At 37.5% G+C, this 69,740-nt stretch overlaps 10 protein-coding genes across 15 annotated transcripts in view; 6 read left to right on the top strand and 4 right to left on the bottom strand.

Annotated features, from left to right (window-relative positions):
- LOC105182841 (acid phosphatase type 7) overlaps positions 1-1,825 on the top strand; it is a 3,570-nt gene extending 1,745 nt beyond the window's left edge. Inside the window, exons 6-8 of the mRNA XM_011140575.3 lie at positions 211-430; positions 504-698; positions 1,021-1,825. Of these exons, the coding sequence (XP_011138877.2) occupies positions 211-430; positions 504-698; positions 1,021-1,113 (508 nt within the window). The 3' untranslated portion in view covers positions 1,114-1,825. The remainder of the gene's footprint in view (positions 1-210; positions 431-503; positions 699-1,020) is intronic.
- Positions 1,826-2,052: 227 nt separating this feature from the next.
- Akt (AKT serine/threonine protein kinase) lies at positions 2,053-6,771 on the bottom strand. Its single transcript, XM_025304874.1, has 7 exons — positions 6,390-6,771; positions 5,483-5,750; positions 5,172-5,409; positions 4,804-5,001; positions 4,368-4,638; positions 4,018-4,254; positions 2,053-3,937 (listed from the first exon to the last, which is right to left on the bottom strand). Exons 1-7 carry the CDS (start codon positions 6,529-6,531, stop codon positions 3,597-3,599), a joined length of 1,695 nt encoding a protein of 564 aa, XP_025160659.1. The 5' UTR covers positions 6,532-6,771; the 3' UTR covers positions 2,053-3,596.
- Positions 6,772-7,044: 273 nt separating this feature from the next.
- Positions 7,045-9,223, top strand: Rpt4 (Regulatory particle triple-A ATPase 4). The gene is made up of 7 exons (XM_011140573.3): positions 7,045-7,141; positions 7,526-7,605; positions 7,690-7,729; positions 7,842-7,978; positions 8,070-8,442; positions 8,532-8,795; positions 8,876-9,223. The coding sequence occupies exons 1-7, from the start codon at positions 7,045-7,047 to the stop codon at positions 9,064-9,066; spliced, it is 1,182 nt and encodes a 393-aa protein (XP_011138875.1). The 3' UTR covers positions 9,067-9,223.
- An 82-nt stretch (positions 9,224-9,305) lies between these two features.
- Positions 9,306-11,058, bottom strand: wuho (tRNA (guanine-N(7)-)-methyltransferase non-catalytic subunit wuho). Of its 2 annotated transcripts, none has more exons than XM_019841263.2 (2): positions 10,870-11,058; positions 9,306-10,734 (listed from the first exon to the last, which is right to left on the bottom strand). In XM_019841263.2, exon 2 carries the CDS (start codon positions 10,513-10,515, stop codon positions 9,349-9,351), a length of 1,167 nt encoding a protein of 388 aa, XP_019696822.1. In that variant the 5' UTR covers positions 10,516-10,734; positions 10,870-11,058; the 3' UTR covers positions 9,306-9,348. The 2 variants fall into 2 exon arrangements, with proteins under 2 accessions (XP_019696822.1, XP_011138874.1); XM_011140572.3 differs by having other exon boundaries at positions 9,306-10,665; positions 10,870-10,898.
- Positions 11,059-11,700: 642 nt separating this feature from the next.
- LOC105182838 (uncharacterized) lies at positions 11,701-14,659 on the top strand. The gene is made up of 6 exons (XM_011140571.3): positions 11,701-12,258; positions 12,388-12,668; positions 12,792-13,147; positions 13,328-13,461; positions 13,565-13,732; positions 13,910-14,659. The coding sequence occupies exons 1-6, from the start codon at positions 11,995-11,997 to the stop codon at positions 14,027-14,029; spliced, it is 1,323 nt and encodes a 440-aa protein (XP_011138873.1). The 5' UTR covers positions 11,701-11,994; the 3' UTR covers positions 14,030-14,659.
- Positions 14,660-25,524: 10,865 nt separating this feature from the next.
- Positions 25,525-38,182, bottom strand: Mxd (MAX dimerization protein). Its single transcript, XM_011140569.2, has 7 exons — positions 37,650-38,182; positions 36,410-36,503; positions 35,907-35,936; positions 29,456-29,570; positions 28,801-29,107; positions 26,609-26,745; positions 25,525-26,234 (listed from the first exon to the last, which is right to left on the bottom strand). Exons 1-6 carry the CDS (start codon positions 37,702-37,704, stop codon positions 26,609-26,611), a joined length of 738 nt encoding a protein of 245 aa, XP_011138871.1. The 5' UTR covers positions 37,705-38,182; the 3' UTR covers positions 25,525-26,234.
- Positions 38,183-45,513: 7,331 nt separating this feature from the next.
- Nmnat (nicotinamide mononucleotide adenylyltransferase) lies at positions 45,514-54,730 on the top strand. 2 transcript variants are annotated; one of them, XM_025304870.1, is made up of 6 exons: positions 45,514-45,797; positions 46,763-47,172; positions 47,256-47,357; positions 47,485-47,651; positions 48,594-52,545; positions 54,669-54,730. In XM_025304870.1, the coding sequence occupies exons 1-6, from the start codon at positions 45,722-45,724 to the stop codon at positions 54,696-54,698; spliced, it is 4,737 nt and encodes a 1,578-aa protein (XP_025160655.1). In that variant the 5' UTR covers positions 45,514-45,721; the 3' UTR covers positions 54,699-54,730. The 2 variants fall into 2 exon arrangements, with proteins under 2 accessions (XP_025160655.1, XP_025160654.1); XM_025304869.1 differs by lacking the exon at positions 54,669-54,730 and having other exon boundaries at positions 48,594-53,246.
- On the top strand, positions 54,524-55,339 carry LOC109503803 (putative uncharacterized protein DDB_G0283779). The gene has a single exon (XM_019841277.2). The coding sequence runs from the start codon at positions 54,686-54,688 to the stop codon at positions 54,944-54,946; it is 261 nt and encodes an 86-aa protein (XP_019696836.1). The 5' UTR covers positions 54,524-54,685; the 3' UTR covers positions 54,947-55,339.
- Positions 55,340-55,754: 415 nt separating this feature from the next.
- Positions 55,755-67,492, bottom strand: LOC105182836 (ABC transporter G family member 23). Of its 4 annotated transcripts, none has more exons than XM_011140565.3 (16): positions 67,290-67,373; positions 66,527-66,970; positions 62,967-63,108; positions 60,162-60,406; positions 59,896-60,073; positions 59,696-59,789; positions 59,402-59,620; positions 59,020-59,126; positions 58,689-58,914; positions 58,268-58,445; positions 57,967-58,082; positions 57,704-57,774; positions 57,424-57,512; positions 57,168-57,344; positions 56,827-56,913; positions 55,755-56,736 (listed from the first exon to the last, which is right to left on the bottom strand). In XM_011140565.3, the coding sequence occupies exons 2-16, from the start codon at positions 66,588-66,590 to the stop codon at positions 56,519-56,521; spliced, it is 2,211 nt and encodes a 736-aa protein (XP_011138867.1). In that variant the 5' UTR covers positions 66,591-66,970; positions 67,290-67,373; the 3' UTR covers positions 55,755-56,518. The 4 variants fall into 4 exon arrangements, with proteins under 4 accessions (XP_011138867.1, XP_011138869.1, XP_011138866.1 ...); XM_011140567.3 differs by lacking the exon at positions 67,290-67,373 and adding an exon at positions 67,086-67,283; XM_011140564.3 differs by lacking the exon at positions 66,527-66,970 and having other exon boundaries at positions 67,290-67,492.
- On the top strand, positions 60,414-63,298 carry LOC105182835 (uncharacterized). The gene is made up of 2 exons (XM_011140562.3): positions 60,414-61,305; positions 61,382-63,298. Exons 1-2 carry the CDS (start codon positions 60,975-60,977, stop codon positions 62,383-62,385), a joined length of 1,335 nt encoding a protein of 444 aa, XP_011138864.2. The 5' UTR covers positions 60,414-60,974; the 3' UTR covers positions 62,386-63,298.
- Positions 67,493-69,740: the final 2,248 nt, after the last annotated feature.

Raw genomic sequence — 69,740 nt, 5'->3', positions numbered from 1 at the left:
TCGTCTGTCTACGATGACAGCTTGCCGGAGACTCTCTGTCAGCTGTTCTTGTTGTTTACTTCTTATCGATTTTCCGTCGTCAGGACAATCCTCGCTCAGATGGCAAAATCAGCATCGGATGCCTAAGGCTCACGGATAACGGACGCTGCCACAAACCTTGTGGCTCGGATACAACAATATATATATATATATATATATTTACGATTGTAGGTATCAGCGGCCATGGATAGTAACATTTGGGCACAGGCCAATGTATTGCAGTAACGCAAATGCAGATGATTGCACTAATCACCAAAGTTTAGTTAGAATTGGATTACCATTTCTTAATTGGTTTGGGTTGGAAGATTTGTTTTTCAAGCATAAAGTAGATTTAGAGATATGGGCGCATGAACATAGTTATGAAAGAATGTGGCCCATGTATAACTTTCAAGTAATTATCTTTTCTATCATGTTATTCCTTTTACGGAAAATTCGTATATTAATAATAAAAGATATAATCACAGGTGTACAACGGTAGTTATGAAGAGCCATATAAAAATTACAAAGCACCAGTGCATATAGTTACTGGATCAGCTGGTTGCAAAGAAGGTCGAGAGAAATTTGTCCCAAAACGACCAGAATGGTCTGCATATCGTAGCTCAGACTACGGATATACAAGAATGAAAATCCTCAATAAAACTCATCTATATTTAGAACAGGTATGGTATATTATAATACGATCTCAAAAGTGTAATGTCTTTGATTTGATCTCCAGGTTGATACCGCATTCATCTTGGGTTTGTTTCGTGAACATTCCACTTTACTTTCTCAAGTAGAGGAACTGTCTGAAACTAATGTTTCGAGAAATTTCAGGAAGTAAACTGGGTGTTCACGAAACATCGGGTATAAATCCAAGATAAACATGGCATTCTCCGATCCAAAAATCAAATAAAATATCCCTTTGTAACGCAAAATTCTAAAAAGTCGTATCTTGTATATTCTAAGAAATAGTAAAAATCATTTAATTTTATTGTATTATAGGTATCTGATGATAAAGAAGGTGCTGTCTTGGACAGAATTTGGCTGGTGAAAGAAAAGCCTTGGCCACTTTATGCGAACATTTCTACAAAATAACATAATAAAAATTTAGTTTAATTTGATGAATGCTATGCAATAAAACAGAACAATAAACACATGAAAAATATATTACACACATAAAATGTGTGTAGTATTAAAGTTAGTAATTATAAAGTTACTCATTACTTTCATTTATGTATTATATGAATATGAATCCACACACGCATACACACATACACGCGCGCTGTTACGTTCCTAACGTATCTCTGTATCTTTCCAGCCTTAGTCTGTTTACCTATGTCTCGAACATTTCTATCCCTCTTCAAATGTTGCTTTATGACCATACCTACTTTTATGACCCATCCCTTTTTTTTTTTTGGTAGTAGTTTCCCTCTAAACTTCTCACGAAACCGTTCGTCAGTCTCCAGTTGTTTTCCTTCCCGTAAGGAACACCTCCCGTTCCTCTCGTAGCGTATACTTAAATACATATATTCGAATAAACTCGCCTTTCTATAAAAACGGTATCTCTCCCCTATTCACGAAGAAATTATTATAATCATTACGTTTCGAACGTAACGTCGGAATGTAACAGCGTGCATATGCGCACACACGCACGCATGCACACACACATACACACACACACACACAGTACACATTTTGTTAAATATGTAGCTGCGTATGTCGCAGTTGAAATATATGCATGAAATATATGAACAGTAAAATAACAGTGTAATTTATGTATGAGCGAATAAAAAATTAGTAAATGCAAGACGCGTACAATATAATCGTTTAATTGTTAAAATATAAATATAAATAAATATATATATATATACACATACATATATACATTTGTATGTCTATATAATTATAGTATATATATATATATATATATATATGTCTGTCTGTGTGTGTGTATGTGTGTATGAATATGTGTATGTGTGTATATATACACACATGCACACATATATTTAGTATTAGTGTATATAAGATTTCATATTTCCATCTAATTCACAATTATTACTATTCATCAATGATACATAAAGATACATAACGAATAGCTTGATTTCATTAGGAAAACGGATGCTTCGGTTAAAAATTTGTTATAATTAGAAATGTGTGAGTTTCTTCAGTTTAACATATATCATATCACGTATTTTATTTGACTTCGGATAAAACTTACTCGAACCGCGCTCATAATTGCGATCAACATATTTTCAACCTACAAATTTCTTAAATGTATTCCTGCACATTTTCTAGCTCTAAATCACCGAGATTTTGTAAACGTGCATGGAACAGTTTACCTAAATGATATAGATTGTGTGACTAGTTTCGATAGATTTAAAAATAGGGTAATTAAACTGACTGTATAATTATTTTATATTTTCGTATTCGCATTCAAGTGTAACAATATACTCGCATCAAAGAATGATTATACACTAAGCACTTTAATCACAATTATGCACAAATCATTTTGCAACGTTAACATTACTAGCTGGCAACAATCCCGCTTTGATGATGAATCAACGAAATATTCACGCACAATATTGTATTTCGTTATCACCATTAAAGAACTATTCCAATAGGTACCTTTTCGAAGAAAATCCTTATAAAGTAGGCGGAAAATATTTCAAGCCATGAGCTTCTTTTAAACAATCCCTATCCTTTCAAATAATCCCAAAAATAGTCAAACATTTGCTTCGACAAATATGCCGAACTCGATACAATTCATATATTATGCTAGTGTCTCGAATACTCGCACATCTCCAATTATTGCCAGTCATAATATCTTTATAAGGCTAAAAAAGTGATCTCTCGAATTTATACATTCAATTAAAGCTGATCTCCTACAATTCTACTTTTTCACAATGGATAAACCATTTTTTTTTTATTTTTCTCTCCTTATTGACATTTTGCCATTTTTAATTTTCTACTTTGGCATCTGCCGTAAGTCATCTACCGGATTAAAAAGGATCAGGAACTGCCCCTCCATAAATGAGATAATAAACAATGACAGCGAGCCTGGAAAGTGTCAAGCGATGACTCTGTTAAACACAAGATTATACTTATGGTTACTACGCGTTCCTTGAAGACGAGAAAATTGTTCAATATTCACAATACGTGTCTCAAGGAGTTTTAGTTAACTTGATTCAATTGAGAACGTAATTTAATCCCTGTCATAATTCTTCGAGCTTATGCAGCAAGTATTAATCGTACTATATCGTATTATATCGATGTAATCTTACAGTATACATTTTGCCATATACAACTTTAATGAATAGTTATGTGTATAGGTGTTATATGCGCGCGCACATTCGTACGCATAAATCTAATTCGCCGTTGGAGATATGTGTGACGATCTCATAGGATGCATAAAAAAAGCATCGTAAAGAATGGTAATTTGATTGATCTGTCTATTGGGAAAGCTTTAAGCTTCGCAGACAATCGTCAGATACAGTTGTGATCAGATGTTTCTGCTTGAGATTTTTCATGCATTAAACCACACATCTTGTTATATTAATTAATCAAGACACTTGACACTGTCAGTGATTAATAGAAACAATGGAAGAAGTTGCTGCAGAGTGACTGTCTTGGTATGAAAACTGGGGGAAATGTTCTTGCTCTTCTGCTATAGAATTCAGACCCCCTCCACTACCTAAACAGCCTTGATCTGGAGGTGTAAGTTCAACACTTTCGCCGGTAAATTCACTATCAAAATATCGAGTGTCAGTATCTGAAGTCACTTGTGGCTTGAAAGGAGGGGGAATCTTCTTCTGAACAAGGTCTGCCCAATTGATACACGAGAAGAATGCATGGTTCATGATGTCCTTCGCGTCGTTGGGTCCACCACCTAATCTTCTACTTGGGTCTTTTATTAACAAACCTGCATAGAAATAATATATAATAAAGTCTTTCGACATTAGAACACGATGATCATGATCCTTATTAGTAATCTCTACTCACCACCGAGCATGTCTCTTGCTTCGTTGCTAATCGTCCTAGGAAACCTTACTTCTTCCAATAAAATAAGCGTAAATAGCTTTTCGTGATCTCTGTTATAAAAAGGTAATCGACCACACATCATTTCATACATGACTACACCAACACCCCACCAATCTACAGCTCGCCCATAATCGTTATCTTCTAGTACTTCTGGTGCCAAATATTCCGGCGTTCCACAAAAGGTCTTTGTCGTTCTTCCTATATATATATATATATACACATATATATATATATATGCAATTGCATTACGATTTATTCAACATTTCATCAATTTCACTTCATCATCTTTCGGCTTAACAAGTGATACGAACCGTATGTAATGTCTTCTTTACATAAGCCAAAATCAGCAATTTTTATATGTCCATCCTTATCCAAAAGGAGATTCTCCAATTTAAGGTCACGGTATATAATGCCTTGAGAGTGCAAATAACCAAGGGCCGATATAATTTCTGCGCCGTAAAATCTAGTACGGTCTTCACCAAATACTCGCGATCGACTCAAGTGGAAAAATAACTCGCCACCATTTACATATTCCATAACAAAACATAGCCTATCTGCTGTTTGGAAACTATATTTCAACGACTGGAAATTTATAAAAAAATTAATATCACAAGAATGGTATAATATATAAATATTCCATCGTAATATAAGAGTAATGGATTTTGTACTTATGTATATATAACATTGAGTCACAAAATATTTTATAAGAATATTCACTTATTTAACATATATATACAATCAACATACAATTAAAAAAGGATGACTTGTAGTACGTAATACTCTATTTTCAGTAAGTGTGTGCGCCACTTCATCCTTACGAATAATAACTTCTTTTCTTAAGATTTTGATAGCGTATAAATGCCCTGTCGCCTTTTCTCTACATAGAATTACCTTTCCAAATGTACCTTTTCCCAAAACTTTTAAAAATTCGAAATTTTCAAGTGTCTGAAACATATACATTCAGAGGATTCATAAGAAGGAAATCAGTTTTGAAGATTATCTAAAACACACGTGTGCGGGCACGCATACAACTTAGCAATGCATACTCAATGATATTGGGTTTCCTTAGGAAAGATTAGATAAGATTAGTTACAAAGATAAGTAATGTAACTTACTACTTTCTTTTTACCAGTACTTTTACTACTTGAAGTTCCTTGTACACTGAATTTTGCTGATAATTCATCAATACTACCACCATCTGCATCTGCAGATACAACACCTAAAGAAGTACAGGAATCGGATCTAGCACCTATTGACGATTCCATATCAACATCCTCCGAAGAGGAAGATTGTTGCATTTGTGGTTGTTCTTGTTGCTGATGCTCTACATTGGCTAATCTATCAGCTACATATCTGTAGAAAAAAAAAATGGAAATGTTAAGACATTTCTCAATATTAAGAAGAAATTCCATAGGTAAAAACAAACCTGATTGCTGCTACCCAGTCTTCTCTTTCTTGCTCAGTTTCCACATGAAATGTCCTCTCGATTACTGTTGTCCACTGCAGGCCTCTGATAACAAATGTATAGGGCTTAGGTCTGTCCACTGACATTATTTGGCACCCACGCACTGTAAAGTTATTTAACGGCTGCGCAGATGTAGCCATTTGTTGATCGGGTTTTGCCTTGAATCCAACCAGAGTACCATCGTCTCTCAAGACAAAGTATCTTGATCTCCAATTTTTAATGTGCTCACCTACAAATAAATTATTCAATGTACAAAAGTTAAATTTCCCTTTTTATCTTGACAGCTTAGACATTTTGTTCTAGTGATTATTTCTTAGTCGTAGTCGTAGTCTCGTATAAAATATTTTAATATTTAAGAATATATAATAAAAAGATACGACTGGACAAGAGTGTTAACATTTAAGAGAAGAATTGATTACATTCCCATGCTACATTCCAAAGCGTATATTTCATCCATGGTGCGTCAGAAAATGCGCATCGCGATCGCATGAAGTAACATAACATAAAAGCATACAAACAGACAGTTTGTACGAAAATATCGTCGCAAACGCGAATATGCGAGACTCGGGTCGGCCCGTGAATTTTTGTCCGTGCCTCTCATGGGGACAAGCATACACGTGATAACCGATATCTACAAGGTACAAACGTGCTCCGCACATTTGAGGTTCGGTATTGCTTTTTGTAGATACCGTGTCGACGAAGATTACTCGAAGAAGCATGCGTTCGTGACACTAGTGCCGCGTGACCATACGCTCGCGAAACAATGCGAAGAGGAACGTATGATAGTCGGGAACGTGGCGACGAGCATAACATAAATATTATGAATCGTGCGATAACATAAATATTATGAAGACATCGTTGGCAATACCGCGTTTTTGAAGCCAGCCCTCTTTGACGATACGTTGACCGCTGCCGCCGCTGCCGCCGCCGCCGCCGCTGCCGCCGCCGCTGCCGCCGCCGCCGGCGCCGCCGCCACCGGACGCTGCGACGTTCATCGCTGCGTCCCCCATCGCTTGAACACTGATGCGCACTTGTCGATATTCCGCCAATACTCCAAATTACGTTCTCTCCTGGAAATTCCACAAAATGCGCGAACACGCAGTAGCGGGAGTGGTACGCGTATACAAACTTGAGTAATCATAGATACGCGTGCGGCAGGTAATGCATATGTACACAGTGATCGTCGACGTGATAGCGTTGAACCGAGAGAGACGTCAGTTGCGGCGCAACTGTCGCTCGGCCCGAAACTTACTTCATAGAGGTGCGTTCTGGCCCGATAAATGATGTTCACACGCGTCTGATAATTCAATGTCGGTGTGGTGTGTGATTGTGTGTACTACGCCATATCGATGTCCAATAGGAGGGCTCATTTCCTAGGGTCTACAGTGACATTTTTGTCTCTAGAATTGCCCATATTGCCTATTCTCTCGTTTTTCTACACGGTTTCGTGCACATCTTTAACCCACGTTTCAGCCATCTGCGAATATTTTGTCTGTGACAGTTAGACAGCAGAATAAGTGAAAATGGCGGTCACCATGGACTCTGTAAGGGAAAAAGCCCTTCAAGATTTCCGGAAAAAGCTCTTGGAACACAAGGAAGTAGAGTCACGTCTTAAAGAAAGTAAGACACGTTTGTCAAAATTGTAAAATCTACTTGAATAAATGTATTTATAAGAATCAGAGATTTCTAACCTCATATTGCACATTCTATTGTCTCTATTCTTGTATTAGATTTGTCTTTGTACTCGAACTGGCTGCACTACCTGCCACACTGGTTCTCGTTTTTTCGACAAATCACAATTATATACCTGTTCTCCTTCTAAGCTTCGAAAGTGTACACTAGTTCAGTAACAAAGGGCAGGTCTACAAACTTCCCTTGACTATATTTATGTGTTTAGATACATCCCTTTTATAATACTGATATGTTTATCTATTTTTGCTATATGTTATATTTGAAATTATCAATATATTGGGATAACATAGCGTGTGATTTCCTTTTTTTTAGTGAGAGAACATCTTAAAGATTTGACTAAGCAATATGACAAATCTGAAAATGATTTGAAAGCGCTACAAAGTGTTGGACAGGTATGTTGATTTTTGTTTCGATTAGAGTTTTACAATTAATTAAATATTATCTACTTCACAATTATCTATCTCTTAATGTTATAGATTGTTGGAGAGGTACTGAAACAACTTACAGAAGAAAAGTGTAAGTATATTGAACCTGTATGAGTTATGATATCTATATATCCTTATGATATATATGAAATGAAGAATATACACAGAGGAGGGAATAATTGTTTGTGTATAATTGTTTTAAGTTATTGTGAAAGCAACCAATGGTCCGCGCTATGTTGTTGGCTGTCGACGTCAATTGGATAAAAATAAGTTAAAATCTGGAACCAGAGTTGCTTTAGACATGACAACTCTTACAATTATGCGTTATTTACCACGTGAAGTAAGGAAGTTTCCTAATTTTATATATAAGTGGAATAATCAATTTCTAAGTCTTAAATGCCATAAACCTCATCCTTGTTGCTTTTTACTAGGTTGATCCATTAGTTTACAATATGTCTCACGAGGATCCTGGTGATGTTACATATTCTGCAATTGGTGGTTTAAGTGAACAGATACGTGAGCTGCGTGAAGTTATAGAATTGCCATTATTAAATCCTGAACTTTTCCAAAGAGTTGGCATCACTCCTCCAAAGGGATGTTTGTTATATGGTCCCCCAGGTACTGGGAAGACATTACTGGCTAGGGCTGTCGCCAGTCAGTTAGATGCAAATTTCTTAAAAGTTGTCTCAAGTGCAATTGTTGATAAATATATCGGCGAATCTGCTAGATTGATTAGAGAAATGTTCAATTATGCCCGTGATCATCAACCGTGCATTATATTCATGGATGAAATTGATGCTATTGGTGAGTATATAATATTTGTATAGCAAACAATTATAAATTTCTATCATCACATCAATATGAGTTGTATCAATATCCGTATTCGCGTGCAGGCGGCCGCAGATTTTCGGAAGGAACTAGTGCTGATCGAGAAATCCAGAGAACCTTGATGGAATTGTTAAATCAGATGGATGGATTTGATTCTTTGGGTCAAGTCAAAATGATAATGGCGACAAATAGACCTGACACTTTAGATCCCGCATTATTACGGCCTGGAAGACTAGACAGAAAAATCGAGATACCTTTACCAAACGAACAAGCGCGTTTGGAAATATTGAAGATACATGCTTTGCCGATAGCTAAACATGGTGAAATCGGTAAGATATTTTTGTCTTGTACATATCTGACGTATATGAATATTATATTAATAATATTCCTCATTAAATGTGTAACACAGATTATGAGGCAGTAGTTAAACTTTCGGATGGATTTAATGGAGCCGACTTGAGAAATGTATGCACAGAGGCAGGATTATTTGCCATAAGATTAGAAAGAGAGTATGTAATCCAGGAAGATTTTATGAAAGCTGTCAGAAAAGTTTCCGACAACAAAAAACTAGAATCTAAATTAGACTATAAGCCTGTGTAATCTGCAATTCACTATTTTATATTTCACACAAGTGACACATATATTAAATATATTAATTTCTGTGTGATCCATCTTGTACCACACAAGTATGAAGATCAACAAACATGTATAATACAATAAATATTGGCACAGTCTAGCAACTTTAACTTGAAATATACATATTTGTAATGATTGAGAGATAAGTTTCAGTTATCATGAATGTTTATTTACATATTTTATAAAATATGTGTTAATTACAATTGCTGTGTTTTATGTATATTTCTAAAAATGATATTACAATGTTTACAATGTATTACTTGTCGCAAGACGAATTTTTTTCCTCTCTAAATATTCCTGTACATTGTCATATTTTCTTTTATATAAAATAGGGAAGAAATTCTGCTTAACAGTAATATCTTTTAAAGTTTCCCAGGACTTATTGAGATGTTTCACTGCGCAATTTAAAGTATCATGAACAACAAATTTATTATCTTGAAATTTGTATACTCGAAATCCTACATCTGTTAATAGCCACAAGTTTTTTTTATGTAAACAACAGTCCACTGGTTCAAGTTCCACAGATAAGGATTCCAAATAATTAGCTACCAGTTGTGATTTTTGATCATTAGTAATACTATAAATTAATAATATTTCACTATTATAAAAACTTATTACGACCAAAGATTCCATTTCATGAAAATGAGACACTCTCATATGTTTGACAGGCAATACATCTACACATTCATCATAATAATTGTCACGAAGATGTTGATTAAATTTATCAATCGTACATTTTGATATTTTATCACAGAAATTTACAGACATCAATTCAGTCCCGTGCTTATAGTCCCATAATTTTAAATTGCCATCACCACCACATGATATTAAGATGCTTTTATCATGAGGTAATTCTGAGATATTTGTCACAAATTTGGCATGTCCCAAACAGTAAGATAGAATATTGTAACAGTTAGGAAACATGGAAACTCTAATTTTCTCATCTCTATCGGTCGTTAAAATATACTTCATATCTTGTGTGACAAGTACATCAAGGAGCATTGACAAATGCCCTAAAATCAAAGTACCATTTCCCATCGGAGAGCTAGTAGAGAATAAATAAGCATCACCGGCCTTGTCAGCAACCACGATATCGTTGTTTGGAGAAAACCTCATCTTGCTTGCAGCTCTGACAAGTGTACGATTAGACAGAAGCTTCGTGTTCTTTGTTTCATACAGGCATAGCTGCTTGCGATTTGCGCATATTGCAAAATATTTTCCATCCTCCGAGAATGTTACGGATGTTACCATATGATAACTCTCGATATCCACATTGTTGTGTACGTCAACCTTGCTGTTCGACTCCAAACCGGGCAAGATTATAATGTTTTCAATATCATTCTCGATATCGTAGATTATCACACGCTCGTTATTGCATACAGCAACGTATGACTCATATACAGAAAAGCTCATGATCGTGTAAAAATTGTAAAAATTTTAACTTTTAAAACAAAAGTCAAGTTGACATCGACCATACGACGCATGTGTGTGACACGAAGATCTGTTCTTTTTAACTGAACTAGATTGCACTTTTTGCTCTTAGAGTGAAAGAAGTATATAAATCTGTGTTGAAGAAAAAAGGGACGGAGTTGTTTTATTATTTGGGCTACGTCCCGATATTCACTACCAGTACTGCAAATATATTATTTGTGTCACATATACCAGCAGCTGGATTCTGTAACTCATTACTGGAGTTAACGATAACGAAAGTGTCATTAACTCCAATAACGAGTTACAGAATCGCGGTACAGGGGCTGTATTCCGTACCTGCATATCGACAACAATCTACCCTCACACTTCGGATTGGCAGCTAATTACCGGACACTTCGTATGATCTTCATGACATTAATCATACACAATGTCAATTCTCTTTTTTTTGCACATGTTAATTGATGTTATAAACATAAGCGTAACAATGTGCGAGACCGTGCTTGTCAAGAACGCTATTATGGTTGTAGCACGGACATAAACCGCCTGAAAATGGATGTAGCACGGATTGCCAGTACATGCAGATTTTATCGCCGAAACCTGAAAGTGGATGTAGCATTGTAGTTCCCCTCTCGGATGCAGATGGCGCCCATTTCCAGTGCGAAAAATCGGTGTTGCCGAAAACGCCGTATTGGCCGCTCTCAGCTTCCTCTCTGCTATAATCTAGAACGTTCTAGAAACGACGATCACTTGGCCTGTGGTTACGTCAGAACTTCTAGATTATTCTGGAATCTAGACATTCTAGAATCTCCGTCGTTGGCCGACGGTACAACATCGTTGACCGGCTCGGTCGCCTCGCGCCGGCGCTGCTGCCCCGCGGCCTCACTAGCTTCGCTACCCTGGGTGCAGCGTCGTCGTCGGTCGCCGCTGCCTTTGTGCACGTTTGTACAGAGGGCGCCTCACATTGGGCTCGGCTAATCGCGGCCCGTGACCTCTCTCCTTCTTCTCTCTGCTATAGATTTTCAGCACTGGCAGCCAATATCGGAACGCAGCTTTGAGCAAACTTGTCTAATGATTCGAGTCTTGGTTAAATGTGAATTGAGTCTCGATTAGATATAAGATGAGGATATTAGATGATATTAGATGAGAATTGATAAAATATGAATCTTCGCTAAAGTTTATAGAAACTAGTAAATTGTGATTCGAGTCTTAGCTAAGTGTTATGCTGACTTTCGAGTAATATTTGTTATATGATATATGTGTACCAGTATACTTGATTATTTACTTTATGATTTGGGTATCTGAATTATAAGAATTTAAGAAATGCTAGCAGAACCGATTTTTTTTACTAGCGCAGTAAACAGTGTTTGATTGCTGCGAAATAATCGTACGTTGCCGGTCAACGCTTGCTAATTCAGTCAGTCAAAAAATAGCGAGAGTTATTTATTAATTTACCAATTATCAATGGAAAGTTGGACAGATTTCTGCAGCAGATCGCTAGTCGACAAGATAGTTCATTATCTTACTGAGTGCACATATGAGAATTTCACAGCTTTTAAAGTAAACAATAGAAATTTAGCAGTAAATGGAGAATTCTATTTTATCAATAACTTCAATGCGTGGAAAAGATTTGTTCTCTGTGATAGAAATTGTGCCACTATTTTGCAACATTTCACGCACATACATGATACGAGAGGAAATAACACAGACGCAAATGTGTCCAAGGAAGTAAATAAACGTTTTTAACCTAACCTAACCTAATTTTAAACATGACAATTATAATTATATATATATATATATATAGCTGTTGTTTTGATAAAAAAATTATTAGATTGTAGACTTTTCGGATTTTTACAGGTTTTTGAACAGTTATTATCTAAGAGTGGCGACTGGCCCATAAGAATACAACGATGCTCATTGCAGAAGGAAAAGATTTGTGTGTATCTGAATCGCATGGATGTTATTCCAAACATCATTAAGACAGCTATTAGCTGCGATAATACATTTGGAAGAATTATTGCGAATGATAAAGTATTTAATTTAAGATATCAATCTGATACAAAATCCGACCTCACTACTCAGAGACTACGTCTAATCAGAAGTATTATAGCTAAAGTAATGGATCTACATGGATATAGGTAGCGCTGTGCTATATTTGAATTTGTTTTCAAAATTTTTTCAAATAGTATTATATAAACAGTTGGGTTGTTCCATTCTTTGTATATCCAAACTTGTTTAACGAAATATATTATAAAATTCAGGATATCAGATGAAGACTGTAATGACAAATATATATTTACGTCGAGATCAAAAGGATCAATTGAGGATGGATATGAAAGATATGTTTGCGGTGTTGTCAAAAATATACAGTCAAATACAAAGGAAATACATGCCACATGGGAACAATGCATAAAAGACAGAATGGATTACCTGAATAATAATTACCACTATATGTTTAATTGCGAGGAGAATGAAGACAACGTAGAGAAATATCTCATTCTGTGCGATATGGCCCATGCTATTATAATCTTCGACTTAATATCTGTAGCACCTAGACAACCAGTTGTTATAGAGTATAACATTTGTAAATCTAGCACATATATTAGAAATACAAAAGGTATGTTTCATTAGTAAATTTTATTATATATTTTTTATTTCTTGTAGCCTGCATTTTAGAATTACTTATTTGTTAAGTTATAAATAATGTTTCTTTTTGTTTCTTTTATTTGTAGTTCTAATCTGATTACAAAAATTTGTATCCTAGAGTCCATATTTAGATACTGTATCAATATCGTAGGTGCATCGTTTGTATTGTATAACACTGCCAGAATAGCAAGGATTATAGCAAAGTACAATATGATGGTTTTATGCGGAGAGTTCCCTCCGTTACCGAATATCGACGATGTGGATTTTTCGCAATTACAACAAGAGGTTGAAAAATTTTTCTAAATTACCAAAAATAACGTTATCATTCAAATTTTGAAAAATTGTATGTAAGGTATGAACCTTATGACAGTATTTAATCTGTTTTTAGGAAGAATGGGAACTCATATATAACTTTATTTTTGGATATCCCCAAATGCTACAAAACTGCTTAAGATACAAGCCGAATTTTCAGATTTACCCGCAAGTAATCTGCACTTTCTTGTCAGAACTGTGTCAGAAATTCAGCTCATATTATGGAAAAACCAAAATTCTGATGGTAAGAGAGAACATCCACTTTCTAGTGATTACAATATTAGCTTAAGACTTAGAATTTATTTACTGTTTTCCTTCATCATCTTTTTTGTGCATTGTATATGTATTATATGTGTTCACTAGTCTTTCTCTCTCTCTCTCTTTTATCTATTATACTGTATCTTTTTAATACGAACTATAGGGAGGAAGTGTCCATCTGGCTCCAAAAATGTTTGCAAGATTATACATGTTGCAAGCGCTGCAAGTTGTCCTGAGCAATGCTTTGAGTATTTTGGATATTAAACCAGTATCTCAAATGTAAAATGATGTTATGGATAAAAAGGTTTTAATTATTTAAACAAAAATCTTTGTTAAACAAATGTGTACAATTTTTCATAAAACCTCGGTTGACAGATCCTCTAGCGCCATCGAGTGATGTGAACTGAAGGCTTGTTAGAAGGGTTTGAGTCTTGACTAAGTAAATTCGAGTCTTTACTAAAAGACCCTCTATATATTTTAATCCAGTTATGAAAACCCTTTATATTAGTTCCAAAGTTATCCGCTACGAGTCGCCATTATTTTGTCACTTGAAATCGAAATCACAGCAGCCAAACGCAGGCGAATTTTTGTCTTTGAATAGAACAACTCGATGCTGGGCCCGGAAAACTTTGATATTGGATGTCTGCGAAAATATTACAAGTAATTAATTATTGCCAATGTTTCATATAATCTGTTGTAACTTCCTAATCGTAATGGGGATATTAGTGAAGTTTGCGTTTAAATAAGTGAGCTGATAACAATTGCTTTTCTGGGAGGTTGCAACAACAGGAGATATCGGTTAAATAATACACAAATCTAACTTTATTCACATTTTTTGCCGTTTTTTTCCCGCTGAATCATTGAGGAAATGATCTGTAGAGAACAGAAACCTCTGCGATACGAATAGCAGTTACAAGTAAATATGTACAATAATATATAATTAGTGGTGGTTGCCCCTTTTCTTCCTTTTTAACCGTCGTCTTGCCTTGCTGAATGATAGCGATCAACCAATCAATATTAACCAGTAATAAATTGCAAGGATCGATAGGTCCTTTCTCACGTATTATTTTGATCCAAGCGTACACCACTATCAATCATCGAATATCGCGACAATGTTGACGAATTGACAGAAATACTTCCTCAATCTTTCACAAACGAATCACACCGAACTTTCGTTATCTCGGAATCATCACTCACAATTTACACAATCGACTGCAATCGCATAATAAGATGTCGACAACATTTGTTTCAAGATTCCCGTCAGCAATTTCACTTACGCCGACTTCGAAATAATAATCGCAAGAAGGCGCAAATTTTGCATCGTTCTTTTAATATTTAATCCTAAATTACGAACCATTAAAGCCTCTTTCGGACCGTTATTTTCTCGAGAGAAATGCAAATGACTCAGTAATGGTTGCCGATTTAGGATTAAAAAGAATTTATTTTATCTTCTAACACCATCATTTCCTCTTAATCTGCTTGTAATGTCGCGCTCGATAATTTTATTTCTTTTCGCCTGATTTAACTTTATGTTTAATCATCCTTTCGTTTTATCTCGAAATTCTCACACTATACCTTCTCTCACTCGCAAGTTTTATCTGCGCTTCAAATCATCCGTCTACACATTCACGTTAATTTAAACCAGTGCTCGTAATTAGTTAAACATTGGAAATAATTTTTTCACATCACGCTTACTGTTTTAAATGTTTTCCAAGTGTGGATCCACACATATTTGTGTTACTAAGCGCGAATGACACGGGGAGGGTAGACGTGACATTCGATAATCGCTTCGAAAACGCAGTTCCGAGCATTGCTTTAAATATTACATTATAATATTACATTTATTTGTTTATTTTCACCTTTCTCTCTCTCTCTCTCTCTCTCTCTCTCTCTCTCTCTCTATTATTTTTTTTCTTTCTTTTTTTCTCGATGCCTTGATTATGACATAGGGTGAAATGTATTGTACACGAATATATATATATATATACATACATACATACATACATACATACATACATACATATATATATATCAAGTGTTGGAGAATATTTCTTGTGGTTTTACGTTGGTTAGATTAAATAAGGTTTAATTTGAATTTGAATTAAAACAGCATCAGTAGAGTGATGGTAGCTACATGAACCCATTGTATATACAATCAAAGGGATTTAGTTTTATTTATAAATGTCTACACACATCCTATGAAGTTTAATATCTCAATTATTACGTGATAAGTTTATTGGACGTAACACTCTCTCTTTTCAGAATATTAAAAATTCTTTATCTGATAGCCCGTAAGGCACGTCCGACAAACTTGTATGATAAATGAATCCAAAAAAACTTTGATCCAAAACAGTTCACTTCACCCTATTTCGAACAACCGATGAAAACATGTTCCGATACCGAAAACTTAAAATTTTTGAGATGTACAAGGACTCGATACAATTAGAGACCCTCCAGCCAAAGTCTGGACATTTTCGATATTTTACTGACTGTTCTACTTCCGTATTTTAATCTGAAATTTCATATTACACCATAGACCAGTTCGGAATACATTATATTCGGTCTCTAATCTATTAACGTTCAGATTAGTGTTTGAAATTTTCAGACAAACAGTTGGAACAGTTCGATTGAACATGATTTATTAAAATCTCTGCCCGAGACTCAGTCTAGATTGTGACTGCAGGATCTCTAGATACAAGATTATTTGACGCTATTAAACTGCCATTAATTCGGGCTAAGAAAAATAATCAATGATTATACAATTAGTCCAAACCACGTTTACTCCACTTCATCGTATCTATTACACAGGTTCGTCTGTTTTGCTTTTTTCTTGTTTTCGATTTTGCCTTGTTGCTAGCTTACTTATTAAGATGATTTGACATTCCGACGCGATTACTTTATTTTCTTCTTGTTCGCATCACATTTATTAACAATAGTCACCCGACGACTTTTGTGCGCAACCGTGAGATCCTTAGATCCTCGAAGTCTCTGAAACTACCCCAGCTTACACCCTCCAAATCCATAGTCTTGGATTATTAATTTCTCGTATTAGTCTCTGAATCCCTGAGTCCTGGAAATTCCCGTTTTTTTATTCTTTTCTACTCTTCACGACTCTTTGATCCTTTCGAGCTAATTTCTAAATCTCCGTATTCTGAAACCGCTTTATCTTCCTACTCTAAATTCCTACTCTTAGATCCTTGATCTTTCCAGGCTAGTCCCTACAGATTCCTAAGTCCTGAGTTCACCTCATTTTCTCATTTTAAATCTATACTCTTGGATCTTCGATTACTTTTTAGATTAGCTCTTGAATCCTTATGTCATGAAATATTTCCATCTTTCGATTTTAACATTGTCCCTATCTTGGATCTTGAAGATCTTTCGATTCTTCATTCTTCGCACTTTTTCTTGGATCTTTGGATACTGAGACATCCCTATTTCCCTGGAATAAATCCACAGCTCATGAATCCTTGAACATTCTTTGATTTTCAAATCTTTCTGGACTTTCTGTGCTTTCTTGAATTATTAGTGCTTTCAATTGTTACATCACGAAACCTTTGGATCTAAGTTATCGAACTTTCAAACTGATAGATCCTAAAGTCTCTGGGTTCTCTAACCCTCGACGAAAGAATACAGGGTTTTTGATGAAACCAGAACTTCGCGATTGTAAGGCGAGGAAATGGTTATCATTTCTTTTTTTTTCTTTTTGCGCACAAACGTGACTCTTCTATATTTCTTCGCCTCTGAAATGTTTTCTTTTCCGCTAGAGGTCCTCGGAAATTCTTTGATCATCAATACCCAAGGACTTCTGGATCCTTGGAGCCAGAAGTTACTGACGCAAAAGTCGACGGGACTTCGCAACGACTCCCAGTATCAAATCTCTCGCTTAGCGAGGACATTCTTCATCATTATTATCACTTCTCTCTTCGTTTATCACGCTCTATTATTATCATCGTTCTCCTATACTCCTAAAACTCTTCTCCTTTTTCTCCTTTTTCCGTACTTATTTTCTTATTCTCTGTCTTTCCTTTCACATACTTAATCATTTTGTTCGTTATTCTTTATAATTCTCCTCTCCCCTCGTTGTATTTTTATTCTTTATCAGTATCTGTTTTTATTCTGGCCGCGAGAATTATCCTCTCGCAATCTTGTTTTTAATGTGTCGCAATTCCCGAAGAGCGTGAGAAAAGGCGAAGGAGAGAAGAAGGTGAGAGGGAGTCTCGTGTTTTCATGCAGGATTCGCGTGGTTCAACAACGACTGAGAAAAGGACCGCACTTTTCATCTGAAGGAGTATCACCACGCGAAGTTTGCAATTCTCTCCTTCCCTTATCCTCTCTCTTCCTCTCTTTCAGAAAAAATTTTGTCCCGCTCATTTTTTCAGTACATATCCCCCCGTTTCTTGCCCTTTCTCGAATAGTAATTATCTAAAGAATAAAAGCGACAAAACGCCAAACGATAAAGAAAGCCCGATTGTTTCTCGGATAGTTTTCGAGATGTCCCTCTTAGTTACGTCTGCACAAGACTCTGGAGATTCGCATAACTACTATATGTAGTATAGCAATAAAAATTTTTTTGCTGGCATATTAAAAAATCGAAGTGTACTAAAAAATAGATAAGGCTCTATGAACATAAACATTTTATGCTCTTACACTAATGCTCATAAATATGTATCCAAACATAATCCTTCATACTTGTCAAAAATCTGATGATAAATATTTGCAAATCGAGATATCTTTTAAAGTAAATTATAAATACAGTCGACTGCATATAAATCGTTGTATTTTGCAAATATAAACCATATTTTAATCTGTGCAATATGAAAAGAGCGACGGTTTCCTCGAAAGTAACATTCTTCACAAAATTAAATTTAAATTTAAGTTAAGATTAAGAATCGATTTAATTAGAATTAAATTTGTATACTTGTTGACATGAAATATAAATTTAATTCGACGTTGATTTAATCTAAATTAAATTAAAACTTGCGTGCGTATTGTCTAAATTAAATCCGAATTTGATTCGAACTTGGATTGATCGAAATTAAATTCAAATTTAATTAAAGATTCTATTATTCGATATTAATTTCGAATTTAATTCGCATCTTTCGTTAAATCAGATTAAAGTTTAATTTGAATTTGAGTTAATCGAGATTCAATTCGAATTTAGTGTTGGAATTAATTTTAAATTAAATTAAATTCGAGTTCGTATGTGTATGTATGTATGTGTGTGTGTATATATATATATATATATATATATATATATATATATATATATAAATACATACATATTAAGATTATAAATTCGAATTTAATCGACGAGATTTCATCGAAATTTATCTCAAGAATTAATTGAAATTATATTAAAATTCAATTTGCATTTCTCCTATGCCCTAAAAATCGCATCACCTAAATTATCTACTTTTAAATCCTTATTACGAGTACTATAATAATGTAGTAGAAGAATAGTAGCAGTAGTAGTGGTGGTAGTGGTAGTAGTAGTAGTAGTAGTAGTATTAGTAGTAGTAGTAGTAGTAGTGATGCTAGTGGTCGTGGTGATGGTGAAGGAGTTGGTAGTGGTTGTGGCGATGATGGTAGTAGTGATGACAATGATTGTGGTGGTAGTAATAGTAGTAGTAGTAGCAGCAACAGCAGCGATAGTAGTAATAGTTACAGTATAATAGTAGTAGTAATAGCGGTAGTGTATTAATAGTAGAAGTTTTCCTATTTCTTATTCCTTTTTTTTGCTTAAGCATTTTTTATCTTTTAATTTTTTTTTCTGACTCCTGATAATCTAATAGACATCTAAAAATAACACCCATTTTTTTGCTTTCAATACTATTTGTATTTATTCTCTACCTCTTTCTCTTCTGCTTTTCTTCATTTCCAGCAAACGTCAGTTAAAGGGCTCCGTATAAACTCTATTTTGCATGACTACTTCCTCGATGCATATTAACCCCTTTTCATGTAAAATTTCATGTGTAAAATAAATCGTAAATTAGAATGTAAAGACTGGGAACTGCGAATATTACTATTGCAAAGATATGTGTGTATATATGTGTGTGTGTGTGTGTGTATGTGTTGGCTTTTTTCTTTCTGATTGACTGATTGGCTTTTTAAAAATTCAACATATGATAAATCTTGGGTACTCGTGTCTTTATTGATCCTGGTGATATTTTAATTTTCCTAATAATTAAATAATTAAATGTTTTAGAAGATCTTCGAATTCTTATATTTATCGATCCAAATTTTAACATTGCTTTATTACAAATTCTTAAATTCCCTTTATGCTTGTAACTATTCTTGACACTAGAGAAACAAACAAGTATATATACAATAAAGATTATTACTGCAAAAAGTGGATAGCGCGGAAATCGCTGTTTGCCGAAACTCTCCTGCTGAGTTTTTCTCCTTTTTTTTGTTTTTTAAATAAGACTTAAAAGACAACGATAAATCTTGGATCTTTATATTTTTACATTGGTCGCTCTCTGATTGTTTAGATGCCTCGATGTTTAAATGAACATTTATTTAAAGAAACATCATATTACGCAATTACAATTTTAATCAATATAACCGGATTTTAATCTAGTGACTAGGTTTTTAACGCATTTTTCGATTTTTATCCTATGTTTTGTCAGCTTTAATACAAACTTTCGACATAGAACTTTGATACCGTATTAATTTGTATCGCTGCGTCGTGATATTCCGATTCATTTTTCTTCTGTTTTCTGCTCCTTTTTTCGTCCCGCCTTCTTTCTTTCTCTGTCCATTTGTCCTTTCATATTATTCCTTTCTCTATCACTCTTCGTCGCTTTTTAGTATCTTTCTTCTTTTTTATTTATTTTTTTCTTCATTTGTGTATCTTCTATTTTATATACGATACTTTCCTCCTTTTCGTTTCTTCTCCTTTTGTTTAAATTTTCTCTTTTCATTCGGTTCTTATGTAACATAATTTCTCTGTTTCTACTTGTCCTTCTATTTTCCATTATTTCATTTTCTCTCTTATCTTTCTGTTCCCCAAATTTTTTCTTTTGCAACCAATTTATTATTTAATATGTCAAATACATAATAATTAATTTAGCGAAAGAAAATCTTAAAATAAATTAAATATATGATTTGAAGTCAGATTCAATAAGAGATATTAGGTATCTGCAAGTGATCGCGTATGCATATGTTATCGATTACTTTCCGCAAAGACTAGACGAATTGCAAACATTTCAAGTAATAAAAATTACATTGAAATTGCCGAATATTTTGTTTCAAATATAATTTTGAAAATACTATAAATACTTAACTTAATCTAATCTTTTGCACTACTCTGATCTACGCGTTCTAAAGATTTCGCGATCTTAGATCATCAAAGTATTTCCATCCTTACATCAGTAGAGCTACCCAATAAAAATAAAAATAATTTTTTCATGAAGATTCATATTAGAATTTACCTTGTTAACAACTTCAATCGTCGTCGTAAATGTTACAACTTGGGAAGTACAGATATTGTTGCCTTTCGGTCTTTCAATCTAATACACTTTTGTCGAGTTCAAAAGAAAAGAATCTATTTCTTTTTATTTCATTCAGTTTTAAACCAGCAACTGCAATTACATTAACGTAATTATAATAATTATAATAATTCTCTGTTACATCTCGTATATATCTCTTTAATATCTGTATATATATATCTGTACTATATACATGTTAAAATAATAAAGATTCAATGTTGAATCGTTCATTAGAAAAATTGAAACAATTTAGTTTTAATTTAAAAAAATATTTAGATTGTGCAAGATGGAAAATTTGATATATTTGTTATAAGTTGTTAAAATTCCGTTCCGTATATGATCTAGAAAGAACTATAAAACCGAGAATTATCTCGGTAAAGTCACAAAATAACGATATTTGTACAAATCTGCATATTAAATTTTCGCACTTTTAAATTAATAATATTGTTCAATATAAAAAGAAGAGGGAAAAAAATGGGGATGAAAATTCCGTTTCTTCGTTGAAAGACAGGCGCGGGATCGCATATCACATTAATCGCCGCCAAATCCCGCTATTTCTAATAATCGTGATGTTCGCCGCGATAATTGATTCGTGCAACAACCAATATGATTGCGATTTAGCGCTATTATATAGATGATTGTTGATACAACAATCGATATATTCATGTATTAAAACTTGCGCGGCGTGCCTTGCTGAAATTATTTCGCTTTTCCAGCGGGATTTGACTCTATCTTTTGATCTCGAGATCTTTTAGCCAGCCCTACTCCTTTTTGCACTGTTATCCCTTGACACACCTGTCTCTCTACCGTTGTCTGTTATTTCATTTTTTTCTTTTTTGTTTCTCGTCAAAGTGTGTACACGTATACGCATCCAATATTCGGGGAGGAAATATTGTTTTCGCTCGCTCATCCAGTCATGTGAATTCTGGTTCACAATGTAACATTCGTCTTCCAGAGATCACCAGTTGCAGTTTAGTAATCAGTGTGTCCATTAACGTGTCTCATTTAAATTCAACTTTACGAAAGAAACATCTCGTCGTTTCTCTCGCTATCATCCCTCAAATCGTGAGTTCCTTCAATTTTCGTTAAGGATCGCATTCTTTATTCAATTTCTTTTTTCTTTTTTCAAAATAAGGATCGAGACCAGTACATGTAGCTTGGTTGAGCTTAATTTCGAACAAATTAGTGGGAAAATCATGTTGAGAATGTATGTAAAATTTGTAAAATTTAAAGACCCTTCTTCAATCTACGAAAAATTTGTATAAAATCCTTGTAAGAGAGAGTTTGTTAACATTAAAATGCAACAATACTATTTATATTCCATAATCATAAAAGATAAACCTTTCCGTATATCGAACAAAAATATCACATTGACTTTCAATTCAAAATTAAAATATATTTGAGCTTGAATATTTGAACTTGAAAAATTTCGAAAGGATTTAGCAAAATAATACCGATCTTGATCCCTTCTATTTTGGATGTTTTGCTTGTTCAAGATCATTTGCAAAAAAAAGCACGGTTTAGAGAATGGTTGAAGATCATTCTCGTAAAAATCGCGCCACATAAAAGGAATATATATATATAACAGGACATTCCGAAAAACTTACGAAGGATTTTCGAAATTTGTACTTTTCGAATATATATATCTTCAGGGTGTCCCTTATTTTTGTTTTCTTTAACTTTTTGACACATTTCCATAATTTCCTTCAAATATATATTATTAATTAAATGAAGAATTTCTTTAATATTATAATCGTTTAATAATTATTTCAGCATTAAATTTAATCATCTTTAATTATTATTCCTTTTCTTAACAGGCCACATTAAACAAGCCGTTGGATTTAAGTTTAAGATCCTAAGAGGACTTTCCCTCCTTAAATTATTGTATTTTTTTAATCAATAGCACAAGAGTTAAGTTACAGGTCATATGAGGAAAAGTTATTTCTACTTTCTTCCTTTTCTGTTTTTGCAGTTAAGTTCGAATTATTTGTCATAAACAAATTCATTGACAAAAGTCACTTACGGCTTCTTATATTTATTAATTTTTTGTTTATTATTTTGTATGTTTATATATTTAGAGGATATATTATAAGGAACACCCTATATATATATATATATATATACACACACACACACACACACACACACACGCGCGCGCGCACTTGCGCATTATGTTTGCATGTATATGTCTATATATATTTATTCATGTAGACATTTTACACTTATATCATAATATAGTTATCAGTTTAATTTTTTGCCCTTTATACTTTGTTTTGTTCATTTAATTATAGCATAATAACTTAATATATATGTACTTATTTTTTTTTCTTCAATGCTGTATGTGTGTGTCTGCTATGTATGAGTTAGCGTATAGTCTGTTAATTAATCAAAGTTAATTATTTATCGAGAAGTCAGCCATTTCTCTTTCATTGTTCTCTCGACACAAGAAAAGTCTTTTTTCTCTTCTCTCCCAACCCCCAACCTCTTTTCATCGTTCTACTTTCTTTCACATTCTCTATTTCGTTTCACTTATATATTATATATGTTGACTTTTCGCAGATTTATATATTTTTTCTCGTACCAAAGATAACGACGGCGCGGGACTTACTTGTTTAATGAATTTATTTTAGTTTAGAGCTTATTTACTTAAACAAATGTTAAAAACTCGCGCTTTAATTTCGAAAGTTATTTTATACTTTATCGAAATAATGTTTGTAATTTTCTTAAGTAATCTCTCTTTCATGTTCCAAAGATAATTTTATACTATAAAAATAATTTTATATTTTTTATAACTACCTCAACGTATTAGAGTTAATTTCATATAATGTGTACAATTTCTGAATTTCAAATAGAATAAACAATTTCGCTGATAAATTTGCAGTATTAATTTTATTATAATTCATCCGATATATATATATATATGTGTATATGTGTATATATATATATAACAAATTATATTTAATAAATAATTTTGTCGTTCTAAATTCTGTGAATTATATCAAATAATTCCGAATCTTTCGACTAATCTCGTTAGATATTTCCAATGGTAGTTTAACTTCAGATAAAACTAGAAATTTTTATTTTTCAGAATTTCTACTTTACGCACTCAGTTTCAACTAATTAGTTTCAACTAACTTCGTAAAGTATAAATCTCTGAATATAATCAAATTTTTATCTATTTTCAGAAACATTAGACCGCAGATCTATCGCGGAATTAATTGGAAGATACATATGCTTTAGAACGACGAAATTTTATGAGTTTGATTAAGCAATTAAATTTGTAAAAATAAATTTTTAATATTATTAAATAGTGCAGAACATTAAATTAAAAATATACATATTTAAATGTCGAGTCTTAAAATGGTCTTTATATTATTTTGTTTTCCTTTTGCGAAAATTGAAGACCAAACATGTAAAGAAACGAAAAATCTCCCCGTAGTTTCTTTATTTAGCATTCTTATAACCTTCATTTTCCGACTAGTTTCTCTCTCTCTCTCTCTCTCTCTCTCTCTCTCTCTCTCTCTCTCTCTCTCTCCCTCTCTCCCAATTTCACATTATCACTCTTTCTTTCTCACATATATACTCTCTATTTCATGTACCTCTTTCCCTCTCTATCCTCTCACACGATAAATCTGTTCGCTTTGAAAAATATGTACAATGCCGCTGCGGTTCGTCAGCGTTCAATAATTTATAACCGCCCTTACTACTTTTCATATTCTCCAAATCATTCCTATTATCTCGTCTTTTCTTCCGCTTCTTTTCAGCCCCTTTTTAGATTCCTCTTTCCTTAACTTTTCTTATATTTTCACATTTTTTGAAATTTACCTTCCGCAGAGTAATTGGGTTTCTTCTCTACACTGGAATATACCTTTTTTCCTTTATTTCTTCTTTTCCTTCCACTTGCTTCCCTTTTTCAGCCTCTTTTGGCCCTCTCACTTTCTTTTGGTTTTTCAGTCCACATTTTTTTCTTATCTCTTCGACCTTCTATATTTTTTCTATCTCTGTTTTTCCATCTGTTATTCTTTCCTTCCTTTTTAAAATTAACATTTTTTTCTTTTATTTTCCTTTCGTTTTTTCTCAAGGTTGCTCTCTATTTTTATTTTTTTGTTTTTGATTCTATGTCGCATTCCTTTGTTGTTTTGCTCGGAAAATTTGCTCGAATCTTTATGTTCGTTCTCACAATTTCCGAAAAGTCGCTGGTCTTCTTCGGTAGAAATTACTTCTCGTAATTTTTTTTCTTTTTTTCTTTTTCATATCTTCTTAGTCTCTTTTACTTTATCTTTTCCTGTTTTTTTTTTTTATAAGTTCTCTCTTCTTTTGAAGTCGATCATAAATTTTCCACTCTCCGTTACATCTATTTTTACAATTATTCTTTTTCCCCAACTTTGTTTTAAGATATCCATCACGCAATTGTAAGCTATATTTTATCGAATTTCCTTTAGAAAATGTCCTCGGATTCTCGGATTTGTGTTCGTGATTTCCAAAATGTCACTGGCTTTTATCCTTTTTTTCTCCCGATATTTTGATTTAGTGTTTTTAGAGAAATTTTGCAGAATTACGAATGATGTTTTACTTCACCAAATTCAAGTTCTTCATTTCTTCTACTTTCTCCTTTCTCTTTGTGTCACGCGATATAAAAAAACTATTTACCTTGATTCTTCACCAAGCGGCTTTGCAAAATCACAAACACGAGCTAGCGAATTCTCAAGAACCTTTTCTTTAACAGAACTTTGTAAACAATTTTAAGATAAAGTTATATGAATACGAATCTATGCATGTGTACATGCGTACGCGCGCGCGCACTTGAGTGTATGTATGTATGTATGTATGTGTATGTGTATATGAATCGATATCTTGCGCACCGTCGATCTTCGTACACGATGGATCTTCCTTCTGCTCCTTCTCCTCTTGCTCTCTCTCTTTCTCTCTCTCACACATTCTCTTATACACACTCTCTCTCTTTCTCAACTTCTGCCGTCACCACTGCGTCACCTCTGTCTGCAAACAACGTGGAGGAAGCAATATGAGAACTTATTTGTCTGACATCTAACATCCCTCTTTTGCTTCTGTAACGTCGATCTCTTTCTTTCATCTTTTACTCCCTTCTCGATTTACATCCTACTCTCTCGCGTAATGATATCCTATATTTGGAATATAATATTCTACTCATCGCGTTTTATTGCTACACACAAGAAGAATGAACATGTGGCGAGGAATTTTCCAATATAAGAATAATATTGTTAAACTATTAAAACTGGAACTGAAAGTCAGATTTCAATAATGATCGACATCGAGATTGCTATTCTTTTTTCTGTATATCTTTCATTTTACGCAATTATATATTTGTAACTTAAAAACGGTCAAAAGCATACCTAAAGATTGTCTATCATCTCGGAAAGGGTCAACCTGGAAGTGGACATTGCGACACCGCTGTCGCTACTACTCTGTACGCTACTGTGATCGTCGGTGTCCGATTGGTTGCTTGTGTAACCAATCACGTCCACTTCATCTGCAACAAAAAGTACAAACTTTTGTTTACTTTCTTGCATTGCGAGAACGACACATAAGAATTCGAGGTCAAAGGAATAATATCTTATTTTCTGACAATTTATAAGCAAATACGCAATAAATACGAATATACGAAATATATTCACACACAATAGATTAAAAAAAAAAAAAAAAAAAAGTGCCCACAAAAGATAGGAGTAACAGAGATGATACTGCGTGATTACTATGATGTCGTATCTTACGACATAGGGGAAATGACATAAAAATGAGGTATTGATAAGCATAGAGCATGAAGACAAAAAACCGCACAAAATCCAGCTCCAAATTAGAGCAATCAAAATGTGATGATCATGTGCGGAATAGGCAACATATCAATGGAGATAGCAAATAGGGCAATGGCATTTATTTATAGAAAAGAAAAAAAAATAATAATATGAAAGAAAGACGTGGAGGGATATCTTTCGAAGTAAAAAAAAATGAATAGGAAGAATGATACGTCGTATCCTAGAAGAGGCGGAAATTTATATAATAAAAAAAGAAAAAAAAAAAACTAACATAGAAAGTACGGATGTACACAGTAGCCGCAATACCCGCTGGCAACCACAGTACCCAAGAAGACGAAGGGGGTGTCGACCACATTTGCGAGCCACCCTTCCTCTTTCTCCGCGCCTCTCTGGGCTGAGGGTATTTTTCCATAATCAATAACATGCCTCTATTCTCGTCACACTGAGCGAACCGGATCGGCCCTCGTCACCTTTCCTCTCTCCCTATTGCCTTTCCATCCTGCGTCACCGACATCACTAACCTGTCCAGGTAACAGTGGCGTTCAAAATGGGAAAGGAGAGCAGAGAAAAGGTCTCCGAGTTTCCTCAAGAAAAGCTTTACAATCCTGATTTAATCTCCCTCGTTATTATTCAATAAGGAGTATCGAAAACACACGTGGCACAACCCGTTTTCCTTTTTACAAAAAAAAAAAAAAAAGCCGTAGGTATCAATATTTAGGAAGTACAGAAGATAGAAATAAACCGCACGACGGTTTCCTCCTTAATTAATCATTTCTCATTATCATATAACGATGAGCAGCATAGCGCGAGCCCGTGTGCACTGCATATTAATCAGAAACATACGAGATAAAAAAAGGTGGTGATAACGACGACGAAAGAACGTTATGAGACAATAACAATTATCTCTTATCGACCGTGGTAATTAACTCTTACTGTCTCGCTAAGACAAAACTAAATCTTTTAAGGAGCGAAATTATACGCGCGACAATCGGACCACAAACGAAACCTAACCTAACCCTGACCATACCAACCTGATCTAAGCGACCTAACCGAATCTGATTTTACCTAAAATTGCTAGGATTAGGTCAAGTTGGCCAAGTTCCAGGCAAATTTTGATTTTGGCAAACCCAAAACAATCATTGGCCTTGCTACGAAAGCTAAAGCGCTCAACTGCTAAATTGTCAACTTCCGGTTTCGCGCTGAATCAACAGACAGATCGTTCTATGGCCTATTTACCTATTTGCACACACCGTCAGTTCCGATTGAGTTTCAATCATGAGTTCCAACATAAAAAGCACTTTACAATAAGTCTGTAATACAACGTATAGTCACAGAGGTCGGTCAGTCGGTACTTATCCGGTCACGTGACGGTCCGATCCGTGCGTGAGAAACGCAATCACGTGCACAGCTAACGCACGTCCGCACGAAGCTTACCGGGGAAAACTTCTACGAAGGACTTCTACCCGCCGAAGAACCTTATGGTCAATATTTCTTCGCTCGTTGGTTTCTATGATTTACTGATGGCGATTGCGATACTCCGCGTATAAACGCGTGAATATTGACAAATAACTTTACCATCCCTCTCCACCCTTATATCTCTCGCTCCACCACATCCCTCTTCACTCCTACATCTCGAAAATTCGAAAATTTGAAGGTGCCATGCATAACAATACAAGATGGAGAAGATGATGACGGAATATTGAAACCGAGCAACGAAGAATTCAATCCAACACATATCGAGTCCATCCAATAACATTCAAAGATATACTCACCGGATTCCGAAACAGAAGGACTGCCCGCGGATCTGTCGGAGTTTCTGGAGCTGCCGGTAGAACTGACGGAAGCCGTGCTCAAGGAGCATTCGGAGATGCTGCGCCGCTTGGACAGTAACGCCGCGGAGGCGGCGGCGGTGGAGCCGGTCGGCGCGTTCGGGTTTAACCCGTGGAGGCCGTGGAGCGCGTGAAGGCTGTGGAGGCCGGTCTGGCTCGTCAGCTGCTCGAGCCGTCGCCTTAGGAACCTGTGTTCGCGCGACAGCTGCTCCTTGTGTATAGCGTGTTTGCGCTCACGGTCCTCCAGGTTCTTCAAACCAACCAAGTTCATTCGTGAGTAAGAGTTATAGGATTAATTCTTGTATATCATTCTTGTGTTTTGCCGTATGTATATATATATATATATATATATTCCCCGGACACATTACATCATTTATTTCTGGTCAATTTCTAAATTTTGGTACGTGTGTAAAAAAGAAAAAAAGAAAAAAAGAACAAAGAAAGAAATTACATTGTCAAATCTAAAGGGGCACCACTTTGGGTACACGCAATCATGATATGTTAAAGTAGGCGGAAGGATAACTTATGTCTGTGTTGCTTTTTTGCACAAGTCGTACTTTAAATGTTTTGTAAATTGACTTGATCACAGGTGATTTACTTTGATAAAACGCTTAGCTTTGGTCAAAAGGCCCAGCGTGGTATGCCTCGAGGTTTCAGGCCCAAGTGGCACTAGTAGCTTCAGCTTTTCGAGGCAAGTCCTAAGATGGGCCCTCCTACAACAATACAAGGAAACACTGTCGTTACGTTTCTTCGGTCAACATTACGGAATTGATAATTTCTTAAGATTCGGAAATATTATTTTTCAACAGTAACATTCTTGAAGCAACATTATCGAGTAACATTCTTTCGCCTCGCGCATTTTAGCGCACATGCACTTTTAAATAATCCAACCTAACCCACCCCTCTCGCTCAGTATGTACTACGCTTTTTTCTAGAGTGATATGCAGTTGGTTATACTCGTTAGAGCACGTTCTACCGTTAGGTGGGTTCCGATAATTGCGTGTAACGTGTCTATAGATCGATTCAGCTCGAATACAACATTCGTTGCAGTCTGAAAAGCACAATGATGATGAGTAGTTTCCGACCTTATCGTCCTTCTTCTCTTCTCCTTGTTTAAATTTTAAAAACTCTCGTTCTCGTCGCGAGTATATAATAATCCACATAAAATGTGATCCAAGTAAGTTTCTTCTAAGCTCTATACATCGAGAGCTTTCCAAACCATTATTTTTTTTCATCCCAACAAAAACGAAGTTCTCTTAGAAAAGATATTTCTCGTTGTATTCCTTCACCTGTAGTAACAATGAATGACATTTTTTCTCAAATAGACAAATTTATTTGTGAGAGAGCTATCCAAATCTGCAAAAATTTACACGCCACTCCATTCGTCCGACACACAACAAATGTACGAGAGAACCACTTCGGTTCACTTTCACCTGCGCGCACTCGGGTTCGATGCACTCTGTGACGACGCAATTGCAACGGCACGGTGTACACATCACACAGAGTGCGCTCAGTAGCGTAGAACTTAAATAAAGATGTAGTGTCTTGCGTCTATGAAGCATGTAAAATGTACTATCGAATTGCATACTTGTTAATTAATCGCGCGATTTTAATACGAAGCGACAAATCCTTGAAGAAACAGTAAGTCAAACGGGAGTCAGGAAAAATCGACTGTTATCGGGCTATCAATTATTTATGTTTATGAAAATAATTTCCCAATTCCCAATTGTGATTAGTGCAATTTGACACAAAAGTTTCTAAGATCGCTACCAAAAGATTGTTACGCAAGGACATGTCGATTACGATGTGTCATGTTCCCTCCCAATTTCTTAGGAATTTCTTTCATAAGGCTCTCCTCTTTCAAAGCGAATCTGCGGACAAAGCGTGATCCTAGCGTTCCTGCTGGCTTCGCAAGACTCGCTTGATCGTTAAGGAAGAGAGCAGGAGATGTGTGTATGTGTGGAAGAGAGGTGACGAGGAAGAAGAGAGAAGAAGGAATCCCCAAAGAGCACCTCGGCTCTAAATCCCGCGATTCTTGGCCCATAGAATTAGGCGGAGGTCCTTCAGGGTGGCGAAAATGGGGTTTCCTGGACCTGAAGGTTCAGCGATCCCTTTCAGCGACTAGGATATCTCCGAGGACTTCGTGTCATCCCGTTGCGGCGAGAAAGCAGAGTGGGTGGAAGAGTAGGATGATACGGCGGGAAGGAAGTCTTATCCAATAGCCGATCCCGAATGTCCCTAACGAGTACAATAGCTCAGGTATTGCGCAAGCTTTCGCTGACTTGACTCGCATCATCCGCTCTTCGAATCGCCCGCCTGCCGAATCACGTGATTAGATCATAGCCTCGGACAAAATATGACTATTTAACTTTGAACCGGTCGTCGATGAAATTTTATTCCTATTTCGCGTCTAGTGTTGAGCATCCGGAAAATGTATGTATTCATGATTCATAATTTTCTATGTATATATATTGGTAAACGTAGTCATATATACTTTTTGTCTATTCCAGTATGTTACGGCATATTATACACATTTCACAAGAAACATCATAATTTTGCTGTAGATATTTTTCTTCCAAAAGATCAACATATTCCGAGATATTAATTATCTGTTACGCTTGAAAGCCTCGTTTTGTACATAGGTATACAACGTGCGAATGTTCTCGCTCGATTTCCCTTCATCGCGTCCTCACTTCCGGATGGAAATAGAAGCAAGGTCGATCAAACTGACTTCCGGCGTGGTATCAGTTTTGGGGACGAGTCCGAAATCGAGTCTCGAATACGACCTCTACCTTGAAATCAGTCAGACGCGACTACGACTCGCTTATCGAATTCACATCCGATCGATAAGTGTTGGTGCATTGTGATAATTGCGTCAAAACACCTCATCGAGTGGTAGAAACGGTAGTATCTTGTGTTTGTCATTTTCTGTTTATCAAAGATCCAATCGAGATAAGGAAACTTCCTTTACATATAACGTCTCGCGAAAGCGGTTAGTGATCGTGGAAGATAAAAGTGACCTTCTTATGTACAAATTGCTTTCTTAACCTTCATTATCTTGTGTTGAAGTTGAATGTGTCAATCGATGTTTGGTGGTGTATCTATTTTTGTTAAAATCTACATTGAATTTGCACATGTTTTGTACACCATTGCACTCACGTACGTACAGATTGAAATTATCTGGAAAAGTGGCAGGAAGATAATTCCATGCAGTTCCTAATTGAAGGCTGTTAATGCATAATTAACACCATGTTGTCATCCTCTCATTACGATGGTGGCCTCTTTGCTCCCTTCTTCTTCCCTTTCTCCTCGTCCTCGTCCTTTGTTCGACCGCAAAGCAATTCCCAATCACCAACCAAACAATTTATATAACTCTGGCTCCCGAAAATTACGGGAAACCATTCAACGTGTAAATGCTCTTCCTTTAATCCTCATTATACGTATCGTCGTTCCTCCCCTTCTTCTTCTTCTTCTTCTTCTTCTTCTTCTTCTTCTTCTATGTCTCCCTCTCTCTTTCTCGCCGCCATTTTCATTATCAGAGTTGCGTCCAACAGGTACACACTAATACGCTGTATTATCTAACAATAATCATCTCGCTTTTGCGAATTCGAGTCACCTTTGTACGAAGGCTTGTCGTTCCAAAAACAAAAGGAGATCGCATCTACGTTCAAAGTGAGGCAAGAACGCGCGCGCGCACTCTTGATGCACACGATAATCTCACATGACGCGGCTGCTCTCCGGTTTCATTATGGCGGAAAGCGATCTCCTTAATCTTCGCATATCGATGGAAGGCGTCGAAGTGGTAATGGTCAGAGTGGAAGGCAAAATCGATAATTAAAACGCGTGCATACGCTTCCAATCCTCGACTCGCGGATCGGTTTCCAGCCGGTCGTGAGATACGATACTAGCGTAAGTCACGTGTGAACATAGAAACTGCCAAACGATATCTTCAGCGAAGGGGCTAGCTGAGCTTCGAAATATAATTTGAAATAAGATCATGAAAGCGACTTGGTTGATATATACTTATTTGGCGGACCGCTGCTATATAACCAAGGTGTGAGAAAAACAGTGAGGGTGGAGAGGAGGTCGACCTCGCGTGTTTTCTACATATAACATATACAGCGTGGGCATTAGGGCCCCTACAAGCCCTTTGCTTGTCTCTATGTCTTTCCGCAGCTCCACACCATCGCCACTTTGAAGCTCGTTCACCTTGAGTTCTCCCTTAGGCAGTGCCTCTCATTCTTCTCATCCTCGTCATTCTCGCTATACAATTTGTATGTAGCACGCGTCTGTAATTTCCATTACATATAATTATAAGCAGCATTGCATCGAATGCTGCTTTCCGGATTTCAATTCCTTGGAATTAAAAAGCCAAATTCTTCACTGATTGAAGTTCGGGCCAAGTTCGATAATATTGCTCGACCGTGCAATACTACGTCATTGTGTTTACTGGCAGTATATTAAGTGCTGAGTACATAAATGCTTCAACTTTCGGTGGATACATTTTCAAGAAGTTTCTTCATAAAGATCATATCCTTCATAAGTAATATATAACTGACTAGTTGAGAACCAGGTTGTATTTTATTACCATTCCTTTATTTTTCGTGAAATTAAACTCGCAGGTTTCATGCATGTTGAATACATTGACGAGAGTCACAGTCGCTTTAATGCGACACGTGACACTCTCGATTATTGTATGAACGTTTTTCTTTTTCTTTAATGTTTTTCAATGTTTTCAATGTTGAATCTATCTCTAAAGTACGTGCTGGATATTATTATGCAATTAACCAAGGTCGGAAGGTCGGAAGCTCCGAATATCCTCAAACGTTAGAGAATCGAAAGAGGTGCACGCAGGGTATATACTCAGTCGAGTCGTCCTTGACCCCAAAGCCGGCCTGCATCCCGCCCTCTGTATCTCTCACGCGGAGGATATACTCCTCTGTTGTATGCGTCTGCGCATACATCCATTCCGACCGTTCACACAAATTAATTTACCAGCGTGAAACTATTTGGTGCATCGTTTTTCATCAATTAACGTCACATATGAAGGTTGTAATATTCCTTTTGCAAAAATATAGGATCTCCCAAGATCTCGGTTATTACATATTGATTAACTGGAAGCAAAAATAATCTTTGCTACTCTTAATGTCCTCATAACCTGCAACGATCGCTGCAAAGGCGTTGAAGCTTACAAGCATCGTCGGATAGAATTCGAGTCAAAATTATGGAAAGCCGACCGAAGACTGGCGGAGAGCCGAACCGGAAGTTGGCTATCTCGCAAACGGAGGTGGCACAAAGGATGGCGCTTAAAAATTCAATGCATTTCAAATGGGCCAGGAATCCCAGGCGTCGCTCGCAGCGTCATTCTCGCACTGGTGTGGCTATTTGTCAAGCTTTCGTTTTCCATCCAGACGACCCACGACAGTCTCTTTTCTTCCGTTTGGAAAGAATCTGATATTTTGCGTGATGATCCAAGTACAAGTAACACGCTTGGTCGAGTGATTGTTTATCGTTGCTGTTCGCTTTGTTCGGTCTGATAACGCCGACAGATAAGAGATTCTTACATTTTTTACCTCTAAAGAGGGAGGGTTTGCTTCGAAGGGACTTTAACTTGAAGCTCACTCATTAAAGCCTAGGTTTCAATTAATGTCGAATATTAAGAAGCTGTCGAAAAAACATTTGGAGTGATCGCGCTTCTATTCAGGGGAAATCAGTTTGTGCCATCTCGAAGAACCCACAGAGATCCACTATATCCTCTTGGCCAATAAAAGACCTCGCACAAAAGTAACATGATCAATCACAACGATGTAATGTGAATCCTGAGATGTTATGTGCTACATTGGACCTATATCGAATCGTCTTGAATGAAGAAACATCAAATAATTGTAATGCAATATTAACCTTAATCTTACGTACGTTATCATGAAATTAATGGGTCTGATACAAGCCGGAGCGCGGCGCGCAAAGGATTCGCCGCGGATTTATTTCCACAGCGCGACGCGCTAAATTTAGGACAGAGTGTCATTGGCCTCCACGCTTTTCGTCGCACGTGCTGCATACTTATGCATACTTGCACCGGCACACTTTCACACTCGCCGCCATTGGCATAGACACTGGCGTAAACTATACCATACAATGAAGTTCAATTCCTTTTCTTTGCATTGAAACAACAAAGATGACCGAACAGTTTTCAACAGTGGCACAGGTTATTTTACAGGTAACCGTAATACGCCATAATATCAAACAAAACACCTTTACGATACAAAAGGATTCAGTTAGTTATATTTGTTTTCACACAAAATAAACACAACATAGATATTTAGGCAAAGAGAAGTGTAAGAGCGTGCTAGAGCGCGTATGAGAAGAAAAAAGAAGGGGCACGGGGGTTGCTTTGGAGAAAAAGGGAAAGCGAAAGACGGTCGCAGGCGGGCTATCGATTTTTTTACACCCAACCCGAGTGCGAATGGAGGAGGTAGGGATAAGTTAGGGGAAGTGTATAATGGGAAAGGGAAGAGTTGAGAGGGGGAGGAAGTTACACAAGGGATGGCGTGATACATAACGGCCAATGTAAAAGCTCGTTCTCGATTACACTTCGTATTTCGTTACATAACATTGTAGCGCACATTTATCTACTATCAATTGTACTACACCTTTTTATATTTATATACATAAATTCCTGAATAATAATATTAAAAATATCATAACGTGTTATTATGTTATGTTATAATGTGTTCTTATCTTTTTTCTTTTATCTCTATCCACAAATTTTTTTTCGTTTTTGTGAGAATATTTATCCTTCATCTCCAAAAAAATTTAAATCTGCTGGATTATAATCATTCATTCTACTCAGCCGTAATATGTACCTACCCGATTCACAGATCAAAACGTTTATTAAATAATGGTACCACAACTGTGCCCCACGTCTGACTCTTCTCGACTCTACTTTCTTGTGCAACATTTGTCTTTTTATATAATGCTTTAATAGACGTATGACAAAAAAAGTTATCACTTATGATTCATATATATTATCATCTATGGAATACACTTACCTATTTTTCTCCAGTTCATTATGAGTTGTTCTGAAAGCAGAAAAATAACGTTTGTTATATGCATCTGAGCAACAGCAAAAGCTCGATTCAATAAAAACGTCAATCAGACGACAATAATAATGGCTGCCAAATTATGGACAACAGTTTTAACTCAAGCATCCGCTAGTGGTTTGAAAACAGCGAGCAGCAGTGCCGTAGACGCTGATTTATTATCAGCGGGCAAACACCAACTGTGTGATATTGTCGCGACAATGCCTTATTGCGTTGTCCGACTCTATATGGACAACAGCACACAGTCTATGGCACTGCTGATGCCTGGATGAAAGAAAACCGGTTGCAAAATACGACTATAATTATAATTTTCAAATCCTGATGATGATAGTAATAAGAATCGAAAATATATAGAAAAAACCAATGCTAGAAAAATTTGTGATCTTGAAACGAAATAAAAGAACATGCGATTTTTAAATAAAAATATTCAAAATTAAAAAAAAAATATTAACCTGCTGCCTTGGGACTTCTTCGTTTTTGGCTTCTTTGTAATCGTCCGCATATCATCAGGTATCGGCAATGTTGAAGCATAGCCATGTTCTGCTTCTGCAACGCATAATACGTTACATTAGTGAGGTTATATTCACCAAGTTATGGAAGCGCGAGAAATTCAAAAGTTGGAAGTGAAGAAACTTCGACTGTATTCTTATCGCTTCGCGCATGCGTTTCAAACGAGTTTCAAGATTAATAATTGAAACTCACGAAGACTACCTATACACAACTCTCAAGAAAATTTTCGAAAATTCGATTATTTTTCGATTAAATCAAATTGTCATCCCCTCAAACGTTTTCAAGTAATCACTAGGGCTGTTGTAAATCGCTGAATCGATAAAATAAAACATGACTTAATATCGGCGCGTCCGTCGCTCGTTTGCTGTAACGAGCTTAACAAGCTGCGAGTGCGAGGCTCACGTCGCTGTTCTTTCTCTTCCTACAAAAGCTCTTCGTAAATTTTAATAAGCACTTTGTTTTGACAAATTTTTCCATTAACCCTTAATAAACTCTCTGAATTAATTTTAGCAGCGATATTCTTAAGTAACAATATAACGAAAATTTAGATGATTAAATTAATGTACACTAATTATATGTACAAAAAGTACAATATGTGTGTATTTTTTTTTAAACGGTTTTAAAAAAAATTCAAAAAAATTGTGCTCGCATGACATTGAAAAGAAGAGACGAAATAGAGAGGACCAACAGAACAAAAAAAATGTTCTTTTTCAAGATACGCGCTAAAGAAGAAGTCGCCATTACACAAACTTCAAACGATTTCATAACTATAATTCAATTTAATTTTACGTCTTACATTTATAGTTTCGACAATTTGTACATACGATGACACCATCTTAATCCGATTCAACCAAACTAAATTCAACCTAACCTAACCTAACCTAACTCAGCCAAACTTACCTAACCTTATCCAATTTTTATTTTCGTAACATCCACTCATAGAAAATCATCGGTATCGTGTTTGTTATTTAAGTAAACAAATAAAATTATCACGTGGTTAGAAAATGTAATGTAATTGCACTAAACTACTGGATGTTTCTTACCATTAGAAAAACTTTGTAACATTATTGGTGTTTTAATTACATATGCTCGTTATATATAAAAAGATACGCGTATATGTGTAATTTTTCTTATCAGTTTTAATAATGATCGAAAAAAGCAGAGAAAGAAGATAACACTCACCTCGTTCCCTTCGTTCAATGTACTCGGCAGCTTGCAGTAGGGCAGCAATGCTCATATTTCCTCGGTTTGGCGTATTCCTGGCAACTTCCGTTTATGCTCACTCCTCTTCCCGCGCGTTCCCGCGCCACGCGCGACGTACCACACGCACGTACGCACGCAGCACACACCACACTCACAAAGAATAGACACACGCGAAGGAAGAGAGTGGGGGGAAGCGGCCGTCGCGAAATACGAGCGTGATCGCCGTCTCTCTTCGCGGCCGCCGTGCCGCCTCGGGCGACTTCGCCGTGCTTCGGTTATCTTCGGTCTGCGTAATCGTACTTACGCACCGGCGCGCACCAAGCTTACACGAGTAGCGATAACCACACGCACGGAGTGAGCGTGCGTGCACCGATCTTTTACGGATGACGATGATGATGACGGTGGCGGTGATGGTGATGGCAATGACGGTGGCGGTGATGACGGCGGCGACGACGACGACGACGACGACGACGACGACGACGACGACGACGACGACGACGACGACGACGACGACGACGACGACGACGACGACGACGGCGACGACGACGACGACGGCGGCGACGACGACGACGGCGGCGACGACGACGACGACGACGACGACGACGACGACGACGACGACGACGACGACGACGACGACGACGACGACGACGACGACGACGACGACGACGACGACGGCGACGACGACGACGACGACGACGACGACGACGACGGCGACGACGACGACGGCGGCGGCGACGATGAATAAATGAGGATACGCCAAACGCGTCCCGCACTTATTTTCCCTGTACTTCTACCCGATTTTCGAAGAGCCTTCAGCTTACACTTGCGCGAATGAGAATCTACGACGTCCAGATTAATAGAAAGTCTCCTCTTCGCGGTCAGCTGTCATCAATAATTTTTACGTGATTTGATAAATTCGTTTTCCGAGTAATTTTCCACTTGGCAATTTGGCCTCTCGATAATGTTTCTTTGTTCGAGTTATTAGTACGGTCACTGAATTGATAATTCTGTGAGATTAGTGATAAATCCGTTACCGAACATCGAACTTTTTTTCCATTCAAAGTCCTTCCAGCCGATTGTGTTGCTTTAGCGTCCACTGTCTTTTTGAACACGTGTTGAAAAGAGCGTTCCACTGCGCAGTCGCGATGAACCAACTGCTCTTATCCTCCGTCCTCTAATTGTTCCTCCTTCTGCCACAGTATTTATGGGTACTCCTCTCTGGTTGCTTCCTGCTGCTCCTTCCTCACCCGCGCATCACCACATTCACCGCTAAATTACACTAAATCACAAGAAGAGATCGATTACCATCATCGGTTATCGGTCCTGGGCACTTTCGCAGATCCGTGCAGCGTAATCGGTGACAACAACACAACAACCGTCCCGGCACCACTATACGAAAGTGCCTGCGCTTCTTCAAGCACTGCCGAGAAAAGCCGCTCACGAACAGCACCGAGAGAAGCCGATCGCGAGAAGAAACAAGAAAAAACCGATCGCGAGCACCGTCCAACTAGTCGGCGAGAGTACACTGAAGGAGAACAATGGATTGAAGTGAAGCCACATGCATAGTTGCATTCTTCCTTATTACATTAATCTTATATCCTATAAGATGGATGCAATTTTTCGAAACTGCTAAAACTACATCTACAGGAAGGGAGATCAAAGCCTCAACTATAACCTCAACTTTGACATACATCGTCAAGGTCATTATCCTGAATAACTTTTTAAAGGTCTTTGGCGTCGCTTATTACTTGTTGGAAAGTTATAATTGTTTAATCGCTCTCTCTCTCTCTCTCTCTCTCTCTCTCTCTCTCTCTCCCTCTCTCTCTCTCTCTCTCTCTCTCTCTCTCTCTCTCTCTCTCTCTCTGATAGCTTCCTATTTTCTTGAATGTGATATCAATCATTCTGTCAACCTTCTATCTTGGAATGTTTTGATATGTCAAGGTCAACATTATCGGAGCTGCTCCCTGTAGATAGTTTTAGCCGTAAGCAAAAATGCACTGAACGCAACATTAAAGATTTATTATTGGATTTTAAAGCACACGACTATCACGAAGTAATTAATGCTAATAAATGATAAGAATGAAGTCAGAAGCGATTATCAGGCCGTTGGCGTGCAAGTTTCCGTACAAAAATTCCCTCGCGGCACCACTGTCATGTATTGTATGCACTCACATAGCGGAAAGATTTGTCCATTTTCTCCGATGCATTTCGCGACGCGTTCACTGAGCAATTTATCTTGAAAGAGCCATCGCACACAAAATGACATGCATCGCATAGACGCCTGTCTTAACTAGCATGAGCATCTAGGAAAAAGTTGCCATGTTGATCTACAGAGCATAACATAACTTTTTCCTGGTCCACTCGTCTTGGACTTGGTCCATATGATCTTATGCTATGCATATCTATGTCATTTTATGTGCGGTGGCCCTAAAAATCTCACTCGAAAATAGAATTTATCAAATAACGACTGTGCTACAATATGCATCGAAAAAGTGCCCAAATCTTTTTACTTTTCAGCGTACATTATGAATAAATAACAGTTGTGCAATTTTTACACACGTTTCGATATAAAATACTAAATGTGCTTTCCACATTATATATTTTTTATGACCGACTCTTTTCCCTTCCTCTGTTCTTTCCCACCGAATGTCGAAATTTTGTACTACGTATGGATATCTCGTTTTTGAGAAATACGATCCTTGAGTTACAATCAATGAATGTTAAAGTATTTATAATGCTTAGTGTTTTCTATACAACGACAGACAGCACGCTGGCGTTGTGCTTCTCGGTATATGTGATACGTATATACATCTCATATATATCACACACATATGTATGTGCGCTGTGCGAAACAAAAGAGAAAGATAGATATATAGAAAGAGAGAGAGAGAGAGAGAGAGGGTGGGGAGAGAAAGAGAGAGAAAGGGTGGGGGGAGAGAGAGAAAGATTGGAGGGGAGAGAGACCGCGTGAAAGAGAGAACATGCCTACGCGCGGTCGCGTAATGGGAGGAAAATAAACAGCGAGAGCAAAACGGAAACAGAAACAGCCCGAGGAAAAAGATAGGTAGAAAAAGAAAGAGAGAACGATAGATGGATAAATATAGAAAGGGCGATTGAGCGAGCGAGCGAGCGAGCGAGCAAGAGCGAGAAAGAGATTTATCAAATATATTTGGAGATATATTTTCTTACTAAATAAGTATATGAACAAAAAAATTTATTTCTGTTATCACGCGCGCGCGATTGATGATTATTTTTCATATAGTATGATCGGAGTGAAATATATCTCGTATCTCCTCATTTTTCAGGAAATCCGAACTTTTTAATATTTCTTTTTTTTTTATTTTATATATGTATATATATATATATATATATACAGAGTAACGAGAAGAAACAATTTTCTTAAACGACTCAGCTAATTATCTCAATTATTGTTTATTCGCGCGAAGAAACATCTCGAGTTTGTTGTTTATTCAACTGGGATAATTTCGTAATTTATAAGAACCGAAGAATGAACTACATCCAAAATGCCCGTAGTAAACAATCAAGTGCAACAACAAGATATATCTCGTAGTCATAGGTCGCTTTGTCCCTCAGGCCGGTATTAAAAATATTGTCTCTCTCTCTCCATTGACACGATCCAAAACAGATGCAAGGAGTAAGATGTTTAATTTCTTGATTTTATCACGCGCTTCATGCGACATCCGATGTTATTGTTCAAAGATAATTAAATATAAGAACGATGTCTCTCTGACGCGTGACGTAAGTACGGAACTTTTATTATTTCGGACTTCGGAGAGGGCGAGGGCCTGGTGCCCTCGGTGCGCGAATCGGGGACTGATCGTTACAAGAGACGACACAACGCGGCGCACCAGCTGATAACTCACAAACGAAGGTAGACAGGCAGGCAGACGACCTGGCCGCCTTCTCTCGCGCAACAGAAGCAGCAGTTTTTACCCGAACGCCCACTAGAATGCGCCAGCTGAGGTCCCTTCGTTTCCTCATCGCGTAGTGCAGGGCATCATCCCGTACATACGTGTGTGCGCATAAGTCTCTCTACCTCGGCGCACGTACGCACAAAATATACACACACACGTACACATCCATACACATTCACGCCCCTCAACGTGTATTTACGTATGCATATGCGCCTAACGTCCACCCGATGACATTTGGCACGGCCCGCGACAAAGAAGCGTGTATTCGCGCGAGAAGGTAGGCGCAATCTAGAGCGGTCACATAGAAAGACAGAGATAGCTAGATAGATATACAGAAAAATAGATCGGAGAGGGGGGAAGAGAGAGAGAGAGAGAGAGAGAGAGAAACCGACACGACGGGACCTATACACTGTTGTGAACGATGAGCACTGCCCAGCACTACTAGTTCTCGTAGATAGGTTTCTCACAGGGCCGAGGGGCACACGGCGGTGGCGGTGGCGGTGGCGGCGACGGCGGTGGCAGCGGCGGCAGCGGCGGCGGCGATAGTGGTGGGGGCGGGGAGGGGGCTAATCGGACGAGCGAATAATGCCGAACGCGAGCGGTGGAATGAGGATGACGATGACGACACGACGGCGACAATAATTCGAACGAACGAACGAATGAACGAATGGACGAACGAACGAACGAACGGACGTACGAACGATCGAACGAACGAACGAACGGACGAACGATCCGACAAACTAACGTACGATCGAACGAACGAACGAACGAACGAAGGAACGAACGATCGAACGAACGAACGGACGAACGAACGAACGAACGAACGAACGGACGGACGAACGGACGAACGAACGAACGAACGAACGAACGAACGAACGATCGAACGAACGATCGAACGAACGAACGAACGATCGAACGAACGAACGAACGATCGAACGAACGAACGAACGAACGAACGATCGAGGGAGCGAGTGAATGAGCGAGCGAGCGACAGTTTAGCACCTCCGCGCTTCGCGAACACTCGCACGCATTTATCGATGTCAAATGCTCACCACGGCGGCAGCAGCACTCTCTTTGAGCACCGCGCGCTTACAACCATGTCGATTGGACGAAAGCGGCGGCGAGCGCATCGCTTCGGCCAACCCGCGCGGCCGTAATAATCGTTGTCGTAGCCATCGCGTGCCGCCACCAACACCCGCCGGCTGTCACGTGAATCTCATGCCCGAAAACAAAACAAACAGCTGGCCACCCAGCGTCGTCGCTGTCGCTGTCGCTGTCGTCGCCGTCGTCGTCATCGTCATCATTTTCCGATAGTGCCGAATACTTCCGAGCATAACCGAACGAGAGAAACAGATTCGCTTTTCTTCACCTTGCCTTGCCTCCTGCCGTAACGTGGAGCATCCGCTCCACGTTTAACTTGGGCTGCGTTCCGATATTCACTGCCAGTATTGAAAATATATACTTTATGTCACATATATTATAGATTTTCAGTACCGGCAGTGAATATCGGAACGCAGCCTTGGTTAGGTCTAACGAAGGAATGTTTAGAAGGTTTAGGTATCCATCACTGTTTCGGATGGACTTTGAATATGATGTACTAAAATAAGCTAAAAATAAAAAACACATATTTTCATATGTGCTTCTTCGCACACATCTGATGGCTCGAATAGACTCTAACGAGAATAACGCGATAAAATTGATCGTGAGCAAATAAGTTGTTTGAAACCATCAGGCATATAAGAACCCATTTTATGAGAACTTATAATGGCCGGTATTCATAGTCAGGTCGTATTTTTAAGACCGTCTTAAGTTCACTTTCAGATACTCCATAGCCAATGAAATGATATGCAGTACAGCATCTGAAGATGAACTTGAGACGATCTTAAGTGTAAGATCTGACTAGGGCTGCGTTCCGAAATTCACTGTCAGTACTGAAAATACACAGTTTGTGTCACGTATACTATAGATTTTCAGTGCTGGCAGTGAATATCGGAACGCAGCCTATGAATACCGGCCATAGCATTTAACGCGTCATGTGAGTATGCAATTAGATTTGTAAAAAATATATTCCTCGACATATTCTTTAATCTCCCCTACTTTTCATTATTATTTTCACCCTAAACTTTGGTTGTGACAAAGTTGAAAAAAATTTTACAAATCCATGCATAATATCTATGATACAATGATTTTTGAAATATATCTGGATCAGTGCTGGGGGATTGAGAGAGATATTTTCACAGATGCATTAAGCCCATGTCACACTACGGATTGAAGATCAAGGATTGCGGATTGAAGATTAGATTTCGACAAATCAACGAACTTCGGTTTTCATTTGTTTTAATCCGATTGGTCAAATTTCAATCTTCAATCCGCAATCTTTGATCTTCAATCCGTGTGTAGTGTGACACGGGCTTTAAGCAAACGCTACGGTAGCCTCGATACCGTATTTATTTGGAGGTATCGTAAGATCCCTCGCCTGAAAGAAAATATGAAGGAATTGTAGAGAGAGAGAGGAAAATTTTTTATAAAAGGAGCAGGATGCTATTCATGAGTACTAATAAATATATTATTTTATTTTTTAATGTCTGTAGCCGAGCAAGCAAATAGCAATAGACAGATGGCCGCGTATTTTACACAAGTCCTTCTAACACGACCCGTCTGCATAAATCGCAACATCTGCAAAGTGCAGATCACAGGACATAAAGATTAACCAATTAGAGTCGAATGTGAGGAAAACTATCGACTGTGATTAGTCAATATCTGTGTCCTGTAATCTACATTTTGCGTGTTGTGACCTATATAGATGGGCCATGTAGATGGGCTATGTAGATAATGATCATAAAGGTCGTATCCCACTACAGGTTGCGGGCTTGATTGCAGTTATAGATGGAAATCTACCAATCAAAGCGGAGCAATTCGCCGGCCAGGTTGGAGTTATAATTTAAACCCGAGTCTATTTTTGACTCGTTTATTGTAAAATTATCCGATAAAGTTGTAAGAAAAGATCACGTATAGATTGACTGTTAAATGTGTAGTATAATCGTCGGCTAATCCATTACTGTTAACCGTAACCTCAACCGCAACTAAATCCGCAGTTCTACTAGTGGGATACGGCCTTTATTTTGCGCCTACGAGATCATTACTTACGTCAGCTTTGGTCATTACTTATGTTGAGTTGTACGTCCTTCATGCATGCGCAAAAGGACTCTGTCATGGAAAATATCTTACGATCCCCTAGTATCGATTTGGATTTTGGTAGTGAAGTTCATAATAAAGACTTTAATATAACATTTCGACACAATTATCACTCCACTTTCGCTAATGGACTGTCTGATGTCATCTACTGGCGTTGTACAAAAAACTATTACTTCTTATCAATTCTCCACTACGAATTGCCACTATTCATAATATGAGAATTTAAAATCGTTGAGTAATACGACTCAATGACGGAGTGGCCAGATCTTTTATTTTCAAGTAATAGAATTCAACGACGAATCAGATTTTCTTATTATCAGATAATATGATTACACAGAAAGAGAAAATCGGAAGGTTTTTTATTTTCAAAGAGCACAACGAATTTAAATGAATCTTTACATAAAAGAATTAGCTGAAGAAATATTTTGAAATTCTTTTAAACATCGTATCGTCGACCATTGGTCTGTTCTTTGTGGCTGCACCGCTGAACTGATGCAATAAGCTAGAGCGAGAAAACCTATAATTTGGTCTGTTCTTTTCAGCTGCACTGCGGAACTAGTGCAATAAGTTAGAATGAGATAACTATATTTTTTCTCACTTTAACTTATTGCACCAGTTCAGTAGTGCAGCTGGAAAGAACAAACCAATTGTCTCACTTTAACTTATTGCACCAGTTCAACCAGTGCAGCTATAAAGAACAGACCCCATGTGTCAGCTATCCCTACTCCAATATGAATTTGGTTTGTATGACATGCGCAGGCTCTTTCTTATGCATTCGTGAGCTGGCACGATCAGTCGGCTGTGCGAACTCGCGACGGGTGTGTTTTCGCTACTATGTAAAAGACTCCCGGTCGATTTGACGGCAAAGACGACGGAGGTGCGGTCAGCCGATGCGACGACGACGACTAATAAGCGTGCAAAATGGCGCCCACACGTGTAATTTTGATGTCATGCGGCAGTTATAACCCGCCGACCAACATGCACTTACGAATGTTCGGTGCGTATATATCGACTTATTTTTAATTTCATCTTACAGCACCATCGATAATATTGAAGTAATGTCGCGTCATATTTCGTCATCGTGCGTGATACGCTGTTACGCGTGCGTATTGTTATCGTTGTGTGTGCATAATGAAATGTCTAATGAAATGTCATATGTTCCCTGCAGCTGTGCTTTCCACTTGTGTATGTTGTCAGTATCAAGTTATTATTTGTTAGCTCACCTAAAATTGTACATAATTTTATTTTATACATATGTATGTATATTCTATTGAATCTGAGGGATCGTTCTCTAAGCGTTAGTAATAAGTAACATTTTATTTTATTTTTATCTGCATTTTCTCTTAATTTGTTGTTCCTATTTTCCTGCAAAGCTTCTCTGTATACTTTTTTTGTATATACAAACCTAACACTTAAATATAAACTTGTATGCAATTTTATATTTGTTCCAAGACTTGGCTGTGCTTCTTTCTAGTTTGAAAAATAGATAATACAATGCAACACTGAGCACTGATTTAGTCTGAAAAAGTCTATACCTCTGGTTCTTCTGGTTACACATGTCATATTTAATGTAAGATATGTTAGAAAAAGGATTTACTTTTTCTTATATATAGCTTTTTTGTGAACTAGTGCAGGAAAAATGATACTTTTTAGTAATATCTATATACAAAATTAAGATACAGAAGAAAAAGAACTTTAAAGAAAGAAGAAATTATCTTTTCTTTTACTAAAGTTTCTCTCCCTTAGCGGTGCTTGCAAGTTACTTTTACTTATGTATGTTGTAAAAATAAACAAATTTGTCACTGAGAGATAAATCACTGATTTTCTGGAAACTTGGAGAGATGTAACCTATTGAAGCAAATCAGAATTTCTTTTGTTTCTGTGTTAATTCTCTTGCATTACTTCTATCTGTGTCCTTGTTTCTATGTTAGAACAAAAACAAAGAGTTTCTGTGGATTTCAGAAATTGCGCGAGATCATCTGCATCGAATGGGTACACACATAGTCGTGGGGGGAGTGATTTCTCCAGTTCATGATGCATATGCCAAAAAAGAGTTAGCTAGCGCGACACATAGATGTGCAATGTTGCGACTAGCATTGCAAAACAACGACTGGATTCGTCTAAGCACATGGGAGACCAGACAGAACTGTTGGACAAAGACACGTTTGTGCCTTCAGCACCATCAGAATCTTCTCAATTCCATATTGTCCAATTCCAACGATATCAAGCATCATATGCAGATAGAAGATATCGAGTGGATCCCGGAGAATGTGAAAAACAGCTCGGATAACACACCGATACAGATCAAATTGCTCTGTGGTGCGGATCTTCTGGAAAGTTTTGGCATTTGCGGACTCTGGCTTGAGGAAGATGTGAGTTGGTCGCAAAGTAGATAATTAATGTTAGAAAATAAAAGCAACATATTATGAAGATATAAGACATCTTCGTGTTGCAGATTGACGCGATCGTTGGCGAGCATGGTCTCGTGGTCATAACGCGGGAAGGTTCCAACCCCAACAAGTTTATTTATGATTCGGACATTTTGTCCAAGCACATGGTGAATGAAATATTCTAATTAATGCTAATGCACATAGTAAATAGTAAAGGTTCTTAAAGGATGAATGAATTTTGGCTAATCCTAGGCTGCTACGCAGCTTGATCTTCTCTCTTCTTCTTACTTCCAGCATAACATTTGTATCGTAACCGAATGGATTCCGAACGAGGTAAGCTCGACGCGAATCAGACGAGCCTTGAAGCGCAGCGAGAGTGTCAGATATTTGGTGCAGGACTCTGTCATTGACTACATCTACAAGAACGAGATTTATGACACAAAGACGGCGGACATGACAATGTGAGTCTCGAATTCTCTGTTTGGCGCAATCAGCACTTCTTTAGATGCATCTCCACTTTGTTCACGACAGACAGGTTTTTCGTTCCATATTTAGCATTTTATAATTTAATATAATATGAGCTTTGTATTAATTGCCGAAGAACTTGAAGAATTCATAAACACGGTATTTTTGTGATATCTTAACGGGTAGGATTTGCTGTAAATTAGTTAAAGTCAATTTTTTATATATATTTTACATATGTTATATTTTTATAATAGCACTAATTGTAATTGGCTAATTTAGAGCATATACTCTACTAGGTATGCTTTATTTACGTTCAACCAAAGTTCATTAATATTTTCGCCGTATATAATATCGCTTAATGTAGTCTTCCTGATTGTTTTCCACCAAAAATGTATGATATTTATCTGAAACATTTTATTCTATCTGTCATAAATTAGTTTAAAGATTTCCTCTTCACGGACAGCGACATCCAATAAACTTTCTTATATCCTGCTTTTTTTCGATTAGCTTAAGAACTTTTTATATTTAGTTGAAGTTTAATAAATTTTCTGGAATGTTGTATTTTATTTATCAATTCCTTTTTGCAATGCACACGCAATCTCATCCTTGACATTTTTTCACGTGCACGTAACTTCAGGTCGAACCCTATCGGAAATCTGAGATACATCGCCTGCGTCGTGGCGTCTCAGAGTTGTTATTCCGCATTGTATTGTATCGAGCAATGAAAGATTTGATTTTCTTTTTTAGAAAAATCGCGATGAGCAAGTATCTACAAAGATTTACGATGAGTTCGACCCAGCAATATCTGCACAAAGTTACAGAAGCGGAAGCACTCATGACGCTTATAATTTAGATGTAAAAGCAATGTCCTATAAAGAATTGTCTTTTTCACGCTGCCATTGTGCGCCGGGACATCGTTGGTTGTTTGGACACTGAAGTAAGTTGGAACTGCCGTCGCCGAATGCAAACAACTATCTGCACATAGAGCCCCGTTACCTGAACGCGTTCCTAACGCCATCACCTAGCGACGTAACCATGGGCTCGCCGAGCCCGCTCGAGATCATGAGCGCCGCGTCCATCGACGTACCGGACGCGGTGCTGTGCAAGAATCTGCAGAATGTCGTGGGCGCTGCCGAAGTTCGCGAGCAATTCATTAGCGCGTTAACCGCCGACAACGGCAACATCAAGCATGTAGCATCTAGAGCACCTGCGTACCCGGGTCAGGCGAAACAGATCGTCGTCGCCAGCGAGAATGGTGTCGTGCGAATCGTGGATGAGGTAGGTGGTCCGTTCGACGAGTCCACGGCAAAACTTTGTCAGCCTGGCCCTTCGACTTCCGGCCAGCGTACGCTGGAAAGTGACCGTAAGTCATCGGCGGTAGAGGGTGTGGCAAAGGATAAAACTGATGTCGGGACGGGACGGAGGGAGACTTCGAATTTCAGGGCTAACACGGAAATCCCGGGCGTAGACTTAGATCGTGCGGATGACGATCGCGGGATCGTAGTGAAGATACAGCCTGGTCCGTCGGATTCTAGCGAACTGACGGTAGAAGAAGGTAGCAGTAGGTCGATGATAGGTGCGAAGGGTAAAGAGAAGTTAGACTTGAGACACCAGACGGAAGTCGCTGATGTAGACTTAGGTTCGAGTGACGATTGCAGGATAACAGTGGATATCCAACCTGGTGATTTAAGCGAAGTAACTGCGGAAGAGGGTCGTAGATCAATGGCGGAGAGCATGGCGAGAGGTAAAAGTACGACTGGGCAAAAAGAAGTCTCTGATTTGAGATTTAAGACGGAAATTGCCGATGTGAGTTTAGGCTTGAGCGACGATCACGAAGTAATAATGCAAATCCAAACCGATCAGTCGAGTTCCAGTGAATTGCGGTTGAGGGAATGTTGTTGGCCGACGAGAGGAAGCGCTGCAAACGGCAGGGTCGATGTTGACGATAGAGAAATTATTGAGATAGGTTCAAGTAGCAGTCTCAATGAGTCACAACGTATTGACCCATTTATAGACAAAGTAGACTTGGATCTGGAGACCGATCCGGAGCAAAGTTCTGCACTGATTGCAGAAAGTAGCGTTAGCAACGGAGAAATCGGTTTGAGGAAAGAACTAGTCAATATAGAACCGGATCTTATACACGCGGACAATGTTGTCAAGGTCCAGCCTGGTCAATTGAACCATAGCGTAGTCATGGGAAAAGAAGATAAATTAAGGATAGGAAAAGTTCAATTCGATGAAAGGAAAGCCCCTTCTGAACATTTGAAACAAGATGATAAAGAGCTAGATGCGCTTAATTCAGGAGGGATTATGAGAGATAACGAAGTATTCGATGATAAAGCAGTCAATTTTAGAAGAGAAACTACCGAGTTCGAATTAGATAAGACTAAACATCTGGAAATCAAAGCGACGGCATCGCCATTAAATATCTCAATGACATCACTCGATGGTCGTCATGAGTGTGCGCTCTCCGACTTTAGCGTAGACAAGGAAGATTATCGACTTAGTCAGTACGGTTCCGACGAAGATGAAAAGACAGATGCTAAATCTCCATGTAGTGCCAAATCGAGTTTAATCGACGATCAAAGAGAGGATATGGTAGACAGTACTATTGGTTCTGCAAATGATAGCAAGACTGATGCCGATATTCAAATAGTCAGCACGATGGTCCGTAAAAGCCATGAAGATGAATCCAAAAATCTTAAGACCAAAGAAACTGATGAAGAATTACGATTAAGATTCGTTGAAGGAAGATCTCCTTCACAGGACGAAAAAGACAAAATAGCCGACATTGGGGTGAATGATCGGACTCAGAGAGAAGTGTTTAGGACTATTCGAGGAATTGATGAAAAGAACAAAATGGAAAAAGAGTCAGAGCTGGACGCGCATTTCGCGGAAAGACGGACGATATCTTGCGACTCAAGTTCCGAGATAGACGGCAAGTATTTGAAATCAGTCGTGAATTCACGTAAGAGCCCGAAGAAGGTCAAGGGGAATCAGATACGTGACACTGAGCTGAAGGGACCGAAGAATCGGCAGGCACTGCAATCCGAAATTTCTCAAAATTCTTTAACGGAGACAGAAAGTTCCGGCAAGATCAAGCACGGTCTGATCGTTGAAGTTGCGAATAATATAGTCAAGAATAAAGATCAAATCATTAACGAGCGACAGATACCTTGCCCCGGGGAAGTCTTCCAAAATTCTGTCAGAGCAGCATCCACGAAAACGAAGAGTTCCATGAAAGTTGGGGGATATCAGATTAATGAGAATAATCGCGAATTCAAGGATCAAAGTAAGTTCACTAGTGATCGGGAGACCGGAAAAATTTCGCAAAAGTTATCAACAGTGTCTTCTATCAGCACAAAGAGCCCTAAGAAGCTCAGAGAAAAGCAAATCTATTATAAAAGCGGCGAGATGAAGGATTACGATCAGTCTATTAATGATCGCGTTATTTCCCAGCTGGAAGAAGTCTTCCAGAATTCTACAAAGAAGTCCTCCACGAAGACAGTAGGAAGTCCGAAGAAAATTCCCGACGGCTACGTCGAAACGAAGGATCAAAGTCTGTCGTCGATCCATCCATCTGCCGATAACCGACAGGCGGGTGAAGAAGTCGCTCAGCACTCCTCGAAAATATCTTTTACGGAAAGTCTGAGGAAGACTCGAAGTCAAAAGGATGTGAAAGCGAACGCTTTCAAAAGAGCCATCGTCAACGACGATAAAGCAAAGCAGGACTTCGATCAGATCAAGGACGTGTATACGAGAAAGGTGCGACGTTATAACGTGCCTCTTCAGGGCAGCTTAGACTCGATGATCGTGTCCAACGAGTCGTTCGCGCCGAAACCCAAGAAGGACGACACCTTTTCGAAGAAGTCCAAGAGCTACGAGTCGATCAAGCGGATTCAGGAGGTGTTTTTGGGCGCGCCAGGCAAGATGTCGAGTAGCTCGCAGCTCGACATCCCGGACGACGAGTTTTGCTCCATTTGTTGCTACATGAACGAGATCACGTTCCGAACCGAGGAGGAGATCAGCAGTCCGAATCAGGAGACCTTCTATACACTCAGGTCCACCTGCAGCTCACTGGCTGACGACGATGATTCCACCGAATGCGACATTTGCGGCTCGTTGAATCAACAAGAATCCGCCGACGTCCTCGAGGGCAAGATACTGATGGATTCGGCTCACGGGGAGATTCCCTGTGAACTCTGCAGAATCTGCGGCGAGGTGGACGGTAGTTACGATCCGAATGCCATGATACCAGCGGATAGATACGCCTTCAGGCTCGTCGAGCCAAGCCAGGACGACGACGACAGTTTCGAGATAGAGAACTGTGGCTTTCAGAGCGGCACAGAATCAGCCGACGACCGAAGTCGAGTGTCCGAGAGGGAGAGCGTCAAAGAGCCCGACGGATCCAAGTCTCGATCTTTATTCATTCATAGCTCTTCGATGATGAGAGACCAGCCTCGAGAGCTGTACTTTATACCCAAGGATGAGATCGCCATCTTAACGAGCGGGGCGAGAAAGATTGGCCGCAAAGGTTCCCTGTTCAGGAAGAAGGAGGAACAGAGTGCACGCGATAACAGACGATACTCCTCGGTGGATAGTCTGCAGCTGGCCAAGATGTCCGCGAGGACGGCCGACAAGGCGCTCAAGGTTGCTAAAAATCATCCAGCTCTCGTCGCATCCGCCGATAATCTGCGAGTTTCGCGGCGGGATTCGAGGAGGTCCAAGTCCCTGCAGAGATCAACCGACAATGTAGACCGCCGGGATTCTCTCACCGACAACTTGGATTCACTGACGGAGGTCAAGGTTCTAGCCGGCAAGGAGGAAGACGTCGCAGCGCAGACATCGGCAGACTCGAGCGAAAAGCCCAACGTCCGTGATAAGGAAGCGGTAAAGATGATTCTCACGCAACACGGAATCAAGATTATTAGCGAGAAGGAGACTGCTTTGTAATAGGAGTAGTCCGACCACATACTGAATGACTTAGACGGGGAATCGCGTGAGAACAGTATCGTAGAGATGAGTTATAAAGCGAGAAAAGTTATTGATCTGGATGAGTAAATTTAAATTCAAGTCTATACTCTATACAGCTTGTTTATCTCTCTCACTAAGAAACTCACTATGAAAATACGAAAGTGGAAACTTTCGAGTCAGTGGAGCTTTCGAGTCTTTCCTCGATATACATGTGTTTATGTGAGGCGAAAAAATAAATGTCAAATATTATTGTAAAGATAACGCGAGACATAACGTGATTATTATATGAATTGTGAATTGTAATTACGCCGACACACATCTTGGCTTTGCATAAGCATTTGCAGCCGTTATTGCAGCCGTTGCATATAATTATTGTGTGATAGTTGTATCGTTGTAATATTGTCGTATAATTTACGAACGATACCGTTAAATCGATAGCTAATCGGTATCGATAGAAAGGACCAACAGCGGAAATTGTTATTCCCGATCAAAGATCGGGAAATTGTTGGATGATTTATGCAAAACTTGCAAATGATATAACAAGACAATCCTAGAGATATTACCGTTAATATAAAGAGATATAAAGAGAAGAACAAAGAGAGTCGTGTGTTGTATAACTACATAACTGTAAATAATGATGCGATACATCGACTTATAGAGATATAGCGCTTCGCTCAAGATAAAAAACGAATAGCGTGGAGTGTGCGAAAAGTAGTGCCAGACGTGCCAAAGATATGTGATAGAATTTGCATTACTTTATTACTCATCCATTTGAAGAATTTCTTCGCAAGATCAGTATTACTGTCTGTAGCGTTTCTTTTCGTCGTAAGCATTTTTACCAGCATGTTGTTTGAAGTCTAAAACGAAGAGTTTCTCCCGGAGATCAGTATTACGCCATTAGAGTACTTCGTCCGTAGGAACTTTTCCATCATTAGTTTTAATGGGTTAGTTATCGTTGTTAGTTGGTGGTGCATAATGTTGATACGCGTTGCCAGTTGTTCTGAAGGCCCCGTGAATGCTGTTACTTCCTACGATCCGCTTACATACAACTCCTTTTAGCGGCATTCGATGATGCATTTTTATCTTTGTTGAACTTATTAAGCTACCATTAAGTACTTAGAACGCTAACCCTGACATTTATTGACGAGTTCTGTCCTTTTTTTACTGCATGATGTTGTGTGTCTATCATCGGAGACATGTTCTTTGGGTTATGATAGAGAAGTCGTTATGACACTTTCGAATGTAGCTTTTATTATCGCATCGAACATATCTTTAAGGATTAAAATGAGGCTGTCCACGCATACAGCGTAAATTTTTATTTTCGTTGGGAATACATTGCTATGTTGAGAAGTATAAACAGAAGCCCTAAATTCCGTTTTGCAATCTCCATTTTTATCCACTTTGTTCCGGTCAATCGAGTCTCCAACCTTCAGCCTAGGTGTAATGTTAACATTCAATGTGTTGATACGAATTTAAAACCTTAAAGTTAGGTCCTGGAATGATTATGACCGTTGCTTATTCTTTGTTTCTATTCTTGTTCTTACTCTTCTTCTTCTTCTTCTTCTTCTTCTTCTTCTTCTTCTTCTTCTTCTTCTTCTTCTTCTACTCCTCTTACGTCTACGTTGCATTTTTGTGCATTCCTGAATCTGCTTCGACGAAACTATGATTTCGTTGATGCGACTATTATCACGCTACTTTTAACGGTTAAAACACAAAAGTGGATAAATATGTATGGCAATTTTTTTATTAAATTTATATGTAACAATATCAATTTATTTTTTATACGCCGCATTGAATCGTGTATAAATCATAGAATTGATTATAAATATCGATTATAAAATTGATATTTTAACGTTTTTCATACGTTTTTTTTTTTTTTTTTTTTTGCGAAATGTATTGCAATCGCAGAAAAAAGTGTATTGTAATTTTAAAAAATCTCTAACAAATAACCGGCACAAAATTCCAACTGATAGCGTGATAGCGGTCGATAACAAAGTCTTTTTGCTTCTGATGGAGCATGTGACGTGTGTTTTTTCCAGGACACAACAAAACCTGCATGCCTACTGTAAGACAGATAGTTGGCTGTCTCGTTGCTGCCCGACCGATCCGATGCCGGCCCCGGCTTCTTCTTTCTGCTAAAAGCCCTAATTGCGCTACTAACAATCCTAATCAGGACACTAGCATGGTTGTTAACAGCAGCGGCAACAACAACAACACCAACAACAACAACAACAGCAGCAGCAACAGCAACAACATTTACCACAACAACGAGAACGAGATCGCACGAAATCGATATCTTGATCGTTCTTATATCTAATTCCATTAAACTCATCATTCATTCCTTTGTTATAGATTTTTGAGTACAAGTTCTTGAAACATTGGATACAACAGGTAGTAGGGGGAAAGAGTTGTCTTCGCATTTTTATAATACGGTTATACTTTTACCAGATTGTACAAGTATTTTCACGTATGTGTTTCAATTGATAATTTAAACTACTTAATCAGGGTTATTCATTACAAAAGAATAAACGCTTTCCGAAACGCTTTAGATAAAGAATACCGCAACGATGATCAATATTATATTTATATCGCATCGTAGTTTTACTGCATTGTTGATCATAATAATAAACATGTTAACAACTATAATTATGGTAATAAATTGATCATCACAGGTGATGTATTACTATAATTATTATATAACTGTAATCACGATAAATATAATTATCCATATGTATGTATGTATGTTTGTATGTATGTGTATATATATATATATATATATATGTGTGTGTGTATGTATGTATGTACGTATGTATGTATGTATGTATGTATGTATGTATGTATGTATGTATGTATATATAGTTACAAAGAGAAATATATTGCGCTATAATCCTGTATGATAATTATCGATGGGAAAATTACAACTACGAAAAATTACAGAAAATGTTATTATGAAGAAAGATAAAACCGAGAACGTAATTATTATAAATAAAAAATTAACAACAAAAGCTAATAGTAATATGATAATAGCCCGTGAAAATTGTAATTTAATGATGATACATGATGAATAATGACAAATGACTTGTAGCATTACTATATGGTAATAAATTTGTAACAAACAAAGCGTCTAATTATATATAATTATTATGTTTATATCGCAACAATATTATATGAGGACAATTAATAATTAGGTCAGGTTTCCGTATCACGATCATTATCATATATAGTTATATCATGAAGTGAGGAAAAGGAGAAATTGTCTATATTATATACCATGGTAAAACTAACGCAATTGTATAAAATTACGACACAAAGTACATACATAGTTCGCGTATTGTACATGTTTGTACATAGAAAAACACGTATACAGTTGTGAATAAATGTAAAATTATCGTAATGTTACATATATCATATAAATGGAGAAGTATAATGAAACGGACATCTTGAATAAGCTTGCGAGATGCAGATTCCTTTTTTTCCTTTTCTTCCTTTTACATTTCTTAATATATATATAAACGCATCTGATTGATGAAAAGAAGTATGAAAATTTACAAAAGATGTGTGTTATGAAATATAACATTTATTATCTAATTTAAATATAACACGTAATGTCTTTTCGAGTGTTTCAAAATCTTGTAATATTTTTTATTTGTATTTGTATGTTTCATTATATACACGATTTAGTGTGTTGATTTATACTTAAAATAAAAAGATACATGTTATATATATTGTACAAAATAAAGGTTATTGCACACGGTATTAATAATGCGCGATAATAATTTTGATCAATTGATTCCCTGAGCAAATTTGGAATTGATATCTTCTTAGCGGAAGTATGTCGTTTTCCTTCGGGTGAATTTCTTCCATTTTTGTATTTTTTTTTTTTTTTTAACTAATACGTGGATTTTAATCTTAGACTAACTAAACATACAATCAAGAAAAATAACGCCCACCCGGAAATCACGAATAAGCCACTGTACACGTCTAACTCGTATATCGATTGTCCTTTTTCCATCACTCCTCTGAGAGATATAGCCGGCAAGGTCATCGGCATAAGATAGCTGATCCAGCGAAGCACTTGTGGCATTCCCTCTACTGGCCACAAAACTCCTGTCATTTGTCACATAAATTAAGCTATTAGGCTTGACATGAAAGGCACTGAATTACATAGTTTTACAAAATATAAAGGTATGGACTCACCACATAAGAGTATCAACGGGAAGAGACTTCCGGCTGAGGCATAATGCGCCGTAGTGTGATTCGTGCACATAACGGAGAGGAAGAAACCTGAGAATGTATCAATATCTCATCAGTTAATTTAATTTTCGGCATATATCATGTTGTTTTGTTAGGAATCTATATAATAAGATAAAAAGAAGAGAGAGAGAGAGAGAGCAAAGGTCAGTAATATATAGTTGATTTTGAAGTGTAAGAAGTAAATTTTTGTTGTCACTTTGTAGAATTAAAATATCATTTTTTGTAAATCTCTTCTGTAACTTTTATGAAAATCTCTTGAGGCATCGTATATGTGGAATACTTACCATACATCAGTCCGCAAATACCGCTGAAAAAACCAAAGCAAGCTACGGTGAATATTGATCCTGTGCAATTCAGGCCCAAGATGGGGAAGCACAAACACAGAGTCATTATGGTGTTAATGACTATGATAATGTTTTGAGCCAGTATGTGAGATAGCAGGATTTCTGCGGTTGTCACTCCTATCGTAAATTTCACGATATAATGTAAGGTGTCTTTTATTTTTATCATTTATTCGACGAATAATCGATGAGAAATTACCTTGAACAAGACTACGATTCCAGACACCCTTCGCTTTGTCTGTGATTATTAGAGACGTGGAAATCGTGTTTGCCAGAAAGAAAAGAAGCCTAGAAAAGCGTAAACACGATCTGGAGCACACTGTCAAATACGTAGCGTGACGAAACTCGATTATACTATTGCTATGTAATTTGTAGATTCGCATAAAATATCAAGATGCGTAATTACACGAATGCTTCCTTATTATTACACTCTAAAACACTTTATGATTATCATACCCTATTGCTTCAGTATTGCTTACGTTATTATGTATGGCGATGCCATAAAACGTCTATAATCTATGTCCATTGGCCCATAAATCGGATCTTTAAACTGAAATATCGTTTATAATTAACAATCATTTTTTCCATTACGCGTTACAATTTCAATGTAAGAACGTGCAACAATATGTACATTATATATATAATGTGGTTACGAACGTTACTTTTCCACGTTTATTTATTAATCAGTGTTCTTCATTCGACTCTCTAGTTTGAATTATAACGATATATAAGATATACGTACTTGAAGAGGTAGACTGGCGAATTTCCGTGAAATCTTGCAGTATTTCACTACATCCTCGTAAAACTCGAAGAAATAATCGAATAACTTTTTCTGAAGAAAAAGCCCGATCTGTCTGTCTATCGGACAAACGTCACGGCGAATTTAACAATACGGAGCTTTATTTATAATATATTCATTCTTTAAAAAAGAAATACCATAAACATCACATGAGAATAATTGAGAAAATTAGGATGAACGACCAAAGAAATAAAAGATGTTAAAGCCTCAATAGGGTAGAGCCTAGTGGCCTAATGGTACGTACCACTCATATCGAGAGAAACCTGTATTTGTCCAGCGAGAATGTCGGCTTCATCAGTATGAATGAAGTTCTCCATTCGAGTCCACAGAGCCTCGGAGAAGTTCCGACTGAAGAATATCACGCCGGAGAGTTTGCCATTGTGCACAGCCTCGGTTGCTTTGGAAATGTCGTCGTAGTATTCCTGCCAATATCGATAGTAGTCTCGATCCAAAGAGTTGACCGAAGAGTTCTTTCTTCGTTCTCTTTTCTCTTTTCATCCGCCAGTGCATGAGTCAGACGCATCCCAGTAAACACTAAGTATCATCGAGGTTACAATGTCAGCTACATCATATGGTATGTTACGTAACTGTCGACGTAACATCGATGATACTTATTGTTTACTGGGATTGCACGTGGCTCCAAGGAAAACAATGTATTGTCGTACCTTCGTTGCAGTTGAATAGTCGATATGCTGCAAAAACTTGCAACTCAGGTTGTTGAAATGACAGGTATATTCCTCCTCATTGTACCAGACATTCCCGAAGTTTCCATCACAGTTGCCGGCTTCGTCATTAATAATGCCGATTGTCAATCCTTTAGGATCACCGCCGACTCCGATAAAGAATGTGCACACTTGGAGTATGGGAAATAATACTGCGAAGGCTATTCCTCTGAGAAAAAAGAAGAAAAGAAAAGAAAAACAGAAAAACCTGATGATTCGCTCATTAACATGAGCGTTCGCAAAAAAAGAAAAGAACTCATCACTATGCACTAACGTGTACTGGCGGAAAAACTGAAGACTGTTCTTCACCATTAGAGCTCTAAATCTTTTCCATCTCGAAACTCTTTGTTTCGGATTGGCCTTGTACTTTGAAGTTTCGTCCTTAAAAATCCAAAGGAAAAAGAAATGGCAATTAAAAAGAAGAGGACAATGAATGATCGTCGAAGCGATATCATCGCTATTAATATATTAATTAATTAATTAATTAAACATATATTAATATAACATATTAATAAATAATTAATTAATATTATATTAGTATATTAATTAATAATCGCTATTACCGATAATTACCGATGAGAGAAATATCACTGGGATAGAGAAGAGGATCATATTCTGTCGCTTACATCGGGATTGTACTTTTATTGTATTTTTACCTTTATCATTCGCCTGTTTCGTTCCTGGCACGGCATTTCACTCTCGGAATCTTCCATTTTGCTCTTCTGCGCCGTGCAGCCGCTTGCGACAGCTAAATTGTCTTCTTGTAACCGGCTCAGTGTTAGGAACACTTCCTCCAGGGAGCTGCATTGAAATCGCTCCAGCAATTGATCCGGCGCAGATTCCGCCAATAATTGGCCGCTTCTCATCAAACCGATCTAGATGAGAAAAATCGAATGACATGAAGGCCGTGACATCGAAGGCAGAAGACATCGTAGGAAGAAGTGACTCACTTTATCCGCGTTCTTGGTCTCCTCGATATAGTGCGTCGTGATCACCACTGTGATGTTCTCCTCCTGTGTGATCTTAACCAAATAGTCCCAAATACTGCGGAGAGAAAGAACATTTATAAAGCCGCTTCCCGTTACGTTTGCGCAATTCCTCAGGCTTCTAACATGCGTTGAAAGAACAACGAGGAACAAAATCTACTTGCTTCTCCCTCAAAACTGGATCCAGTCCAACAGTGGGCTCGTCCAGGACCAAGAGCTCCGGTTCGTGGACCAAGGCGGCTGCAAAAGACAACCTCCTCTGCTGACCTCCGCTCATATTCTTTACTAGACGATCCCTTGGCGGCAACTGGAGCAATTCTGAGAGGAACTTCTGCCTCGCCTCTGCGAAATATTACGAAGGAGCTTTGGTTATCCTGATTTCGCTGTTGAATATCGCCACCGCTCTCGCACCTCGTGCACTTCGTCTTACCGATTTCGTCGTTTTCGAGACCATTGATCCTGCCGAAGTAGTAAAACGCATCGTTCCTTGTGAATTCGTCCACGAGGGAGATTTCCTGTGGCATATAACCAACTCGGGGCCCGGGAATGCCGGAACCCTTGCTGCCGGGATTTCCACCCAGGACCCACACCTCCCCGCTGTTGAGACGCTGAACCCCAACGATGCAGGACAACAGGGTGGTCTTGCCGCATCCGCTGGCGCCCAATAGTCCGTAACTGTTTCGGATCATAGAAGAAAATAGAAATTTAATTTTGCATTACACAAGAGGGATTTTAAGGGGTTTCTTCAGCAGTGTTTTCAGCGTGTTTATGCGCGCGTTTGGATTGGAAGCGGGGATCAAGTGTCATTTTTCTTTTCTAAGCACCCGCATACTTATCTGACCACTTTTGCATTTCGCTCAAGAACAATGGTGTTTATGGTCTCCCGCGTGAATTGTAATCAGTCTGAATGGTCGGGCCACACAGGTACACGGCTCGTAAAAGATTATGTTGTTCACTATCGATGACAAACTCACGGTCGTGAGGTCGTTAAATTTGTGAGTTAAATTACGATCGCGCGACGGCGAAAACGATTTAGCTGTCGGCTAAAGTATCAATAGTCCTGGACGAAATCACACGTTTGATTAAATAAGATATTCCTCTTTTAAAAATAAATAAAGAAAGACTGGAGATATACTGAGAGATCCCTCACGCTAGATCCCTCACGTGAGAAAGAAGAGTCGGAGAAAAGAAATGTTTGCTCTTGTTCCCGCTGAATGGTGCAAGATTGTGATATCGTTATCGAATGCAATATCATAAAATCATCGGGAGAACGCGCGACTCGCTTCAGTTTCGCTGCAACACGATGATGATCAGCTTCATCGTGATTCTGTCGTTCGCTACTAGAGCGATCTCCTCCTTAGCGGTGCAGGGATCGTTATCAACGCTCGAAGACGAAACAGTGTCAATTAATCTTTATGCGAATAAATCCGACTATGGTGTTGGCGAATTGCTTAAAAAATTGCACGCGGTAACGCAGATTCGTCTGGCGATAGATCTCGATGGGAAAATCATTAATATTCAACAGGCGTGGCAGAATATTAATGACGGAGTTAGTCACTACCAAAATTATTTCGGTGAGTTTATTTGTTCTTAAACAAAAGCCGTGAACGTAAGTAAACGCTGATGCGAAAAGAATTCGGTATTTTTCAGTGATGAGCTTCAATTCAAAAGTGACAACTTCGACAAACGTCGTCGAGCCTGAAATGCCAAGTCACGCGATAAATGCTGCGTTATTAAAGAGATCTGACTCAACAGATAAAAAAATTAAAAAAACTGTGCTGAAAGAGGTTATTTGCAAGATTTTACGCAACGATGTTTTCGCAGGAAGCATAATTTCTCGCGCCTGCAACATAAATCTGACATCGATAGATGAGATGAACAAAAGTAATTTGAACAGAAATCGCGATAAAACACTTTTGAAATACAACGCTGCAAACGGAAATGAAATTTCGACGAAAGCAGAAGTACAATTTTTGAGTCATTCTACATCAATGCCGTCAGACATTGGCAATAGTATTAATGTCAAGGAGAATACTACTACTATTACTAAGATATTTCCTCTTGATAGAGACCCCGAAATAAATGTGGCTACAAATCAAGTTAATAGCAAGAACATACCGTTTCTCGTGTCGAAAGAAACAGAACAGCTCAAAGCTAAAAAAAGTTATTTTATGGAGCAAGAAACGGTTTCAAAACAGAAAGGTGTCGGAAAAAAGACATTCGGGACTGTTTTATCTTCGACGAATGACCTTGAAAGCCGGTTTAATATGTCAAAGAATATTTTAGCTTTTACGTCAGACAAAAATATAACAACTTCTGTAGCAACTGAAAAAGCTCATACGAATGCGAATGCGTCACATGTGTTATCGCACGAGAATGTCGCAAAAACTCCAAGGATTTTCTCTCGCAGGACATTCCAAGTACTCGTTCCTTGGAATAAGGATCAGCATATGCAAAATCAGCTCCATGTCTTGAAGAAGAATATTGCAGTTGAGCACTATAGCGATAATATAACGGCAGAAGCGACGAAAAGAGACGGGACGTCAGCGATAAATGAAATATTGGAAGCGGTGGATCAAGTCTTGCCACAGGAAGAGTCCTCCATGGAGGAGGTGCCGTCGAAAGGATCGAAGGTGATCTCCAGAGCGTTTTGATATCAAATGGTTCGAGGAAGATGCACGGAGTGCTTTGGTCGATCTTTTCTAATAAGCACGTTCTTCATGAAATAATTTTAAACACACGCACAATGATTGGTATACATCGTAGAACACAATTCAAAAATTTACCGTAGATGGATAATCGAAAGGATTTCCCCTTCTTATGCGGACGTTCATACGAGGCGAAAACTGTGTGTGCTTATTGTGCAATGTATTATGTAATTGGCTGCAATTTGAGCGATCGGTGAATGTTCGTAGAAAATTGCGTGACGACAGTCTCAGGTCGTTCGCACGAACGAAGGATAAAGCAATCAGCATTGGGTCGCTGGAAAAGGCTTGTTTCGTGTTTGTTGGATAAAGGTGGAAACGCCGCTGCACGGTATCCGAACGTGGGTCGGTTAAGATGAAATAAGAAAATTATAAATAAAATCATTCGCGCGGAAATGGCTGAGGTGCAATTTTTTCTGTAATTGACGGCCTATACGACAATTTCCATTGGTTGCGAGAACATCTCCTATCTATCTATAATTATTATCTATTTATAAGTATATCTATTTATAAGTATAGCGGCTACTCACATGGAACCTCTGGATACCGTCATGTTCAGGCCATTGAGCACTAATTTCGTAGACTCGTAATGCTTTACAGCGTTCCTCACGACGATAGCCTCCTGTTGCACCATCTCGCGAAACGGAGAGGACTGTTCGCTCAGCGACGAAACTGCGACAGAAATTGTTCCAGCCCCGTTTAATTCGAAATAACGTACTCAAACGGATTGGTCTGTGCAACTTGTGTGACAAAAAATCCTTCCCACCCGTGCAGTGATCCTTCCTTTTCTGAATTCAACGTGCTTTTAATACACCACGATTTTGCAAATAATTGAGTGAGTAAATTAATGAGTAAACATGAATCGCATACCGAATTATTTTACTTTAACGCAACAAATATTTTATGTAAATGCTTATGTAATGAATCACGCGAGTATATTTGTATTGTTGCTTTATATGTACAATATTTATTAAAATATCATGTTATATATAATTTCATATACAAATTTAAATTATATTACATACAATATCCGAGATAGAAATATCCTGAATCTTTCATTTATTTATTAATTTATTTATGTTTGGTTCCTTGTATTATTCAGGAATCGCATCGTTCGCAGACAAGCACAGATATTATTTTTTTCTAAAAAGTTAGCAATTCACAATCTAGATCATACACCGGAATTCACGACAGCATATAAGTTGAATACATAACTGCGTAATAATAGTAGCATTACATTTATATATTATATAATCTCGATTATAGATCGCATTCTTCATTATTCTGCATATGTTCTATTCAGGTAAGCATATATTTGCTGGTGATTCAGTCAAACGCTAACAGATATAAAGAAATAATGATAAAATCTTTTAGAAAAGCAAAAAAATTATCGATATAATCGATAAGAAAAGTATAATGAAATATATTAATATTATGGAAACATATCGTAATATTTTTAAAATGTACTCATGTATGTGTGAAGTGACTGGACTCAATGTCTGGACATCTGACAAAGCAGGACCACAAGATTGCTTATGATGATACACGTAAAAATTTATTGTTGACATCTTATCAACCAGCACCGCCAATATCAAGCCTACCAACACGCTTTCACGAGATAAAGTCTTAACACGTATGAGATGTGATGAGTTTTTAAATTATTTTTAACATTAACTCAGATGTGCGCATATATTATTGCGTCAATGTCTCGAGAGACTGAGAAGTTGAGAAATCGAGAAGTATAATCTGACGTGTCAGATGTGTAACAACAAATGATTATTCACGTCTCGATTAAATACGTTGTATTTCCTTCCTTCCTTATCCTGATATTTTTATTCGTGGCCGCAAACGCGGAATGAATGTAAGAATATGAGTGCCACTATAATTACTATCTAAAATTCGGACGTGCGCGAATAAAGAGTGCAACGATATATTAACCTGTAGAATATGGCGCTTCATGATAATACTTGTGAAAAATATAAATAAGTCTACTTGAAAACTGCGTTTTATTTTTCTAATTTATCTCTGTGTCATTTGAATGACTCGAATCTATGTGTAATTTCGTAATCGTTGACCTACTTCCTGGTTGTTACGCGATGGTAAAACACGTAACCTAGAACTGAGATGTGTACATAAAGTACACAATATAATACATGTAAATGTTGACACAAACAAGTACCGTTTCACAGAAATAACTTTATCACTCTCATTCGTGTTCTGTACGAATTCGTTGAAAAATCGTTGAAAAACTTCCAACTGCTCACGTCTTTCTTTCACGTCTATCTTTCGATTCAAGACGCATCAACTGATAGCTAGTGAATAAGCGAAGCCTTTTATACTACCCACTTCATATCCCCACTTTTATATACGTATAACTTTTATATACGTTTATATCCCCACTTTTATATACACTTTTATATATCAAAGACGCAGTATTAGTAAGTAGCATTAGTAAGCAGTAAGTAGGAAGTTCTCAATTATTTTTTTATAAAAAGAAATTGAAACTCAAAAAACTTAACCAAGTTGAATAATATATAATAATATATATAGTCGATTATATAATATATAAAAATATAATATTTCATTCTGCAATTATGTATTCATATTTTATAAGATACAAAGACGCGCGCGAGTTCCGACCTATATTTACATTATATCACCAATTACACATTATATTTTGTATTTTTTCTGAGCTTAATATTATCATTTTTCCAAAATTAATTTGTAGTTTTGAAAAACACAACAAAGAACGTTATCTAATACGACGAAGATATCAATGCATATGACACACTAACATTAATATAATGGCATTAAACTACCTCTTGATGATTTTTTAATAGTTTAGCCAATAATGTTTTGTATCTTGCTATAAATATCTATATTTAGTGTTCCCGATTTTAGTTAATTAATTAATAGTCTGCATATTTGAAGCTTCAGATCACAGAAATTTACGGTATATAATATCGAAAAACGAGAGTAAACAATGAAAGAAATTGGAAAATTTTCTTTGATCGATTCTATATTATCCAGAGAGAGAGAGAGAGAGAGAGAGAGAGAGAGAGAGAGAGAGAGAGAGAGAGAGAGAGAGAGAGAGAGAGAGAGAGAGGAGAGAGAGAGTAAAGAAAAATTTACTTTAAATTTCTGTGGAACACTCCTATCGTATAGGAATTTCTGAAAGGGAGAAAGAGAGAGAGAGAGAGAGAGAGAGAGAGAGAGAGAGAGAGAAAGAGAGAGGGAGAGGGAGGGAGAAAAAGAGAGAGAAGCAGAGGGGAGGTCAGATACAGATGCAGTTGAGTCAACGCTACGAACTCTCTAAACCGTTTAGTGAAAAGTACGTTTCATGTAAAATTAATGACACCCACATTAATGACGTTATATGTACTATATGTAGTTCTTAGAAACGCTGTGCGCAGCTGTATCTTGTATTACTTGTTGGTTCTGAGTACGTTCTACGACAGGGAAACTGGAACACACATATACACAAGTATGGATGCTGGACCGTTAGGAGCGTCTTGTCAGACGCAGCGACCTGAACCAACTACATGTGCAGTTGCAGGATGCATCGCGTGCAAGGAATAAAACCACCGAGGATAGAAGTATCACTCTCGGTCGATGCACTTCGCACAGTGGCATAGTGCTCTGGTCGAAGTGCCTCCAAGTCTGTCACGTCAGTCGAGTACGTGGACGCGATTGTATTTTGCATTACCAAATATTTTCAGCACTACATTCCGCACATACGGTCAGAGAACAATCCGTAGACATTACGAGCGTAGCAGGTTCCATGCAAGTCGATGCAGACTGTAGTATCTGTTTTAAGCTTCAAATGAGCTCGAAAGCTTTCGAGCGAGCTTCCAAGCGAGCTTGGAAAAGAAAAATCTTCTTCTTTCCGAAAATTAATGGTACAATATATGCCATTGTTAGATTTTACCATTTACCTATATTATTTAAAGAAATACAAATATTGATAAACAATGAGGCGGATAGTCTCTACTCACTTATATTATTCTATATATATATGCATTTTAGATATATATATATAGACTTATATTTTTCCGGTGGCATTCTCCTTGACCTTTCAATTCACACTCACCTTTCGTGTCTTGCCGCAAGCTCCTGGACCACGTTCTAACAAAAGACAGTCGATCCCACGGCATTGGCGCTAAGGAATAATTTTACAGTCGTAGGGCTAATTAATTATTGCACAAAGGGTGTCACGCAACTTTCATTCGCAAGCGATAAAAATGCTTGATGCCACTGCTGGAGAACGGAGAATGAATCACTGGTTCCACATATCGGTGACAATTGAATCATTCAAAAAATCGAGGCACTTTCTGCACCAACCACTACCACTGCGGGCTTTTCATTCGGCTTTCGATTTAACGAGCCAGCGCGCGATGATTTTTCCTCCCGACGACTTTCTCGCCGCGTTCTTTCCTCCAGTTATTATTTATTTATCTGAACGGTACACGCACGTTTCACCATATATACGGATCACACGATGTACAGTTTTGCAGTTTTCTTGTTCGCTTTATCGCTAAGAATCGAATAAACAATCACGGTGAATGTTTCATTTTGACGCGCATAAATGCGATATCGAAAAACACGTACATGCATGCACAAGAGATAATTATTTATAAAAACTTACGCACCTCGCGAATAACATTGGTCATGAGACGTATGAATTTCCAATTCGCACTTTGAACTATAATTACGGACTGTTACAGTTACTCTAATTTATAAAGAGTGGATGAGAAATTAAACGTCATTTTGGAACTTTGGCGAAGCCATCGATGAAGTTAGAAAACGTGCAAGGTTCAAAGTACGAATTACTCAAGCAATCCACTCTCGCATACCTCTTAAAGTAAAGATTACATCCGTATGGTGGAAATTTTTGTGAACAACTAGCGGTTTTGACACAACTTTATAGACGGAACTGTGTGTGAAAGCACACGACATACGAGGTAACCTTGTGAAACGAACTAAGCAAATTTAGCAACAAACAATCTATTCGTTCGTCCGTCCTTCGTAGAGACTCGGTAAATACTAAGGCAAATACTGACTCCGTTTTAAAGCGTAGCGTTAGATATACCCGGGATAGTTGTAACAGGTAAAACGGAGGGGATTTGTCGATAGATAGTGGATCACCGACCAAATCGGGAACACGTACGTTATATTGCATATTGTTATCATTATGTTCTCCTTATTTCATTATTATTATCATTATCATATATTATTGCATAGAGTATAAGCTTCAACATAAAATACAAAGTACACAATATAATATATATATATATATATATATATATATCCCTTGCATCTATGCAAGCCTGCAATCTTCGTTGAAAATCATTCAGCACTCTTTGTAATTCACTCGTCGAAATTATTTGACTCGCTTCGCATATTCTCGTTGCATCTTTGACGGTAAATTCTAGCAGCTTCTCCAGCATTTTCTTGACATTCACTATAAATTAAGACAATGTCACGATATTCCTCATTAATATAATGCAACCATAACGCAAATTACGAAAGAAAAGAAAGTGAAAACACAACTTATCCTAATGATTACACTAGTCACACTCGTGTTCAATATCAATAACTGACTTGGTTGAAACAGTACCCATCCCCACACGTACGTACGCCTAGTCTATCTATATGTGTTTATTTTCTGAAGAATGTTTATAGTTTTTGCATCGTCAACGCCAACATCCATTCCATACCCACTTCTACTAAGCTTTAACGCAGGAAGATCATGATAGAATTTTGCCAATATAAACAAGATAAACTTTGATTTTAGATTTAAGATGTATTAATAAAGTTAATGAGTCTTTCTTTCCGTTATTTGACCTCTAATCACCTTGAGTATGTAGTTGTTGAATCGTAATGGCAAGGGCTACAAACGTAGGTGTTCGAAAAATTAGAGTTCCATTTAAAAAGAAGTTTGACCTTTTTGTTACCTTGGCGTCTCTACCCAAAATTAAATTCTGTTTTAATCAAAATGTGTTCCCTTCGAAACGATACAATATAAAAGAAAAAAAGGCGGACCTCAATATCATTTAGTTTTCGAGATCTTTTTACCTGTCACATTTGAAATTTAGCACTCTGTATATATGTACAAGGTGATCCGGAACAATTTTTTGTCGTTAATATACCGCATTCTTGAATAATTTCTAAAACTTCCTCTTAAGTTTTTCCTCTTGCAAAATGTTGTCCGATGGTTAATTATTGAGTTATTAAGATAAACAGTCCGTCTATTACGGCTATAGAGGGCAGACAAGGACAGAACAATTAATCTTTACTTATATTACTTTTATATTATATTATTTACTTATATATTAATTTTTACATGCGCTACGTAAGCATTGACTTTGGGCGTACGATGTGTTGATCGACGTACGTGATAACATTCATGCACATTATTTTCAGAATTTAAAAATATATAATAACCGTAATTTAATCTTAAAAATCTTAATAACTCAATAATTAAGCATCGGATAACATTTTGCGAGAGGGACAATAGAATTTGTTCAAGAATATAGTATATTGTAATATTTATAAGTAAATTTATAAGTAAAATTGTAAGTTATACCGGCGAAATAATGAGGCACTTACCTAACTTGCAGATATTATTATCGTCGTGATGATAAAAGTTAATGTAATTATTTGTCACTAATTTCAGAATTAAGATAATTGATGTTTCAGCTGCAGCGGTAAGCTTAACAGTAGTAAGCCAATTAGCTCGAGTAACCAGTCTAACCAGTAACCTTTTATACTATCCTATGTGTAATAACAAAATGCACCTGTAGACTAGTAACCCGTTATACTGCTTTGCAGTGAGAAACATAAGTAGTCAGAGTGGCTCGATCGGTAACTCTCGTTCTGTTTCTCACAACTACGATAATAAAGTTAAATATTGACAATAGGTAAGATACAAAGTAAATACAAGATAACATTCGATAAAAAAATCATCAAGAATACACAATTAGTTGCTCCGATACATTTGTTTGATTCCTTACATTTGCATATTTTGTGCTAATTTCCTGATTTTAATATTTTAGATTTTAGATATTGTTCATATCATGAGGATAAAAGGGAATTAACAACGATAAAGAAACCGCAGCAGTTATTGCAGGATTAATTAATTCATGATACATAATAAATAATTCGTTTGTAATAATTTCCTCCAATTGAAACGTCTATTGTCTTAAGTTAAAAATAAAAACTTGTTTATTCTGATAAAACTAGTCGGCCTTGTGATTCCTTGTGGATGCATGTCAGTGTCATGAAGAAAACTCGTGCACTTCATT

The sequence above is a fragment of the Harpegnathos saltator genome, unplaced genomic scaffold, assembly GCF_003227715.2.
Source record: "Harpegnathos saltator strain DR-91 unplaced genomic scaffold, Hsal_v8.6 scaffold657, whole genome shotgun sequence".
NCBI lineage: Eukaryota > Metazoa > Arthropoda > Insecta > Hymenoptera > Formicidae > Harpegnathos > Harpegnathos saltator.
The sequence above is the reverse complement of the archived record's forward strand: the minus strand, read 5'-3'. Positions and strand labels throughout refer to the sequence as shown.

What these genes read in the sequence shown, in the direction of transcription:
- Akt (XM_025304874.1), bottom strand. Translation starts at nt 6,531, where the DNA reads ATGGGGGACGCAGCGATGAACGTCGCAGCGTCCGGTGGCGGCGGCGCC. An exon ending in GTACTGGTAAAAAGAAAGTA is followed by an intron (nt 5,002 to 5,171) that starts GTAAGTTACATT and finishes TATATGTTTCAG; the next exon opens with ACACTTGAAAATTTCGAATT. An exon ending in TAAAGAAGACATTACATACG is followed by an intron (nt 4,255 to 4,367) that starts GTTCGTATCACT and finishes ATATATATATAG; the next exon opens with GAAGAACGACAAAGACCTTT.
- Rpt4 (XM_011140573.3), top strand. Translation starts at nt 7,045, where the DNA reads ATGGCGGTCACCATGGACTCTGTAAGGGAAAAAGCCCTTCAAGATTTC. An exon ending in CGCTACAAAGTGTTGGACAG is followed by an intron (nt 7,606 to 7,689) that starts GTATGTTGATTT and finishes TTAATGTTATAG; the next exon opens with ATTGTTGGAGAGGTACTGAA. An exon ending in ACAACTTACAGAAGAAAAGT is followed by an intron (nt 7,730 to 7,841) that starts GTAAGTATATTG and finishes AATTGTTTTAAG; the next exon opens with TTATTGTGAAAGCAACCAAT.
- wuho (XM_019841263.2), bottom strand. Translation starts at nt 10,515, where the DNA reads ATGAGCTTTTCTGTATATGAGTCATACGTTGCTGTATGCAATAACGAG.
- LOC105182838 (XM_011140571.3), top strand. Translation starts at nt 11,995, where the DNA reads ATGGAAAGTTGGACAGATTTCTGCAGCAGATCGCTAGTCGACAAGATA. An exon ending in ATGGATCTACATGGATATAG is followed by an intron (nt 12,669 to 12,791) that starts GTAGCGCTGTGC and finishes TATAAAATTCAG; the next exon opens with GATATCAGATGAAGACTGTA. An exon ending in ATATATTAGAAATACAAAAG is followed by an intron (nt 13,148 to 13,327) that starts GTATGTTTCATT and finishes TCAATATCGTAG; the next exon opens with GTGCATCGTTTGTATTGTAT.
- Mxd (XM_011140569.2), bottom strand. Translation starts at nt 37,704, where the DNA reads ATGAGCATTGCTGCCCTACTGCAAGCTGCCGAGTACATTGAACGAAGG. An exon ending in AAGAAGTCCCAAGGCAGCAG is followed by an intron (nt 35,937 to 36,409) that starts GTTAATATTTTT and finishes TTCTGCTTTCAG; the next exon opens with AACAACTCATAATGAACTGG. An exon ending in TCCTTCTGTTTCGGAATCCG is followed by an intron (nt 26,746 to 28,800) that starts GTGAGTATATCT and finishes TTTTTGTTGCAG; the next exon opens with ATGAAGTGGACGTGATTGGT.
- Nmnat (XM_025304869.1), top strand. Translation starts at nt 45,722, where the DNA reads ATGGCGCCCACACGTGTAATTTTGATGTCATGCGGCAGTTATAACCCG. An exon ending in CATGCACTTACGAATGTTCG is followed by an intron (nt 45,798 to 46,762) that starts GTGCGTATATAT and finishes TGTGGATTTCAG; the next exon opens with AAATTGCGCGAGATCATCTG. An exon ending in ACATTTTGTCCAAGCACATG is followed by an intron (nt 47,358 to 47,484) that starts GTGAATGAAATA and finishes TCTTACTTCCAG; the next exon opens with CATAACATTTGTATCGTAAC.
- LOC109503803 (XM_019841277.2), top strand. Translation starts at nt 54,686, where the DNA reads ATGCCTACTGTAAGACAGATAGTTGGCTGTCTCGTTGCTGCCCGACCG.
- LOC105182835 (XM_011140562.3), top strand. Translation starts at nt 60,975, where the DNA reads ATGCAATATCATAAAATCATCGGGAGAACGCGCGACTCGCTTCAGTTT. An exon ending in TCACTACCAAAATTATTTCG is followed by an intron (nt 61,306 to 61,381) that starts GTGAGTTTATTT and finishes GGTATTTTTCAG; the next exon opens with TGATGAGCTTCAATTCAAAA.
- LOC105182836 (XM_011140564.3), bottom strand. Translation starts at nt 67,392, where the DNA reads ATGTCGTGTGCTTTCACACACAGTTCCGTCTATAAAGTTGTGTCAAAA. An exon ending in TCGCCAGTCTACCTCTTCAA is followed by an intron (nt 57,775 to 57,966) that starts GTACGTATATCT and finishes ACGATATTTCAG; the next exon opens with TTTAAAGATCCGATTTATGG. An exon ending in CCCGTTGATACTCTTATGTG is followed by an intron (nt 56,737 to 56,826) that starts GTGAGTCCATAC and finishes GACAAATGACAG; the next exon opens with GAGTTTTGTGGCCAGTAGAG.